Source organism: Marmota marmota, unplaced genomic scaffold (assembly GCF_001458135.2).
Source record: "Marmota marmota marmota unplaced genomic scaffold, marMar, whole genome shotgun sequence".
NCBI lineage: Eukaryota > Metazoa > Chordata > Mammalia > Rodentia > Sciuridae > Marmota > Marmota marmota.
In genome coordinates, this window is record NW_026000026.1 from 36,163,666 (window position 1) to 36,235,754 (window position 72,089).

The following is a 72,089-nucleotide window of genomic DNA, read 5'->3' on the forward strand; positions in this document are numbered from 1 at the left end:
CTTATGATGAGTTACAAAGTCTGGTCTATATTCCAGAGGACTGACTTAATGTCAGGGTTAAGAATGTAAGCAACAATATGCAATAGAGTGCATGGTGCATAGGAAGCTGGGGGAAATGTGAGTCCACCACCATTGATCTGGAAGAACAGTGGGCCCCAAGAGAATGAGCAAAGTTGATCCTGCCCTACCTTGGAGAGATATGACTCCAGAGAGAACTTTGCCTTCATTCTTGGAGCTGCTTTATATGGTGGCCAATCTTGCACGTGTCTAGGGAAACAAACCAGAGAGTGAGAAGGATGTAACCTCTTCAGGTGAGGAACAACCTACTGTGTGTGGTGGGTTCTGTCTCTCCCAAGGCAGGATACAAAAATACCGTGACATCTACTCTTGTTCAGGATGCTTTACTGCTTCCATAAAGTTACATAAAAGAGGGGTTCTCAACTGAATTTGCACCTCTCTTAGGTCGGGATTCCCAAAATCAGTTTCTGATGTAATAATTCAATTGATGATAGTTTCCCCCCCCCCTTCTCTGCAAAGCAGGAGAAATGCATATCTGGGAGAGGAAAAGAGAGGCAGGCAAAGGAAAGCAACTTATGAAGGTGGTTTTATCAAACCAGCTGCTGCTGGAAAGGAGAGAGCTGACACTTGCTGAACTGCTGCTGGGTAATGGTGTAATGTTATAGGACTCAAATTTTATCCCACCTGAGCAGCAAGGGAACTGGATTATGCATATACTCATTCCCATCAGTCAGTCACCTAGGGCTGCTTCCAGAGGGTGTTAATTTCCCATCACTTCTAGTCTTCCATGAGTGACTAAACTGGCTCTAGGGGAAGGAAAAAAAAAAAAAACCTTTAGGCAAATAGGAAGTTGTATGGCTGTATTCTGTAGAAGTAAGGCCAAAAGACATGGAGAGGATGTTCGCAGGATCTGCTACAACCACCCATCAGGTGTCTTGCCACTCATTTAGTCTACAACACACAGGATTTTGCAATAAGCATCTTATTCCTTCTGCCACACCCTCTAGGCCCTGTCTCTGTGACATAGGCAGTGAAGAAAAAAACAAACAACAACAAATATATATATATATATATATATATATATATATATATATATATATATATTCCTCAACATCTAAGCTATTAAGCCACCCTTTAATGTAGTATATAGACTCTGCAAAGCAGATGGCAGTAAAGAGCAGTGAGAAGTTGTGGTGAGCTCATCCATGGTTAGTAATAATTCTTTGGGAAACTCATACATAGGAAAGCAAAGGTTTATTGGTGAAAGTCAGCTTATCTTCTTTGACATCCAAAGAGGCCAGTGGCATCTTTCCTGGATACCATCAACCAGTGTTTTTCTATCTTGGTTAAATAGTATATCCTGAATACATGTATCCCAAACCATTTAACAAAGGGTGCTATCATCTTCGCAGGCAATATAGATATACCATTGATTCAAAGCATTTTCCTTCTGAGTTAAAATGTCTTTTCCAGATCAGCAGTGATCTGGGAGAAAATTATGTAAGAATGAAGTAAGAACCCCATCATAATGTGAGGGAAGGGTATATTTTCATTACAAAAACTGCGAAAGTATGCTCTAATGTGGAATATAAAATGCAATTAATTGGAATATGAAATGAAGTGTGTGTGGTTGTGTGGGGGAGGGGCATGCACACACTTACAAGGAGATGGTGACCTGATTTTAACTCTAGTGTATAAGCAAGTCTGTTGTAAGGCAGGAATGACTTCATCAGGAATTCAGGAAATCCTCATTCAAACTTCCAAATATACAAATAGATGCCTTTTATTCTGCTGTGAATCAAAATGATGCCATGTCCTGTAATTAAGGATGTTACTGACCAGGTTGAATGAGAGCCAACCAAGCGTGGCCTTTGTTTCATGACAGTCATTTCAAAGTTCAGCATCTTTAAGCTGATAGTCACCTTATTTGGCAAACATTCGGTTCTGTTTCCAGATTTACTTTAGGGTGACAGAATTTTCATTTTATCTTCAGGTTGGAAGATATGTTAATTGCTTAAGGCCAGATGCACAAATGTGTGTGTTTTGGGCAAGTTACAGAGCAACCAAGAGTGAAATGTTAATAGCTGAATAATACAAATCCTAACAGTGACTTGAACTAACTGTCATTGAGGCAGAAAATTTAAAAGAAAAAAAAATAGTTGCCAAATGCAAATATATGTGGAATGTATCAACAGATAACATTGGTTTATTATTTCTTTCTTACAGCAAACCATATGCAGCCATTAATCTTTCTAAATATTAACTTTTCAAATTGAGCAGGTAACTTGCTCCTGAGGTTCTAGACAATGGCAGGATGCAAAGGTCTGTTGAACAGGCACACAGGATGGGAGGGGGCTGTAGCATACTTAGAGCAATGATACACACACTTCTGAAATCAGCAACCCCACTCTTAGAGACATAGAGGTGCATGTATCCTAAACCTGCAGCACAGAGCCAGAGTGGAATCTCTTCCTTTGGATGTGAAAAGGTAGCACTCTGCCCAACTTTTCCAGCTGCAGGAAAGAAGAAATCTCCCTAAATGCTGAGATAATGCCTGAACTTGCAGTGTCTTCTGTCCCGCCTTCTAGTCCACCCCCATTAAATTCTATCTTTGTTTTAGGCCATGACTCATGACCCACCCCCACACCTCAGTCAGCTGTGACTCATAGCAGAGGCCAGATAGACCCAACTTTTAGCAGTAGGGGTGGGAGTGCTACTTTTTTTTTTCTTTCTTTTTTTGTTTTTGGCCTGGTGAGAAAAGTCAGGTCAAATGGTCAAGTGGTGGGAATCTTCTCTGAGGGCCTTTTTTCTCTTTGTCTTTAATTTTGGGGGAATTCCTGTATTGGATGGGGATGCAGGTGGGTGTGCTCTTTAAGGTAACTCAATACCATGATTCAAACTTCTACCATTGGGACTAATCTATGTTTGATTGATTGCAACAATAATTTCTATTTATTTATTTACTTACACTCCCTGTATCCATGGCCTTTGCAATATGACTTTATAGCCATTGCAGTTAAGGTTCTCTTTTTCTACTTCTTCAGTCTAGCTCTGGATATATGGCTTGCTTTGGTCAACAGATGTGGCAGAAATGATGTTGTGCCAATGTAAGTCCTAGGCCCCAAGAAGCTATGCATTCTTCTGCTCTGTCTTTTGCTTCTTTGCTTTTCTTTGATAAATAAAGCCTAGCCTGCTAGGAGATGACAATCATGTGCAGCAGAGCCAATTCATCCAGGTGGAGACCAGCCTAGACCAAACAGATCACAGCTGACCTACCCCTTGACCACCAATGAGAGAGCTCCACTGAAATTAACCAATCCTCATTCAAAAAAGAACTCAAACTTCTTAAGAAAAACAAAATTATGTTTTTATTCTGGCAAGATTTCTGGTAGTTTGTTACTGTGGCAGTAAATAACAGCATACTACCTTAGTGAAGTTTTCTTTTGGGGGTACTGGGGATGGAACCCAGGGGTATTTAATCACTGAGCCACACCCCCCCAGCTTTATTTATTTATTTATTTTCGAGATAGAGTCTCTCTGATTGTCTGAGACATGCCTCAAACTTGCAGTCCTCCTTCTTCACCTTCCTAATTTGCTAAACTTACAGGTTTTTACCACTATGCCTGGCTGCCCTTGTGTATTTTAACTCATATATATGAACTGATATTTTTAGATTGAGACATTCATGCCATATACTTTAAGAGACGATACTTCTGAATCCTGAATTCTGAATCCTTTCTATCTTCAAAGTATTATAACTCATAGTCTTTCTGAAGGGGGAGTCATCTGAGGTTTTAAAATATATCACTTGAATTTATTAATAGAACATTTTACCCACATCCTATCTTACATAGATGATCACATCTAGATGAGAGTGCCCTTATAAAGTACTACAGATTTATTGATTTATTTATTTGGTTCCATAGTTTAGCTACTGTGAATTGGGCTGCTAGAAACATTGATGTGGCTGTGTCTCTGTAGTATGCTCTTTTTAAGTCCTTTGATTATAGACCGATGAGTGGGATACCTTGGTCAAATGGTGGTTCCATTCCCAGTTTTCCAAGGAATCTCCATACTGCTTTCCATATTGGCTGCACCAATTTGCAGTCCCACCAGCAATGTATGTCACCCTGATTCCAAAACTAGGCAAAGACACATCAAAGAAAGAAAACTTCAGATCAATATCTCTAATGAACATAGATGCAAAAATTCTCAACAAAATTCTGGAAAATCAAATACAAAAACATATCAAAAAGATCATGCACCATGATCAAGTGGATTCAATAAATGTAATTCATCACATCAATAGACTTAAAGAATCATATGATCATCTCAATAGATGCAGAAAAAGCATTTAACAAAATACAGTACCCCTTCATGTTCAAAACACTAGAAAAACTAGGAATAACAGGAGCATATCTCAACAATGTAAAAGTTATCTATGCTAAGCCTCAGGCCAACATCATTCTAAATGGAGAAAAATTGAAAGTATTCTCATCTAAAAACTGGAACAAGACAGGAATGCCTTCTTGCACCACTTCTATTTAACATAGTTCTTGAAACACTCGCCAGAGCAATTAAGCAAATGAAAGAAGTTAAAGGGATTCAGATAGGAAAAGAACTCAAATTAGCACTATTGGTCAACAATATGATTCTATACCTAGAAGATCCCAAAAAATTCACCAGAAAGCTTTTAGAACTAGTAAATTAATTCAGCAAAGTAGCAGGATATAAAATCAACACCCATGAATTCAAAGGCTTTTCTGTATATCAGTGACAAATCCTCAGAAAGGGAAACAAGAGGAAATCTACCCCATTTACAATAGCCTCAAAAAAAACGAAACAAAAAATAAAAATAAAAACTTGGGAATCAACCTAATGAAAGAGATTAAAGACCTCTACAATGAAAACTACAGAATGCTAAAGAAAGAAATCAAAGAAGATCTTAAAAGATGGAAAGATCTACCTTGCTCTTGAATAGGCAGAATTAATATTATCAAAATGACCATACTACCAAAAGCTCTATGTAGATTTAATGCAATTCCAAAAAAATCCCAATGGCATTCCTCATAGAAATAGAAAAAGTAGTCATGAAATTCATCTGGAAAAATAAGACACCCAGAATAGTTAAAGCATCCTTAGCAATAAGAGTGAAGCAGGTGGCATCACTATACCAGACCTTACACTATACTAATTAGCAATAGTAAAGAAAGCAACATGGTACTGGCACCAAAATAGACTTGTAGACCAATGGTACAGAATGGAGGACACAGAGACTAACCCACATAATTACAGTTATGTTATATTAGACAAAGGTGTCAAAAACATACATTGGAGAGAAGATAGATTCTTCAACAAATGGTGTTGGGAATACTAGAAATCCATATGCAACAAAATGAAATTAAAACTCTATCTCTCACCATGCACAAAACTCAACTCAAAGTGAATCAAGGACCTAAAACCAGAGACCCTGTGTCTAATAGAAGAAAAAGTAGGCCCAAATCTCCATCATATTGGGTTAGGCCCTGATTTTCTTAATAAGATTCCTATAGCGCAAGAATTAATATCAAGAAATAATAAGTGAGATGGATTCAAATTAAAAAACTTCTTCTCAGCAAAAGAAACAACCAGTGAGGTGAATAGAGAGCCTATATCTTGGGAGAAAATTTTTACCACTTGCACATCAGATAGAGCACTAATCTATAGGGTATAAAGAACTCAAAAAGTTAAACTTTTTTTTATTAATAATAATAATAATAACCCAATCAATAAATGGGCCAAGGAACATACACTTCTCAGAAAATTATATGCAATCAACAAATATATGAAAAATTGTTCATCATCTCTAGCAATTAGAGAAATGCAAATCAAAACTACTCTAAGATTTCATCTCACTCCAGTCAGAATAGCAACTATTAAGAATACAAATAACAATAAGTATTGGCAAGGATGTGGGGAAAAGGCACTCTCAAACAAAGTATTACAGATTTAAACAACAAAATTTTATTTTCTCACAGGTTTGAAGGCTAGAAATCCAAAATCAAGGAGTTGGGAATGTTGGTTTCTTCTGAGACCTCCTTCCTTGTCTTTGTAGATGGCTGTTTTCTCCCTATGTCTTCACATACATTTTCTTCTGTTTGTGTGTCCTTATAAGTATATCAATCCTGTTGGATTGGGGCCCACCCTAATGACCTCATTTTCTTGTGCCTACCTCTTTGAAGATCATGTCTTCAAATACAGTCACATTCTAAAGTAGTAGGGATTTGGACTTCAAAATATGAATTTTAGGGGGAATTATTCAGTCCATAATATCCATATATGCACTGTTTGTTATTATATTCCTAAAATACCAACTTGATTATATTACTACCTTGCTTGAAATCTTTCTATAGTTCTAAATTGTGGATAAGTACAATCTCAATATTCCCATTATTACCAGCCTAATTCCACCATTATCTTAACCCGATATTCAAAACTACCATGACCTTGGTTCTTTTCTTTTATCTTTATTTCCAGTTATTCATACCACCATGGCCCACACATATTTTTCACCCTACTCTAACACACACACACACACACACACACACACCCCTAACTCTGCCTCTCTTACATATGTCTGTAATGGTTTTATCTAGGATGTTGATGATCAAAATCCCTTAAAAATCCTATAACGTCCCCAAATTCCTTCAGTGTAGTATTTCAAATACAGTGAATCCCTTCCAAATGTTCCAATAAGACATTGAACATCTGTTCCTAAACTTTTTCTAATCTTTCTATCTTATTACAACTAGGTTGCACCTGTAAGGCGGAGTTATAGCTTATTCATTTCTATATTACCTACTGTTGGCACTGTGGTGCTTTTCATACTGTAGCTACCTATGGTAGCAATTACTGTAGTCACTGTTTTCCCACTTACATTTTTTTTCCTGAAACCACAGCCTCCCTTGCAGCTAAGGCAAGGCATTTGACTGATTTTGGGTCAGTAAAATAGGTCAGAAATAATACATGCAAATCTCCTACTAGTGGTTATACCAATCAACTCCCTGTTTGCTCTCAGATGTATCTCCAACCTTTCTTCTATTCTGTCACATATTCCATGACTCACTTCCAAAATCCTCTTCCCTTCTGGATTCTGGGTAGTTCACCCAATGGGAGAAATTGGCTGAAAATTTGAGCACAGAGAGGAAGGGGAAGCCAGTATATTTCTCTCTTTATATCTCAGTTTTCTATCTCTCTGCAAGTGGCCACATCTCTGTGGCTCTAGGTTTATCAAACAAGGTCCTACCATGGATCTTGCTCTTATTGGATGTTTCTGGATTTTAAACTCCTACTGTATTGTAGAGTTTAAAATCCAGAAATATCCAATAAGATGTTTGGGTGATAGCTGCTTCCTGATCTTGCTTATATGGGTGAATTTTCTGTCCCTGGTGTGATGTCTGTAGAACAGGAAACAGCGATTGACTCATGAGGCTATTCTGAAAAAGAATAAACTAAAATATGCAAAATTAGTAATGATGACTTAGAATGTGATGCAAGTCATCTTGTTTTTCTCAAGTATATGCACAAAAAGATACTTCCCTGCCTCTCACAATCTCTGGTTTCCTTCATTTTCCTCTGCCTTTTGCAGCCTCTGTTTTGCTGCCTCTGTGTCCACTTCAGCCCTTGCTCTGTAGAGACTTCATATAATTCACCTTCACAACTTCAACATTGAATTTCTGCAAAGATGATGCTCCCATGTACATCTTTATCTGTTATCTCCCTTTCTAGAAGTTCCCATCTCATTCTCCCAGTTATCTGAAGGGCCCTTTATGTTGGCTGCCCTGCTACTGTTTTGGAAGAAGTGTCAACAGTTAAGTGAGAAGTCAACTCTCTATCCCTCAACTGATGGATTTCATAACTTCAAGGCCTTAGAGGCTCCTCTAAAAGATATCACTTAACAAAATAAAGTAGATAAAGAGTACCTGTTATCAATTTCCAATGCTTGGGCCTTATTGCCATGTTGAAATGAAAACTTATGGACCAAACATACTCCCTTCCTTGCCTGTATATTCTTAATCAAAATAGAGATTTCAAAGCTCTTCCTCTGAAATGTTTTAGGGAGTCTGGGTTGGTTCTCAGGAATTCAATTATTATCCCAAAGTCCAGGGGATTCTGCCAGGGATCCATCTTTGCCCCCATCAAGATGAAATCTCTCCTGCATCTCAAGTTATGAAGAACCTTGAGGTGGTAGTTTCAGGGATCAGAAGTATTCAGTATACAGGAGCAAGAAGGGATATGTGCCCATTTAATTGGATGGGGAAATGACATGGAAGGTTGTTTGTGGAAATGGCCTTAATTTGTTAATGCTTCTTTCCATTTGTGCTCTTTCTAGCAAACTCCTGTATTGACATTGGGTTTGCCCATATGACTTGCTCTGGCCAATGGAACCCTATATTAATATATTGTAACAATTAATATAATATATAATAAATAATATATTATTAATATAATATACAATATAATATTATTTGTGTGCATATACAGGCATGTGTGCATATATATGTGTGCGTGTATGTGTGTGTGTATACCCACACATACACCATGAGAAGTGTTAAGATTTTTATGGAAAAGTAAGACTATAAATGAACATTATAGTATTTTTTATTCCTGTTGAGTACATTTAGTTCAATACTAAAAGGATACTAAAAGAACCATTCATTCCACCAATCATTCATGTATCTGTCTATCCTTAATTATTTACTAACTACAGGTTAATATCTGCCATAGTTTCTTGAATTAATAGTGCTATAAAACGAAATTTCATTGAAGCCCTTTCCATTCTTAATGACATCATTTTGACTCTAATACAGTATGTTGGGATTTTACTGGAAGCTGGAACACGTGCATGTCCTATCATAAGATTTGTACTCCTGTCCTGGTGGTAGGACTTTGTACCTACATACTTCAATTGAAGCCATACTTGATAGGCCTTCTGTTTCTGCTCATTCCACTCATTCTAGCCCTCTTTCAATTGTTCACTTGCGGCACAAATTGTGTATATGATCATTCCAGTTTTAAGACCTTGTTCTTTACTAAATGCATCATCTCTTTTATTAATACTTCATTTTTTTACAACCCTACCACTTTCCACCCCCACCCATCCTTCAACCCACTTAGAATGAAATCCTGTCCATTCCTATGAAAGGAACACACAACACATACAACACGCATGGGATGTAATGCTGAGCTACAACCCAGGAGATACTAGTAAATTAAAAAGTTAAATACATTTTTCCTTGGTATCCTGGGACAGTTGATTCCAGGAATTCTGAGGGACAACAAAGCCCAAGGATGCTCAAGTCTCTTATATAGAGTGGCACAGTATTTGAATGTAACTTAAGCACATTTTCCTGTATGCTTTAAATAATTGCTAGATTACTTATAATCGCTACTATAATGCAAATGGTAGGTGAATAATGGATAAACTGTATTGTTTAGGAAAGAATGACAAGAGAAAACAGGTCTGCATGCTTAGTTCAGAAGCAATGTTTACTCTTTATATTTTTGATCTGAGCTTGGCTAAATCTGTGGCTACTGAACCCACCAACACAGAGGGCCAACTGTGCAGTAAAAGAACCCCAGGGAATAGAGAGATGGGTTGAGGGGCATTGTGAAGGAGAAGCAGAGTGAGAAAACGATCTCATATGCTGCCATCTGACACTATAGCTGACATGCCCTGAGGCTGAGTGCTCAGGGAGGTGACTTGCATTTCTCTCCCAGATCAATCTCCACCTCTCTCCACCCTGCTCTGTGCCCTAGGAAGTCCACTGGATGATGCCAGTGGATTTAGTCTTCATTCAGACTCCTACAGAAGAAAAACTTAGGAAAGAATTTTAGTGTCATTTGCATATTTGAGGGTTGATCCAGGAGGGAGCTATAGAAGAGCAAGGGGACAGGAGACAGGAAGGGAATGAGTCAAGTAGGTGTTGTTAAGCAAATTCTCATTATTGGCCTCTTGCTGGATCTTACTGGAACTCTGGGAGACACTATGGGATGAGGAAGCTGGTTCTTGATTCATTAACTCCCTTCAGTTGTTGAGTTAGGAATGCTGTAGGGTACATCAGCTCTCTAGCAACACATCTGACATGCATTTGGACCAAGCATAGGCCCCTGCTAGGACAAAAAAAAAAAAAAAAGAAATCAATNAAAAAAAGAAGAAGAAAGAAAAGAAAAAAAAAGAAAGAAACCCTCAGGCCAAATGTCTCAGAGTAAAAAGACTTCTATTTTTGGGGGGGTGGGGTGGGGAGGGAATACTGTGAATTGAACTCAGGGACACTCAACCACTGAGCCACATCCTCAGCCCTATTTGTATTTTGTTTAGAGACAGGGTCTCTCAAAGATGCTAAACAACTCACTGTTGCTGAGGCTGACTTTGAACTCACTATCCTCCTGACTCAGCCTCCTGAGTCACTGGGATTACAGGCATGCACACTGTACCTGGCAAGATTTCTAGGTTACTTGAATGCCAAGAGAATTTGGGCAGGGCTGCCACTCACTTTGGGTAATAGGTGGTACCAGCAGGCAATTCAGAAAGTGGGAGGAGAATAAGGCCCAGGGATTGGTTCTCAGTCACTCCATCCTCTTGCTTGGCTTTGGCTGCGCCCTTTGACAACATCCATATCCTGTGTCCTGTTCAGATGGTCCTCTTCCTATGATGCTCTCTCTGGTTCCTGTTAAACTCTTGCCTGCCTGCCCCTTCAGCCCTCACATGGCTCCAGCTCTGGGTTGCCACAAATCCTGGAATATACTGCACAATCTCTTCTTGCTTTTCCTAAACCAGGCCTGCACCTTTGTAAAAAGTCCTTCTATTAAATAACTCCATTAAAATGTACCCTTGATTTCAGTTTGATATAAGCTATCTCTTTGTATCTGAGTAGTCTCATTAAACCATCAAAGAACATAATTGTTAACAATATTTTTTCATTTTGCAGATGCAAAAATACAAGAGGTAAGCTACCTATGATCATATAGCCAGGAAGTAAAATATTCAAAATTAAAACCCAACTTTGCTGCCTATAAGCACACATTCTAAAACTATACCATCCAGGTTTATTGTTATTAAAATTATTATTATTAATACTGTGGTCCTGGCTCAAGGCTAAGCTCTGTGGGCCATTGTCCAGTACTCAGCCAGGTCCCTGGTGGGCACTGGGGCCATTTGATGTAAAGGAATGCTGAGCAGAGCAGCGTGCGGCCAGGCAGGCTCAGCCAGCCAGGTGACGCGTAGCCAGATGGTCACCCTCCCACCCCCAGAGGCCACTATTGAAAATCTGAAAGAGACAAAACGTCTATGGAATCCTGCAAGAGGGACCAGATGCTGTTTAGGGAAAACCTGTCTACACTGCAGCATCAGGGGACATGTGGAGCAGGAGAAACTTAAAGAATGATGAATAAAGCAAGAGACAGAGAGTAGCCCTGTTTTATTTTAGAATGAAAATCAAAGCCTGCCACCTTTGTCTTTCCCATTTGTAATTGTTAGTGATCCCTGCCCCCAAAGTAATATTAAAAACCAACTCTGAAGAATAAACTCTGAGTATCTACCGTCAAGATTCCCATAGAGAAATATCTACAAGGGAAAAATGACCAAGAGGCATCTTCCTGCCTGTTTCAAGGCCTGAGTATGTATTTTTTTTTCCACTGTTAGTATTTCTGTTGGCAAACAGCGCATGCTATTGGTGTGGGTCCTACAGGCCTTAAGTAGGGGCAGCGGGTCTTGTGGAATGGAGCCCTATCAAATGAGGCTGGACTATGGTTTTGTCTGATGTGACCCCGGGGTGTCCGCTGGGATCTGTGAACAGACAGCAGCCTGTGGGAGTGCCCTCCGCCTCCCTTTGTCCTGCCTGGCTCCAGGCGGCAGCAGCTGATCTGGTTATTATGCTACTGAAAAGAATTTCTAGGTGGCCACAGTGACCAAAAGGAACTGAGAAACCATGAGGGCTGAAAACCACGAAGAACAACACATGGGCTGTTGAACGCTAATCCTGCCCATAATTAGAGGATGTCTGTGGGGCGTTCATAGAAATCTGAACTAAGGCAGAGAGGAGCCGGCCCAGGTCTGCAGCCCACCATTTACCAAATATGCTGACATCAGCACAATTCTCTTTATTTGGTGGGATCGGCATTTTAGAAAGAAAGGTAACAAGCTATGTCAAGAGTAGATTTGGGGCAAAAACTGACTGTGTAGAAGAATTAATTAAAATTGCCTTAGCTTTCTCAGCTTTTCCCCTTCTACCCCATTCTTAATATCATGTGCATTTTCATGGAAATGCAATCTGTGTGGGTCTGATTTGTTTACTTTAGACTCATCGATACACTGTTTGGTAAGAATGATCTGATGTCATGTGCAACAGGATTTGCATAACTTTCTCTTGGGCTGTAGTTCTTAGAAAGAAAACTGATGTTCAGTCCCCAAAACAAAATGATTTGTTTCTTCTGAGACTTGTCAAGGCTTTCGCTGTGGCAATTTCTCTCTGCTCTTCACAACCCCTTCCCTGTCCTGGGCATCTCAAGATTTCCATGACAATAAAGTTGATCTGTGCCCATCATCTGATTTTACCCTGCACAAATGCCCAGGAACATGCTACAACATTTTGTTATACCACCTTATAATTTAATGTGTCAGAGTTGGTAATCAGGTTTGATTACTGGCTAAAATAGTAACTTTTAAAAACAAAGAAAACTATGAGCATTTGAAAGCATTATGAATTCATCACTATTTCAATCTACTTAAATACTCACTACAATTGAATTACCAGAGAATGATAATGTATGAATCTGTATAACACTTTTGATTCCCCCCCCAAATCTGTTGTCTTATTATCTTAACATTGTGAAGTAGATAAAGGAATTTTTTTTAACTTCTTTTTATAGATAAGGAACCTGAGGTCCAGATTTTGTATGGCTATACAAAAGACTCAGGATCATAAACAGGGTTTTTACCATCTTAGTTGCACTTATTCATTAAGCACAAATCATAGGGTCTAATTTAGATTCACTTGTCCAAGTTCCAGTGAGATCTGTTCACATCTGGTTCTCCAACTAAGGAGAGGGCAGGAGAATTCTGAATACTAAATTGGCCTTGGGTAAACCCCTACTTCCAAAAAATCTGCATGAATATATCTATGAAGATAAAATTCCACCTGAGCCAGTAGGATCTTCCTGAAGACGGGATCATCACAAATTCCTTCTGGGCTGGGAATAAAAAGAAAAGATATAAATTACTGTCTCCATAGAACATAGGAGTTACCAACATTTGCATTAATTTCTCAAGTGCATGTTGCAAATACTGCAAACTTGGCCAGGAGAAACCATGGATGGGGCTCGTCTTTCTAACCAAGTACACCTGGGGCCTCAATAGGTGCAAATAAAGCCTGAAATTTGGAAAGATATTGGATACAGGGACTATAAATTTTAATTAAAGTCCTTAGCTTGGAACATATGTATAAGTCCATTTGTTAGCAAATGCTGAGGCTATGTTTAGAAGCAATTTCACTCCCAAAATGTTCCATCCCAGTTGAAAACAAATTGGTGTTTTAACAGGATATAGCCCTGAATTGGAAGTAGCAAATACAGCTAATTTACATCCTATCCATAATTCCAAACAGAAATAAACAGCAAATGAGATAAATTCATCACATCTGAACCCTTCAAAAGGACCTGTTGAATGGCAAAAGACTCACACACATTTAAATTAGACTTTACACAATCTGTAAAATGACACAGTATTAGAAAAGATTAGCCTAATTACACAAGATTAGGAGACTGCCTTGAAGAGATCCAAAGTGCAGATATCTGTATGATCCCAGCGAAAGCTTCCAGAATTTCAGAAGCTTTTGCCTCTTTCCTCAGCTCTCAGGCTCTGACACCTTCAGCCACAGTAGAACACTTGTGTATACAGTGACATCTAGTGACAAAGAAAATAAAGCCAGCTTTATGGATTCCACCTGAGAGGCTGCACAGAAATGACCCTGTATTCCTTATTACCATGGAGCTGTGCACAGAGCTTTCTGTGACAAAACAGATCTGCCAGCTTCTACACCAACTATGTCCGTAAAGGACAATGAAAGAAATATCAATAGAGATTTATGAACTATCCTGGGTTAAGAACTCCAAAAGGCAATAAAAATAGATTACTTTCTGTTCCATCTGCTCACATAGCAGAAACTGGTGTGTACCCTGCTAACCTAAAGTTACTGTGGAATGTTCTCAAGTATTGTTGAAATCTTCCAAGAAAAAGACCACATTATGAATTATAGAACATCTTACCTGAAATTCACATTGAAAGCGAAGAAATATAAAAAATTACACAGGCAAGACAAAGATTTAGCCAGATCTCATAGTAACCTATCTACCTGAACTCATTCTAAATTAATCAGAGGGGGCCATATTAAAAGATATCCCTTTTTATTTTGTCTGATTTTAGGATTTGAAGCAAAATTAATGAAATATATTAAAAATATTAAAATAATCAGAACTTTCTCTACACAAGGACTTGGGGTCTTGTCTTGGTACAGATATAAGAATGTGAAACCCAGGGATGTCAACCAGCTTCTCTGTGGCTGGTTAGAGCTGTCTGGACTAGAACTGGGTCTTTAACCCCCACCCCTACTCCATGTTCCCCATCAGGAGACAGAATACAACTTACTCACCTGGGGGCCTTGCTGATTCCTAGGATGGGCAATGGGACTCCCAAGTCAGAATTGTCAACACCTAGGTGATTCTTATGCAATTCTGCCACAGTCTACAGTTGCCTTATATGTCCCAATGGAAAAATACCACTGGCAAACTGGAGAGGGTCCAAATTTTGTACAGATGTCTACAGTCATCTAAGTTGCCTGGGACTCTTGTCTATAAGATGTGAGATCATGGACCAGGCAATCTACACGTTGCTACATTTTTAAAAAACTTAATTGTGTAATTGCTAGAATATTACCAAATTGAGCTGTGTCGTGGCTGAAATAAACAGTTTCTTTTTATTCTTCATTTTGTTGTTGTTATTGTTGCTGTGATTGCCATTTTTTATGTTTAGTACTCTCTTTTTTTACCCCCATGGACAAATTAAGTCTATAAGGAAATAAATTATTTTAAGTAAATTATCTTTAAAGTTATATTTTTTAAAAAACTCTCTATACAGCATAGTTAGGGCCTGATGAAGCCATTCTGGGTTTTCTGACTTATTGATTGGAAATTAAATGCTTATAAATTAAGCAATGACTGGCATAGCAAGGGAACTTGAATAATATAAAAGATATCCATAGTCTTGTAGTCAACTTTTATAAAGAGGATAATCAAGTAGTTATTTTGTGATATAGTGAAACTTTAATACACATTATTAGGTTTATATATATATATATATATATAGTTGTTACATACTATGTATACTGGATTTATTTTAAGCTGGCACGCATGTGGATACTTACAATAAAACCAAAGTTTGTTCCATTTACAAATTCATTTGTACTTGGTCTTATAATTTGATTCTAGTCCTTGCTGGTCTTGTTTGGATTTGGATTTATTTTTACTTTTTTTTTTCCATCTGTATTTGTTTTCAACTGTCTTTCCTTTGAAGTTTTGGCTGTGTTCTCTTTGCCAGGTGATTTTTTTCACATATAATTCTACTATCTGAAAGACCTGGAAAAAAAAAAAAACCCTTTGAAGTTGGATTTCTCCTGGGTGGAGATTTGATCTGGGGGTCTGTAGAGCCTAAGAAATCTGGGACATGCTTCAGGAGATAAAGAAAATCGGGGTGGGGGAAATAGAAGGTGATTGCCACAGAGTCCCCTCAAGCAGAGCCTTTGGGGTTTAATTTATGACTTTTGGCTGTCGGAAAGAAGAAAGTTTCTTCCACATTAGTCATGTTTGCAAAATGGTAATATAGAGATGTCCTTGGAAAAATAATCCCCCTCTCCATTACTCCCCACTACTTTCACCCTTCACTAACTCATTGGTTTATTTTTTTTCCTCCAGGACCAATGGTTAAGACCTTCTCAGATCCATGCAACTTGAATTCCAGATATTGTGTGGAGTATTCCTAGGTTCCAGCTGAACCCAGGAATAACTTGCACTCAACTGAAATGCTTGTCCCCACTCTGCAGGTTCTCCTGGGGGCTACTGTGACCTTTTCTTTCTTTCATTTGGAAGACAAGTACTTAGATGATAGCACTCACCCACTCCTTATGTTTATCCCTGAAACAGAGAAGAGCTTTAAAAATATTAGTAAATCGTGCATTTTTCCTTTCTCAAAAATTCTGATTGTTTCTTCAGTTAGGAAATCAAATTCCTGCATAATTTGGCTACTTATCTGGGTCTTTGTCAGCATTCTGTACTCTATCTTGACATCCACCTTGCCCTTGAGTTACATCAGACTATTTATGATATACTCATATACTTTCACATTTCTGCACTTGGCTCTGTCATATCCTTTTACCAGGGTTCCCCTTTCCTCCTTCAATCCTCTTTGTCAATCCCCTACTTTGGACACAAACCTTACTCAAGTAGTTACTTCCTCCAGGAATCTTCTCCAGCATCTTCTCTGACCAGTTTAATTCTCTCTCACTCTGAGGATGTGCAGCCTTCCTGTATCTCCCTGGTCACAAGGTCTCTGTCTCCTTTACTGTTTACTCCATCACTGGTTTTCAAGTCCCCTAGGGCTCTGTCCTTGTCTGATTTCTCTCCTTTTCTTATCTCACCTAAACCCACATTTTAATTTCTGGCCCAGATGTCTCTGTCACCATCCCTTCCCAGATTCTCCAACTGTCTTCTAGCCATCTCCACTAAGCAGCTTCACAGACCTCCCGATTTTCACATGTCCAAAAACATACTCCTGATCATCCAGACCTGTCCCCCTTCTCAATTCTCCAACTCAACCGAGGATGACTCTGTCTTTCCAATTCTTTAGGCCAAAAATCCCCGGAAAATGAATACCTTCGATCCTCTTCTTGTCTTATAATCACTATATCCAGTTGATAATATCACTGTGATGGTTTCTATCTCAGAATATCTAGTATCCACACATTTATCATGACTTCTGCTGAGACATCCCTGGCCAATCCTATCGTCCCTACCTGGATCATTGTAATGGGATTCTAAGTGGTCCACTTTTGTCCTTGATCCCCTTGAAGTCTGTCCTTATCCCAGCAGGCAGAGGGACCCTTTTAACACATGTATCCAATCACATAGTTTTTATGCTTAAATATCTGCAATCCTCCTCCATTTCACTCAGAATATGAGTCAAAGTCCTGACTTGGGCTATGGCCCCTCCTAAGACATCCTCTTTCCCTTACTCTCAGCCAAACTAGCTTCCTTGTATTTTTGTCAATATGCCAGGCATTTTCTTACCTAAGAACTTTTGCTCTGTCTCTGCCTATAATATTTTTCCTGCAAATAGTCATCTAACTCTGTCACCTTCAAGGCCTTGCTCAAATGCCACCTTCTCTAGGAGGATTGCACACATCACTCTGATTAGCCACACAAGTTGTTACCACTTACAATAGCCTTCCTGATTCCCCTTCTCGTGTATTTTCATATCATGTTCTCAGTCTCCAATATTCTTTCTTTCTTTATTTATTTATTTATCCATTCATCTATTTATTTATAGTCTGGAGCCTGTATTGGGTGGCTTAAATAATTGCAGGCATCTGGAATGGCTGCTCTGGGTTCATGCTTGAGCCTCAATTCTGGTTTTCTCCTAGGTTCCTGTTTTCTTTTCCACATGGTATCATCTAGAGCTAGAATATTGAAGTAGCTGCTTTACTCACAACTCTGACACCTTAACTGGGATGGCTGAGAGGGCTGAGCTACCGTGGGCTGGCTGCATATCTCTTTCTGCCATTTTCCCATGGGGCTTGTTTGGGTTTTTTTTTTTTTTTTCACTCCATAGCAATCTAAGGGTAGTTGTTTTTGCTGGAAGTTCAGGCTTCCCCACAAATAAGAGTTTCAAGTGTCCCCAGCTGAGGTTGCAAAACTTCTTGCCTCTGAAGTCTGGAGCATCACTTGCACTACATTGAATTGGTCAAATATCAGTGATGTAACATTATGTTTTCAAGATTCATTCATGTTTCTGTATGTATCGGTACTTTGTTTATTTTATGGTGAGCAGGTGTAACCTGAGTATAAACGTTTAACCAAGCAACTGAGTCTCAGCCAATCACAAGATCTGAACCTGCAGGCAATCAGAATCTGAAAGCTGCCCGAATATGAGCATATAAGGCAAATGCCAACTGCAAACAATCAGGATGTTTCTGCACATCACTTTCTTTTGTCTGCATATAAGTATAACCTGCATATGTGGTGGGCTGGGACATTCTGAACTATAAATATGACCTGCACACATGGTAGGGTGGGGCATCCCCTTTGGTTTGTAATATTTCCAAGTTCTAGAACCTTTTTTCTTGCTCAAGTGAACTTGTTATTGAATTGGTCTCAGTTTTTCTTTTAACAGAAATGAAGAAATTATTTTGTAACTAGATAGGATGATGGTTGTACCTCATTGTGAATATATTTAATGGCACTAAATTATTCATTTTTGAATGGTCAATTGAATGTTTGTTAGTGAACTTCACCACAATAAAAAGGAAAAATAAAATCTGTTACAAGTTAGCACAGATTGAAGGAAGGTGTGAATTATGGGAGGTAGGAGTCTCCTGACAAAGAGCTACCATATCACTTTTGGATATAAGTCCATCAAGGGTAGGCAGCATTGTTATTTGTTGTTGTTGCTTTATTAGTTCATCATGTCAGGGTGTTTTTTCCTGCCAGCCTCACTTACGACATTACAAAACAGGAAAACACAAAATAACAGTATTGCCCATGAAATTAATATAGCATTTTGTAGATATTAGTTAAGGACTTAACTAATAATTTTTAGTCAATCTCTTCAGCCAGTCCCTTTTTCAAAGGCTATTTTGAGGTTAGTTTTTGCAAACTTATATTTGATTTTTTTCTAGGAGCAAATTTGGAAGAAATGGTTAAGATTCAATTGTAGTAAAGAGAACATTAGCTAAAGCTAGTCAGAGACCCTCTACTCACAGAAGTATGAGCTTTTCATGTATTATTTAATCCTCAGAGCGACAGCATGAGAATGTTGTTATAAATAATTATTTCAGTACACTAGATGGAAGAAGATTGGTTACTCTCAAAAAGCATGCTGTCTATTCAAGAGAAAAATAAACAACTAATTATGATATAGATTGCATATATACTTCCATAGTAGAAAAATGAGAGAAAGATTTGGGTCCTTGGGCCCCCATTCCTCACTGAACTTAGGTATGACTTTTAGAGATCCTCCTGTTGCTTTTCATGGAGTATAGGAGCCTCCGTGCCAACAATTGCATGTAAGTAGTACAACAAGGGTATGTTTATGAGTTCAAAAGTGTTATCTCAAAACCACTCAGGTTCAGGTACCAACCTCTAATGGTCCACAATACAATTAATCCTCAACTTGGTGGAGAGCAACACAAAGTCAACAATAGGCAGCAAGTCCTTGAGCAGACAAGAGTGACCCCTTCAATTGATAATCTTGGCATTATGACTGATATTTTTTTCAAAACATAAATTTTTAAAATGACTTTTGTATTTGGGATAATGAGAGCTGAATTTGCACCAAAAAAAATTAAAAGCATTTTATTTCTTAAGTGTCTTCAATTCAATGAATATTATAAACCTCAGATTACCCATACATTTTCTATAGTCTTTGAAGTTTTTATGCAAAAAAAAAATAAGATAACATAGAGAGCTCAAGCCAAAATTGTGTCACACTTTACACTTTATTGGTTACAACCCTGAAATGGCACATAAGGTCATATGGTTCAGAGACGTAAGAGTCTCATTTAAGTTGTGGGTGGCTGGTTGGCTTATCTATTTAGAGAGAAATTAAATCCTTTTTTGAATACTTGATATTTTTCTATTAAAAGATAAGTTTGCAATTAGGTAGGTCTATGTTTCGCAACATGCACATACTTCCTTGAAATACAAGCTTTCATTTGCATTTGAGGTTTATATAAGTCAAGTGTTCTAAGATCTGTGTTGGAGATGGTGTGATAAAGTCAGTGTGGCCACTGGAGAAAATGACAAATGAAACTTGGAAGGAAGAGGTTTATTATGCTCACAGGTCCTGGGGGTCATAGTATGCTCTGCAGGGCTACCAGTGTGGTCAAGAGGCAAAAGACAGGGACGTCTATGTCAGAGTCATTATGGGGTGTTCATGAGAGAGGCAAAATAAGGCAGAATAAATAGCTTAAGACGGACAGTTTGGGCAATGACAGTGGGCTTCTGGGCATAGAAGTGATCTCTCGTTGTGTGGTACCTGCCTCTGGGATGATTTAGGGCAGGGGAAATATTGGCTTAGTACGTGAAAGTTAGATAAGGAAGTGGTTAGGGCTTTAGACTGACAAATTGGTTGGTTTGTGCATGGCAGACTTGCTTATGCCTGGCTCTTTGCTTCTGTAAGAATTGTTATGATTTCTATTTTAAAAGAACAAAGCAACTTTTTTTTTTTTTTTTTTTTTTTTTTTTACTTTGACTATTTTCTTATAGTGGCTTTCAGGGAAGAACCAATGGGAGATATTCCCTTCAACTTATCAAAATCAGGAGAATCTTTCTTCCTATTTAAATATTTAGGAACATGTTTGACAATGCAAAGACTTTGTATTTTAAATCTGTTGTTTTGTATTTTTAGATTTAGATAATATTTAGTTCCCTCAAGTCTCACAATTCCACCTAAGTAATTTGTGGTTTTTCATTTCACTCAACTTTTTTTTTTTTTTTTGGCTCTTCCCAGTACAGTAAATGAACATGTCTCGATCAACATGTAATTGAAATAATTCTAAAATAGTTTTACAAATGATAATATATATTTAAATTTACTCAACGCTTTGATGAATGGTTTATTAGTAGTTTCTCTTTGGTTTCTTATCTTCTCCTGTGACTCATCTCTTTTTTTTTTTTTTTTCTCTTTGCAGTTTTGGAGATAGAGCCCAGTGCCTCTCACATGCTAGACAAATGCTTCACCAAGGAACTATAATTCCAACCCTGGCTCATCCTTTTTTTTTTCCTCCCGTTTTTATTAGTGCATTATAGCTACACATAATAATGGGGTTCATTTTGACGTAGTCACATATGTATAATTTGTTCTATTTTAATCCCTAGTATTACCTTCCCCTCTCCCCATCCACCCCCCATTCCTCTTCTTCTATTCCATTGGCTGTCCCCCATCTATTTATTGTTTTTATAAACTGGTACTTTGTAGGTATACATAAAGGTGGAATTCACTGTGGTACATCCACACATGCACACAGCAGAATTGGTCAACCTCATTCCACTGTTTCTCCCCTCTCCCATCCCTTGTTCCCCTCAACCCCACTTCTCCACTCCACAGATCTCCCTTTCTAACTTCCATGTATGAGAGAGAAAACATTTGACCTTTGACTTTCTGAGTCTGACTTATTTCACTTAGCTTTATGTTCTTCAGTTCCAGCCATTTATTGGCAAATGCCATAATTTCATTATTCTTTATGGCTGAATAAAACTTATTTGATGGAAATGCCAGAATGTTTCCTTTTCCCTTGTGTATATATGCTACATTTTCTTTATCAATTCATCTGTTGCTGGGCATCTGAACGAGTTTCATAACTTGGCTATTGTGAGTTGCACTGCCATAAACATTGATGTACCCATATTACTACAGTCATCATTAGTCTTTTGAAGAGCAAAGATATACATGGGTTCATTGAAATTGGGAATTCATCCAAGTCATCATAATCAAAGGTGAGTCTCCTGCAGACCATTTGGATCATCACCAAATAAAAACAGCTCAAATAAAAATTGTTCTGGAATTTTACTTTTGTTCTGTTCACATGTTATGTGCTGTTTATTGGTGATACTTTGATCTACTTTATCCCCTTTTTAAAAAAAATAAATTCTTGCCCTAAAATAATATGATGTACTGACACATATCTTATGTATTGCTGAAGTATTGCATCTTTTAAACAATTCTATTTAGTGGGATGCATTTGGAGTTCTCAGACAGATTATTTGATGGGAATGCCAAAATGTTTCCTTTTCCACTGAGTATTTTCAACCTAATCCCTTAGAAGAAAAATATTTTTACTAAAAGGTAATGAATGTGTTTGTAATTTTATTTGATTGACTGTGTTTAACCTAAATAAAATAGGTGTGGTGCTCTATCAACCTTCAAGTGAAATGGGGGGAATAAAATTGATTCTCTCATACTAAAGAAAAATCATGTGCAACAAGAAGAGCTAATCTGGGAACTAGGAAAGGCATTGCAGAAGATGCTGACCTGAGCTTTTGGGAATAGATATGACCCAGAGTCAAACACATGCTGCTATGGAGGCTTGGGTGGCTTCCTTTAAAGATTTTAAAGTTCAATGTGAAATGATTGCTTTTAAAACTCCAGTTGTTAAACTCAATAGGAACCCTGGCTAAATTTTCATTTCCAAACTCACATGGAAATGGGTTAAGGCATAAGATGAATAACACTGATCCTTGCTCCCTGCCCCATTATTCATGTTAAGCAGTAAGGGCAGCCTTGAAGGGTAGAGGAAGATGTATGGCATCAGGGAAGGGGTGTGAAGCATGGCAGTGATGGTGGCGGAGTCAATTCTCTTCTCAATAGTTTGAGTAGATAATGTGGGTACCCAGGCTAGTTCAGAGCCATTTTCTATTTATGTCCCCCTAGAGAGATTTCTTCGATTTTCATTTTCATTTTAGTCATGCACTAGCAGACCACTTGGACACACTTTGGAGAATATCTGTGTTAAGCACAATGTGTATATTTATACAGCTGTCCATGCTGCAATGTTTGTGATTACTATGCCTGTGAGGTTGTTTATATGTATAGTTTCCTGGTGGAGAATTATATTGAACCTATAAAATGCAATGAGACAAGCAACAAAAATAAAAGTAGGGAAATAGGATTGTATGAAACTAAAAAATTTTCTACACCACAAAAGAAAGAATCAACAGAGTTTAGAGACAACCTACAGACTGAGAGAAACACTTGCAAACTTCACAGGTAATAAAGAGTTTATATCGTATCTGTGTACAAACACATGTACAAACAACTCAAAATCAAGAAAACAAATAACCCAATGAAAAATTGGGCAAAAAACCTTGAATACACATTTCTCAAAAGAAGACACAAAGATTCTTAACATGTATATATAAAAAATGTTCAACATTGCCAATCACTGGGAAATGTGAATTAAAACTATAATGAGCTATTAGTCCACCTGTGTTAGGATGGCTCTTATAAAACAGACAAAAGATAAGTGTTGGTGAGAATGTGAAGGAAAGGGAGTCCTTGCACACTGTTGGAAGGAATGTAAGTTCGTACAACCCTTATGGAAACCAGTAGGGAGGTTCCTCAAACAATGAAAGTTTATAATCCATCAGTCCAATTTTGATTGCACCCAAAGGAAATGAAATCACAATGTGATGAATAAACATCCCCACTCCCATGCTCATTGCAACATTATTTACAATTGCTGAGATGTGGAATCAGTATAAGTGTCCATTGACAAATAAACTGAAAACTTTGTACAATGGATGTATTTTACTCACTCAGAAAAAAAAAACACACCAAAAAACAAGAAAATGCCCTCATTTTTAAGAACATGAATGAGCTTGGAGGACTTTATGCTAAGTAAAATAAACTGAGTACAACAGACAAATACTACTTGATCTTATTTATACATGGAATCTAAAAATGTTGAAGAGTAGCATTGTTATGCAGGATGAACAAGTTATAAATTTCAGTTATGCAGAATGAATAAATTACAGAACTCTATATTTCAGCAAGGTAACTATATTTAATAATGTACTATATACTAAAAAATTGCCAAGATAGTGATTTTAATGTTTCCCCTTCATATTTTCAAAATTCCTTCTAGTGGTTTGCAATTCATTGAAACATTCATCAAACACTTTGGAGACTTCTAGTCAGTATATTTACCTCATGAGCTTAAATATATTTACTTGTAGAAACTAAAACAGATTTAATATTTTTCTAATAATTAAAACCTATTTATAGCCAAATCCAATAAATAATCACACTGTGTGTATAACTGAATTTATAAATAAGGATGACTTCATTTCTAAGGAAAAAATGGGGGATGTAATATAGTCATCTAATTTCACTTTCTTCAAATACTCTAGTAAATGTACAGAAAATAAATACAACCAAGGTTACATCTGCTTACAAAGGAGGAGAAAATTTATTCTGTAGTGCCATCTCTCTCTCTAACCATTACAATATAAATTCAATTCAGGAAAAGTTGCTTTGGAATGCAACATCAACTAGTTCAGTTTTTGTTGGTTGATTGGTTTTGTTTTATCTTTAGTTATTGGTTTTAGATTATATGTCTAGGGTGTTTTGTCTGAGTAACATGTTTGAAATTGAGCTTGACATGTTAAACATAAAGAATGATGTCACTCAATATTCATAACTTTTGGAAATAAATTGGTTCAATTTATTATTTTTTTCTTTGTCTTATTTGTTCTGTTTAGATATACATGAGAGTAGAGTGTACTTTGACATATTATACATACATGGATTATAACTTAGGATCCCATTCTTATGGTGGTACATGGTGTGGAGTTTCACTGGTCATGTTTCATATAGGAAAGTTACGTTTGATTCATTCTACTTTCCCATTCTCATCGCCACTCCCTTCCCTTCATTCCCCTTTGTCTAATCCAATGAAATTCTATTCTCCTTCCCTCTTTATTGTGTGTTAGCATCCATGTTTCAGAGAGATCATTTGGCCTTTGGTTTTTGTGGGGGATTGTCTTATTTCACTTAGCATGATAGTCTTTAGTTCCAGCCAATTATTGGAAATATCATCATTTTTATTCTTCTTTATGGCTAATATCCCATTCTTTTTCTACTCATCTGTTGAAGGGCACTGAAGTTGGTTCCATAGGTTAGCTATTGTGAAATGAGCTGCTATGAACATTGATGAGGTCGTATACTGATTTTAAGTCCTTTGGGTATATGCTGAGGAGTGGGATAACTGGGTCAAATGGTGGTTCTATTCCAAATTTTCTGAGGAATCTCCATTCCAGAGTGGTTGCACCAATTTGCAGTCCCACCAGCAATGTGTGAGTGAACATTTCCCCCCACATTCTTGCCAACATTTATTGTTACTTGTTTTCTTGATAATTGCCATTCTGACTGGAATGAGATGGAATCTCAGTGTAGTTTTAATTTACATTTCTCAAATTGTAGAGATGTTGAACACTTTTTTTCCATATATTTGTTGACCATTCTTCTGTGAAATGTCTGTTCAGTTCCTTTGCCCATTTATGATTGGATTATTTGGGATTTTCTGGTGTTCAGTTTTTTAGTTCTTTGAATATTCTGGAGATTAATGTTCTATCTGAGGTACAGGTGGCAAAGATTTTTTTCCAATTCTGTAGGCTCTCTCTTCACATTCTCAATTGTTTCCTTTCAATTCATGATATTTTCATCTGTCAATTTTGTGTCAGTGTATAGAGAAATGAAATTGAGTCACTGATTAACACATTTGATATTATACACTTGGTGCTAATGATGCTAAAAGGTAGCCTTAAAATAATGCCCTAAATTTTAATGTAATACCATAATATCAAACATCATAATAACAATAAAAGTGACTTTAAGGTATTCCCAGATTTCTGTTTTAGCAAGTAAAGGGGTCATGAAATCCAAAAACTGTCTTATGTAGCAATAAAATCTCTGTAATGGGAATAGAAAACCTGAAAATTTATTTGGAAGGGCAACACTTGTGAGCCATATAAACTCTGTTATTTTTTTATTATAAAAATTGTGATATCAGGGCTGGAGTTGTGGCTCAGTGGTGTAGTGCTCACCTAGCACGTGTGAAGCCCTGGGTTCGGTCCTCAGCACCACATAAAATAAAGAAAATAAAGGTATTGTGTTCAACTACAAATAAAAAATAAATATATATATTTTTTTAAATTGTGGTATCAGTTGGGCACAGAGGTGCATACCTGTAATCCCAGCAGCTTGGGAGCCCGAGGCAGGAGGATCATGAGTTCAAAGCCAGCCTCAGCAAAAGTGAAGCACTAAGCAACTCAGCAAGACCCTGTCTCTAAATAAAATACTAAACAGGACTGGGGATGTGGCTCACTGGCCAATTACCCCTGAGTCCAATTCCTGGTACCTCCACCCCTCCAAAAAAACCCATGTGACTTCATGTTAGTTTCTGTGCATGGGTTCCTTCTACACAATCATATATTGATCATATGAGTAATCATGTCAATTTATACACCTTGTCTCTTCTATTTCTGGACCAAAGACTGTTCTTGGAGCATCTTTCTAGTTGTTAAGTAAAATATGTAGGAGGCCATTGGACTGGACTAGGGTCCTGTACTGGGTCCCACAGACCAAACCAAAAAGAAGTCATTCATGCTAAATGAAACTAACTTAGCAGCATACTCATGAAACAAAATTGCTAAGTTTTGTTTAATTACAGCAGGTGAACTTTAGTCAATCATAGGAGACTGAAAATAGCAGTTAGTTTTTATAGAAACTGCCTATCTAGTGTCACCAGAGTTCTTTGGATTTGTTCTGGTTCTAAGAGTTACCTTATTCTAGAATTAAGAATAAAAGCTAATTAGTGTTTTCAAACTTAATTTGCGGTCTTTTGATAGGTTCTTTTACCAGATCCAAAATAGCATGAAACTACTGGTGTAATTCTGAGGGCAGGTTTCTATCAGATTTTAATTCCTTGCTTTCCACTGGTGACCTTGACCTATCATATAACAAGTTGCAGTTTTGTGTTTTTTCATCTTCCACATTCTACCTGTTATTCAGCAGACCTAGGAAGGCACAGAAGGTCTCATGCTGGGCCTCCTTCCTGGAGTCCTTGAACTCATCAGCTTTTGAGTCAGTTGGACACTTCTCTAATGGGACAGAATGTCACGCTTCCTCGACTGTCACATACTTGATACTTGATAAGGGTTTCTTTCCACTTCCAACTCAGATAGTCAAATGAAGGGGCACTGCTAGGGAAGAAATTGCAGCTCTTCCTGAAGGGGGGAGAGCTGAGGAGATGAACAGCTGGTTGGAGACAGCTTTCACAGTAATCTCCCTGGATAGTAATATCAGGAGACATACTGCTGTCCCATCAGCCATTAGTACACGTTTAATTTTATCAATGGCATTGATTTCCTTCCAAGTTTTTTGGGGTGTGTAGGTGGATCCTGGGAATTGAACTCAAAAGTGCTTTATCACTGAGCTATATCCCCATCCCTCTTCAATTTTTATTTTGAGACAGGTACTTGCTAAGTTGGTAAGACTAGTCTTGAACTTGCAATCTTCCTGCATCAGCCTCTGGGGTCCCTGGGATTACCACACCACACCTGACTTGAAGGCTTTTATATTTTTTAATATTTATTTTGAAATGTTTCAAATCTTCATAAAATTAGAAATGATATGGCACTTACTTTTTTTTCCATTGCCCATATTAAAAATTATTACAGGTTGGGCATTCATTCAATCCCCAGTACAAATATATTATATACACACATACATATATATTTGGTGCATTTATTTTATTTATAATAAAAATATTTCAAATCAATTTTCTTTTATCTTGGCATCCCTCTACTACATATTGGAATAACATATCTTTAAAAATGATGGATTATTTAAAAAACTTTATCAGAGCACAAATATCATTCTAACAAAATTACTAATTATTTCTTGATATTATCAAATATCTCAACCATAATCATTGTCTCATTTTGTAGTCTGTGTGACTATACCAGATCAGGTTGTTTATTTTCTCTTAACCCAGAGCAATGCCCTCTATTTTCTTTCTTTTTTGAGTTTCTTAGACCAATGGCTTGCAAATACTGGCTCAAGGCCTGGTAGACTTTAATACATAACATATATTTCTTGGGCTAACTTTTTTTTCTATTTCTTGTACTTCCTAGGAATATATAGCTATATGCATTAGCTATAGAGGTTTTATTTGATAAGTTTTTTTAAACATTACCTTTAATTCCAAAAGGATTTTTTATCATCCCCTAAAGAAATATGTACCCATTGGATGCCACTTCCTCTATTACTAAGGGTTTTTTCTTTCTTTTTTATTAATTAATTAATTAATTTTAATTAGATATATATGAATGCAGAATGCATTTGGGTTAATTGTACACTCCTTTGATAAGTCTTTTTTTTCCTGAAAAATACTTTGCTGGAACCATGTGCTTCATCAATATGAAGTACAGCATATATCACTGTCACATATTAGTGATATTAAGGGGTGAACAGTTCCTATTTGTCATATTTTCTAGGTCTTTTCAATAGAAAGTGTTTTTTCTGGTTGTGGACATTAGATATTTGTAATAAAATAAACTGCATTGCTTTCCCATGTACTAGTTTCCTTTTTTTTCATAAGGTGATCTTTTATTTTAATACACAGATGCTACCTGCCTTATGTTAGTTCACCCTCTGATTTTTCAACCTTATGATGGAGTGAAAGAGATGCATTGAATAGAAACTGTCCTACAGATTTTAAGCTTTGACTTTTCCCCTAGGGCAGGGATATATAGTAGGATATTTTCCTGTGATGCGAGGCAGTGGCAGTGAGCACAGCTCCTAGTCAGTCACCGATCCTGAGGGGGAACATACAGTGGGTTGTACAGCTCAACCATGGTGTTCAATAGGTTAGGTATATTAAATGCATTTCAATTGATGATATTTTCAATTTATGAGGGGTTCCTCAGGATGTAGCCCTATCATATGTCAAGGAGCATCTGTAGTCAATATTTTACCTGGCATGAAGTCACCGTCTTATCTCATAAGTGCCAGTTATCTCTTTATAGTCAATTTTAGCTAAATGACCAAAATTCAGTTGCACTCTTATACTTTAGCTCAGTACTATAGAGAAGTGCAGACATACTTTGTAATACTTATTCTAACTGTGATAGCAACTGCTCACCCCCAGTGAGCAATATCATTGGAATTCTGTAAAGTGACAGGACTACATTGAATTAACCATGAATTATAAATCACCCTTATCAGTCCCACTAGAACTTCTGAGAAATGGAGTCCGGAGATGCACCAATTCAGAATTTTGGGGAACGCTACAGAGTTTATGCTTTAACAAGTCCTTCAGATGATTCTGATACGTGCCAAAGTTTGAGAAGCACAGCTTTGGACAACATGGAACCCAGAGACCTGCATTTAGTGATGATTCAGGAAAGGCATGCCAAGAGTCCCTAGCATATTAGATGAACCCTTGGGAAGAGATGGCCATAGTAATCTATCTTGAACCTGTTTGCTTGCTGAATTGCATGTTGAGGAATACAGTTCCACTAGCATGATAAAGTATTCTGTTTTGTTCCATAATCTCCAAGTTTAACAATGAAAACACTGTATTGCTAGAAATGCCTAAAGTTCCAGACAAGGTAAGTCAACTGGTCACTCTTGTCATGTAGCCTTAAACCCAGAGAATGAAAAAATGGGACAAGAGCTCTTCAAGTATCCTGCTGCCTCCTTCATATTACAATATTGGCTTTGTAAACTGTCCCTGTGGAATCAGTTTGCTCGATAAAATGTTTATATGAAAACTATGGTAGTGAACAATTTAGTTACTCTGTAAACAACTTGAGGCTCATTTTATTAACAAATGCATTCTGTAATGGTGCAAGTGACTCTGGAGCCAGGCTTCAGTGTTAGAATTTTGTTTCTTTCATTTTCTAGCTATGTGGTCTTTGACAGATAAATTAGCCTCAAAATATCTTGCTTTCTTCATTTTTGAAATGAGAGTGCTAAAGTATATACTCATAATGTCATGGAATATTAAATTCATTTCAGCTTTAGGACAATAATGCAATAAAATTAGACAATAAAATTTCAATGAATTTTACATATTACTAGTAACTGGGGAATAATATTGTAGACTCATCTACTTTGGGAGTAAACTAAGCATTGGGACATCTCAAGAACTTCATCTAGTATGAAAATCAGGAAGACACTGATCAATGTGCACTTCCTGTCCAATCAGATGGTGGTGGCCAATTAGAGAGTGTTTAGAAGGATTCTGAAGCTACATTGAGCAGTAGTAGGAAAGAGAAATTGACTAATTAATCAAGAATATTGACTTATTTTTGTCTCTGGAAAACTGGAGATAGAACAAACATTATGGAATTGCCAATGCTGTGATCCCATATCAAGGACAACTTAACAAACCTTTTTGGATGTACTGACTGTAAAAAGTTGCTCTAGCCTTATATGACAAAGGTTGCAGAAAATCAGATATAACTGACTCCACAACTGTATGTTTGATATTGGATTATAAAAATTGTCTTTACATTTACTAGATTCATGAATTTAGATGTAAATATAACTTGAGTTTCAGCAGACCATAACCAAAATTCATTTTGTACTTCTCAACTGGATTTGAATCAAATATAGAGAGATGGAAAATATTATGGTTGGAATTATATGAAGGAAACACACATACACATGCATACACACACATGCACAGATTTAGAAAGTCTTAAAAACTATGATTGATATTTTTAATGTGTTGAAAAATGTTGATGCAGTACATTTTTATCCATTTATATATGAGAGTTATTCATCATGTAGGCAGGAATGGACAAAATGGGCATGGTCCATACCTTCATAAAAAATAAAGGCTTAATGTGGAAGTTTGCTAGTTAGTAAAAATGTCACCCATATAACTATATCATTGCAATAGAGAGGTGATCACTATGGGAGACAGTTTTCCGTGGACCTCTTTGAGTTTCTGCACATCTTGTGAACAAGTGTATGGATTGTCCTGTTTTCTGGACTGTCTTGGTCCAGAACCTTTTCAAGGTGTTTGTATAATGAACAGAATTGAAAGATGGAGTTAGTATCTCCCTACAGAGCAAATTACAGGTATGCTGTATAGTATAGATACTGCCCAGGACCATAAAGACAATTCCTCAGGGTGAAAGGGTAAGCCAGTCTTTGTCCACATGAAAAATCCAGGTTCCCAAAGCTTTGGTCCCTCTTTAGCAATGTAGCACATTGAGTGTGGATGTCATCTGGCTCTCTTCACATCTCCCCATGGCAGTTGGGATTCAGAAAAACAGTGCCAATATATTAATACTCTGGATACTGTTATTGCTGTGAGTAAAAAACTGTCCTTCATCTCTGGTCTAGGAGTCTATGATCTTCTATCAGCATTCATGAAACTGTGGCAGGCTAAAACGTGTGCTTGGATCTAGAATTATAACTGATATTATAAAATATAGAATTTAAAAATTTTTTTAAATTTTTTTATTAGTGCATTATAGTCATACATAATATTAGGGTCATTTTGATATAATCACACATTCATGGAACATAATTTGCTCTAATTCAGTCCCTAGTATTTCCCGTTTCCCATCCTCCTTCCTCTCCCTGTTCCTTTCCCACTATTTTACTGATTTTTTGTCTCTTTCTTTCTTTCTTTTTTAATTAGTGCATTATGGCTATACATAAAGGTGAAATTGACTGTGGTATATTCATATATGTACACAGATAACTTGGTCAGATTTTTCTACTGTTTTTTCCTTTTCCTGTCTCTTCCTTTTCCTGTCTCTTCTCTCTCTTCCTTCATCTCCCTTTGCTCCACTGATCTCTCCATTATTTTCATGAGATTTTCATACCTACCCATCCCATAGTCTTTTCCCACCCTTATTTTGGGTCTAGCTTTTGCATATGAGAAGAAACATTTGATCCTTGACTCTCTTGGTCTGACTTATGAAATTTGATTTTTACTTTGGGTTTAATGGACAAGTTCTCAATCTCTCTCTCTCTCTCTCTCTCTCTCTCTCTCTCTCTCTCTCCCCCTTGCTCTCTTAGTAACAGCATTAAATGCAAGATAGCACAAATCTTGCATGAACATTTCTTATAATAGCTTGGAAACTTTATATATTTTCACTCACAATGTTATATTTATCTTTCTTGGTATAACTCCTTGCAAATAACATTTAACTTATGAATGTTAAATGTGGTATCCAAAATAGAAAATAGAAAGAATAGCAAATACATGTTGAACTTCAAGGAGGTTCAGGCCCATAGAACAGAATTTGATTCAGAGATTTCTGAAACACCAGTAGTTAACAGAAGACTACTTGACAATAGTGGGGAGAGTAGCTATTCTCTGCTGTTGCTGTTCCTTATTTTAATGAGAAGGCCTCTAGTGTTTCACTGTTATATACTGAGCTGACTCCATGATTTTGATTTATACTTTTAATCAAGTTGGAGAAAAACTATCCTAATTCATAGTTTACAGTTATCAAAATGGATTTTAAAGCTTATTAAAACTTTTTAGCAGCTCTTGAGATGACTTCTTATTTCCAATCTCTTCATAATATGATAAATGATATTAAAAGATTTTCTAATATGAAAATTTCTTTACATTTCCATTTATTCCTGTGAACTGTTATTATATCCTGCTAGATTAAACAGATGCATTTTTTTTAGGATTTTTGTATGTGTTCCTGTATTTCTTTATAGACTCCCATTTTAAAAGATGGAAGATTTGTATATTTTACATTTCCTCCCAGTTTGATTTCTTCATTTTGGTTTGTTAACTTATTTTTCATTCCCCAAATGGTAACCTTAGTAATTATACAACCATGACAAGTCAATAGCAAGAAAAAACACAGACCCATGAGGGTAAGCTAAGAAGGATGTTCTCTGTGACCCACAATTTAAGATGACTTTCTTTTTTGCTAGGCAGGGGGTGCCCAGGTATTAAACACAGGGGCACTTAACCGCTAAGCCAAATCCCCAGCCCTTTTTTGGATTTATTTAGAGACAGGGTCTAGAGCCTCGCTAAATTTCTGAGGCTGGTTTTGAACTCTTGATCCTCCTGCCTCAGCCTCCCAAGCTACTGGAATTACAGGGGTGTGCCACTGCGTTAGGCTTCAAGATGACTTTTTAAACCAGTCTCTCCTTTGTATTCTATAGTCGCACTTTGAAAACTCTATAGATATATTCTGTAGTTCTAATTGGTTTCTCTTCAAATTTCTCAGTTTATTTTACATAAAGCCTTATGCTTTACTCATGTTTTTATTTGCTCCTTGGTATCTTTAGTGACAAATATTTTAAATTTGGAAAATCCAATAGCCGCCTTCTTTGTAAGCACAATTCTGTATTTGTTTTTAATATCTTTTTCTCACAGAATCTTGTTTCTATGGTTGTGTGTGTTTGTGTATAAGTGAGAAAGACAAAAAGACAGAGACAGAGAAAATATTGGAAATTCCCCCAGGGAAATTCTTTGAGGATATATGTGTGCTTACTCCTCCGTTGCCTAGTAGAAGCACCTGTAGCTACTTAAAATTACCATTCTGTGTGTGTGTGTGTGTGGGGGGGGTGTCTTGTGACTTAGAGAATATTCCTTTTGTCGTTATCAGATCTTGGTCTGCTCTCCTCCATGTGGGCATACAATCCCTGTTTGCTGTTGTTGTTGATAATTTTGTATACACATGGTGTCTTCATTCCTACACACCTCTCTGCCACTTCGCCCTTGTAGATGAGGCTCAGGATGCACCTAAACCACATTGTTCCTTACAGTACAGGGATCTTTGTGGTGGACTTGGTGTTTGTAGGTGCAATTCATATGCAACCGTTTTGTGCAGAGCTATTTTTCAACTCTTGCTTTTCCTTCAAACAGGTATTCTTTCCATTGCATCTTTAAACACTTCTTTCACAATCCATATGTGGCCTGAGATTTGACTGCCTTCTAATTTCTTTGAAGATATACTTTTCTGTTATAAATATTAGTGTCATTGTTATTCATATGTTCACGTTGAATTCTGAAAAGGGAAGAGACGCCTTCATGAAAGCATCTTTAGCTGAAATTTGGCATAACTAGGCTTCATCAGAACATGCTGGAATTGTGTATCTGAGCTCAGAACTTGGAATTAGGTTACAGAACATCATAAGGTATATGAAGCAGTACTCAGGTCAACTTGTCAATGATTCATTCTATAATTCTGACTCAACTATTCTCTAGAGCTTCTCTCCTTTTAATCTCTATGCAGTTCTATAATTTTGTGAATATTTATACTTGTTATTTAATTAAGTTTGTTAATTACAACAGCTAATATGTCAGGAAATAGCCTTACAGGCAAATTTAATTAAAGCCAGAAATTTCTGGTTATTTGAATATAAAAATGTCCATTAGACCATTTTGTAATATTTGGATTCACTGAAAGCTGTAACTTAGTTGATGTGGGTGGTTAAAGACATAGCCTTGGCCTCTTAAGATTTCTGGGAATTTCAAGTTTTTTAAAGTATTTTACTACTTTGATGGAAAAATTAAAATCTATTATGCTAATATTAAATATAAAATCATAAATAATTTTGAGTAATGTTGAGTTTCCCAAAAGTATTATAAAATGTACTCATACTGAGTTTTATAAACTCACCACCCCCCACAATAAAATTAAGTGCCTAACATTCTAAAATTATAGGTATTCAGACAGATAACTGAGCTTGGAGCATTCAACCCAGTTTTCAGCATGAAATTGCATCTGTCATTCATCATGGTTCACAGGCACAGCAAGCTCCACACAAAAGCCACCTTGCATATGTCCATCCTGTTTTCTCTCTCCCTATGTTGGAAAAGATACTCCTTTGTTCAGACCAGCAATTAAAGACACAGAGATTTAGAGAACAAGGGTAAATTAACCAGAGTCATCGTAGAAGTAATGAAAAACCTCTGTATGTGAGAAGCCCCCTAATAAATTCTGAACTTGTCCACACTGAACCAATCATGGTTTTCATTAAAGCAAGTTCTGAAAGAAATCTGTTGGGAGACCCTTTTCCATATTTTCCCTTCAGATTGTCTATCTGAAGGATGCTTTTTAAATCAACAGGTTCCCTGGTGTGATGCTGAACTTGTAACGGGAAGGCCAGGATGAAAATCTAAGCTGGGTGAGGTGAATCATTGGTATGTGGGTGGTCAGACAGGAAGTAAACTCCAGGCTTCTAGACTGTATATGTGCTCTTCCAGTCCCCTCACAGTGAGATATTAGCAAGTCACTTTATTGCACTGTGCCTTGGTGTCCCCAATATCACCATGTGCTATACTGTCTTGTGAGACATTGTTTCCTCAACTGTAATGTGCACACATTCGATTTTGTTAAAATGCACAGTCTGATTCATTAGGTTTGGGATTGCACCAGGTTTTCTGAAGTTGCTAACAAACTTCAAGAGAATGCTAATAAGGTGACCTTCAGGTCATACCTTAATAGGACTTTGGAACTGTGTCGCCTAGTATGTGGCTTCTGAGTACTGGAAGTGTGGCTAGTGATAATAATTGAATTTTTAATTTTTTAAAATTATAATTTCAATTAAAAATACTACTTGGTTGTTTTTAAATTTATTTCTTAAAACATGTTTATGTGGGGGCTGGGATTGTGGCTCAGTAGTAGAGTGCTCACCTCACACATGTGAGGCCCTGGGTTCTATCCTCAGTACCAAATAAAAATAAATAAATAAAATAAGGGTACTGTGTCCAATTACAACTAAAGAAAAAAAAATTAAAATTAAAAAATGTTTATGTGAACTCTACCTTTTCAATCATACATTCTAGGGAGAGTTTCAGTAAAATTTGATGTCTGGTTGGGCTCAGTGGCACATGTGTGTAATCCCAGTGGCTCAGGAGGCTGAGATAGGAGGATTACAAGTTCAAAGCCAGCCTCAGCAATGGCAAGATACTTAGCAACTCAGTGGGACCCTGTCTCTAAATAAAATACAAAATAGGGCTGGGAATGTAGCTCAGTGGTTGGGTGCTCCTGAGTTCAATCCCTGGTACCAAAAAAAAAAAAAAAAAATGATATCTGGAAGATAAATTGCCTCTGGGTGTTATATACATAGGTGTTATATATAGAAAACCACAAAGACTCCACTGCAAAATGGTAGATCTAATAATACTTAAGAATAAGTTTAACCAAGTAGGTGAAAGACCTGTCCACTGAAAACTGTGAAACATTAATTAAAGAAATTGAAGAAGACACAAATAAATGAAAAGATAGCCCATGTCCATGGATTAGAAGAATGAATATTTTTTTTCAAAACTCCTTGCTACACTAAGATAATCTACAATGAATGTTTTACAGAAATTGAAAAAAACAGTCCTAAAATTTATAAAGAATCAACAAAACAAAACAAAAAAGACCCTGAATAGCTAAAACAATCTTGAACAAAAAGAATAAGCCTGGGGTTTTATACTACCTCACATCAAAATACATTCAAAGCTATAGTAATAAAAACAGCATAGCTTAATTCTGTATTACATTAAACATAAACAAATGGAATAGAATAGACAGCTCCAAAATATATCCACACATTTATTGTCAATTGATTTTCAACAAGAGCTCAAAGAACAATGAAGGAGGAAAGGACTCTCTTCAATAAGTGGTTTTGGGGAAACTTGATATTTATATAAAAAAATTATATTGTACTTTTTCTCAAATCACATATGAAAATAAACTCAAAAGGGATTAAAGACTTAAACATAAGATCCCAAACTGTAATACTATTAGGAAAAAAAAAAAAGCAGTGAATCCCAGATCACAGGCAACAAAGCAAATATAAACAGATGGGATTATATCAAACTTAAAAGCTATTGAACAGTCAAAGAAATAATCAACAGAATAAGGACATGAACTATGGAGTTGTTAAAAATATTTAGAAACCATAGATCTGATGAGGGTTTAATATCCAAAATACACATGACAGTAAAGCAGCTTATTAAGAAAATAAGCAATCAAAAAATTTGAAACATGGGGAAAGGGTCTAAATAGACAATTCTCAAAATGAAATATGCAAATGACCAACAGGTATATAAAAAAATAGAGCTCAATGTCACTAATTATTAGAGAAGTGCAAATCCAAATTGCAGTGAGATGTCATCTCATATCTGTGAGATTGGCTATTATCAAAAAGACAAAAGAGAATCCTTTCTGCTTTGCACCCTAATGTTGGGAATATAAATTAATAAGTTCATTAGAGAAAACTGTATAGTTGTTCCTCATAGATTAAAAAATAGAACTGATGTTTGATCTAGCAATCCTACAGTACTGTGTATGTGTCCAAACGAAGTGACATATATATCTCAGAAATATTTGTACTCCCATGTTCATTGTGGCACTCTTCATAGTAGCCAAGATATAGATTCCCCTGTCTCACCTCTTCTTTCACTGAATCAGTCTTCAATAGGTTTCAACTCATTAGTGTCTCTTGCCCTGCACCTACTGCAGTACCTGCCTTCAGGTCCTCCTCTTCTACCACCTAGATTTATTCCTTAGTTTTCTCATTGCCTTATTACTCCACCAATTCAGTTATACTTCTTATGATCTAATGATTTCACCTCTGAAAATTCTTGCATTATCTCACATATAAGCTTTGGGGAGACAGCTCATATTCAAACCATAACACAATTAAAACTTCCCTGCTTTGTAGGCTCATGGAGACATCCAATCATAACTCTGTTATATCATTTATGGTATTGAGAGAGAGGTTTTTCTTTCTTATTTTATAGAAATACCACAAGGCGCCAAGATTGATACCTAAAGAAAGAGATTTCAAGAACTCATTTGTAGATATTGCACAGAGATTACTTACATGAAGAGACTCAAAGATGTTACCATCCTTTTTAGAAAATAATGATCAAAAATAACTCTGAGTACCTTGGGTAGGAGGTTCTGGGTTGTTTTTAGGCTGCTTTCTCTAGAAGCAGAGCCTGAGGCAGGGATTCATATGCAAGTGATTTATCCAGGGAGACTCAAATGAAGTAAGTTAACTTACTGGCTAAGTAAGTTAGGGAACAAGAATGTGTTCTCAGTGATAGCCCTGCTTCCAACTCTGGGGCAAGAATAGCAACCAGAATTCTCTCACCTTGAAGTAAAGGAAATCCTTTGCTATATGCTGCCCTCTGGGACAAAGGTAAACTTCCTGGGAGGAGGAACTGAATCCTCTCAGCAGAGGACAAGTCCCTAGAGAGTGCAATAGTGTGAGCCATTCATTAGCAACCAAGACAAGTGGTAGGGACATGGGTGTTCTGGCTTGGAAAAAGGATTTACATGGGGAACTTGAAGTGTCTACTATGTGAGTGCCTCCAAAGTGTTGCTGGTTTCCCAAAAAACTAACTTCTTAAAGGATATAGTTTCTAGTCTTAGGACTCCCTAAGATATAGGCATTGGAGCACTTGCTGGAAACCAGATTTAAAGGATATAGTTTCTAGTCTTAGGACCCCCAATTTATCTTTATTCTGCTGAATGTCTTTTAAGATTTGTGGCAGTCAGAACTGAACCAAATAATCCAGCTCAAATTTGAATATCAAAGATTGTTGTGAAACTTGATTTCTTTTATTGAGTCATAAGGAGGATAGTAAGGCAAGAGATCCCCAAGTTCAAGAAGGGACATTGTTGGAAGATACTGAGTGGTGGTATATACAGCAGATGCTAAAGTGGCCAGATTATAGTCCCAGTAGAGAGAACAAAAGACAGTAAATGAGGAGACATGGTATAATGGAGATTGTTTTTGTAGGTGAAAAGATCTGGAAAGAACATTCTAGGGAGTAAGGTAGACCAATCGAGATCCTAGACACTGCGAATAATTTGAAGTCTGAACGTGGTGGCTCAAGGGAGGTGAAAGAAGGCTGGTTTTAAAATTCCAAGTAGTTACTCAATTTCTAACCAGGCCCAGCTATTATCTGGAAATAAAAGTAGCAGATTCTAGGACTGCATGGAAGGGCTAAGAAAACTAAGCACATCATCAGAATCTTAACCAAGGAGTTGGACCAAAAGGCCTCTTGGACCAGCAAGGGCACAGAGTGCTAAGCAACAAATAAAGACTCAAGCAAAATGATCCAGATTATCACTTGACCAACACTGAAGAGTTGGGAATACTCACTAAGTGTTAGAGGGCTTGCTGGGAACCAGATTTAGAGAAATACAAAGAATTCTAAAGAATCTGCATATAAATATTTTCATTGATTATATCTTGGGGAAAAAACTTTCGTTCAGGGCATACAAGCAATAAGTAAAAACCAGTAATTCCCAACCTCAAACATGAATCAGAATCACCTGTAGGGTTTATCCAAGATTCCTGGGACTCCTAGCAATTCTGACTCATTAGATCTAGGGTGGAACAACAGCATGGACATTTTTATTTTTCCAAAGGCATGTGGAGCAATAACTGGGATAGACCTCAAATTAAACTATGAGATAAGACTCCATAAATTTAAAAGAATTGAAATCATGCAAAATACGATTTCTGACCAAAATGGAATGAAATTAGAAGCCAACAACAAAGAAATTCAAGACATTAAGAAATATTTGTAAATTGAATTAAACAGTCCTAAAAATCAATAGCTTGAAGAAAAAACTATAAGGGAATTTGTAAAATACTTTGAGATGAATAAAATAAAATAAAAACATACAAAATTTATGAAATACAATTAAATGTGCTCTGCGGAATGTCCATAGCTGTAATTACATAAGAAATAGGTGTTTAGAATTAACCAGTAAAAAAAAAAAAAAAGAATATTGAAATCAATAATATAACTTTGTACCATAAGAAATTAGACAGGAAAGCAAACTATACCAAAACAAACAGAAAAGGAAAATTGTAAAGACTAGGGAAATGAATAAAATAGAAAATATGATTAAAAAGCCAAGAAAAATAACAAACCAAAAGTTGGTTATTTTTTAAGATAAAAAAATCCACACAACTTTAGCTACGGTAATTAAAAAAAGCTGGGTGCAGTGGTGTACACCTGCAATACCAGTGGCTCAGTAGGCTGAGGCAGGAGGATCATGAGTTCAAAGCCAGCTTCACCAACTTAGCACTTAGCAACTCAGCGAGACCCTGTCTCTAAATAAAATATAAAACAAGGCTTAGTAGTTAAGTACCCCTGGGTTCAATCCTCAGTACCAAAAAAAAAAAAAAAAGACTCTAATTACTAAAATCACAATTAAAGAGGGGATATAATTATACATTTTAGAAATAAGATTAATTGTAAGGGAATACTATGAAAAATTTAAGACCAAAAAATTAGATAAAATGAACAATTTCTTAGAAAGATATACACTATAAAAATTCACTCAATAAGAGATATAAACTGTATTGATATACCTTACTTGTAGGTATACATTGCAAAGATTGAATTATTTATTTAAAATTCTCCCAAAGACCAGGTTCGGATGCCCTTACTGGTCAATTCTATTAAATACTATAAAATATTTAAAAATCCTTCTCAAACTTAAAAAATAAAAAATTGGGAACACTCCCTAAATCATCCTACAGTGCTATTATTACCCTAACACTAAAATTAGATAAAGATAGTATAAGAAAACTACATACCAATATCTCTTATGCATATAGACATAAAATCTTCAAAAATCTATTAGCAAGCTGCGTCCATCAATTTATAAAAAGAACTGCACCATGACATAATGGATTTATCCCAGGAATACAAATTCAGTTTACCATTTGCAAATAAATATAATATCCAATAATAAATAAGTCCAGCAAGGCTGTTTGTTAAAAGATTATGTGATACCATAAAACAACACATAAATCACAAAAATAAAAATTTCACTTAAATAATGTAAAAGTGCTTAAGAATAAATTTAACAAAGAAATGTTAGATTGTTATACAGAGAATTAAAAAATAATGTTGAAAAACAGTAAAGAAAATATAAACAAATGAAAGTACATTCCATGTTCAAGGATTAGAAGACTTAAAAGTTTTACAATGGTAATGTGTCCCAAGTTGATCTATGAATACAATGCATACTCAGAATCTCAGCTGGCTTTTAAAAATATATCCACCATATGATATCACAATTTTTATGGTATCTAGAATAGTTAAAAAAATTAATCTTGAAACAAAAAAGCAAATTTGAAAGACTTACATTTCTTGATTAAAATCTTGCTACAAAGTTTCAGTAATAAAGAACAAGTAATATTAATAGAAGGGTGACATGTAGATCAATAAAACAGAATTATGTGCCCAAAAATAAAAAACTAAAATGTATGGTCAATTAACTTTTGGACAAGGTGAGAAAAAAATAGTCTTTCAATTAAAATGATCTGGCTCAACATGCAAGATAAATAATTTGAATCTCAGCTAACATCAAATAAGTTAAACTGGACCACAGACTTAGATTTGAAAATTAAAAGTTTAGAATGCTTGGAAGAAAACAGAAGTGAATCTTTGTCAATTTGGATTAGGTGATGGTTTCTTCAATATGACAGCAAAAACACAAGAAAAATAGATAAATTGGACTTCACAACAATTTTAGAAAAACAAAACAAACTTATATTTGCAGGAATGATGTCAAGAAAATGAAGCAATAAAGTCTTGGAGAAAATATATGCAAATCATATATTTGGTAAGAAGCCTGTATATGCATAAAGAACTTTTATAATTCAGGAATGAAAATGCAAATATTCCAACTTAAATATAGGCAAAGGATTTGAATAAACATTTCTTCAAAGAAGTGTGCAAATAGACACACTTTTTTGAAGACATGAAAAAATGATCAACATCATTTGTTATTAACACAAATAAAAGTTACCATATATACCAATTAGAATGACTACAATTACCAAGATAAACAATCAAAAAATTTTGATGTGGATGTAGGGATATTAGAATCCTTGCCACCTGCTGGTGAGAATAAAAGATGGTGTAGCCACTTTGAAAAGTTTGCCAGTTCCTCAAATGTCAATCAAAGAGTTACTGTATAACCTAGCAATTCTATTCTTAGGAATGAGGTTAAAATATACACACACATTAAAAACTCATATATAAAAATTCATTGTAGTACTATTCATAACAAAATAAACCCCAAATCTTTGTTAATGAATGAATGGATAACCAAAGGTGGCATATTCATACAATGGAATATTATTGAGCCATAAAAAAAGCATCCTCAAAAATATTATCCTATGTAAAAGAAACTAGTCGCAAAAGACTGTATATTATATGATTCCTCTTATATAAAATGTCTAAAATAGGCATATCTATAGAGACAGAACGTATCACTCAGAAGAATTATTCCTAGGGAAGAGGTTGGGAATGACTGCTAATGGGTACAGGTTTTCTTTGTGGGGTCATAAGAATGTTCTAAACTGTGATTGTATTAATTGTTCCTTAACTCATCAAGGTGTGTGCTTAAAGTGGTTAAATTTAATGATATGTGACCTATTATTGAGATACACAATAATTCCTTTTTATTGTAAATGACCTTACGCTTATTTTTGGTCACTTGGAAGCAAGATACTTTGGGTAGAGGAAAATGTAAGGGTAGTGGGTTGTCATCCAGGGTTTAAAATAACATCTTATGCTTGCACATGCCAGTCTTCTCATGTGAGGAATAATTTACCACGGAGGCTGACCTGAATTCACAAAGCCAACTCATCTATCATCTTCCCTTATGCAAAGTTTCACTTGGGAGCTAATTTTAATGCTGAGATAAAAGAAGATTTATGCTGGAACCTCCAAGTAATTCTTTTCTATGGGGAGGCTTTGCTGTTTTACCAGGGAAGTCTTGCCTTGGGGATCAGGAGATGGAACACTGCAGAACTGTTCCTAAAACTGCACCCTAACTGTGGTGAGTCCACACCCACAGCGGCCGGCTTAGAACAAGCTCACATTTCCTCTCCTGGTTTCTTTTTGGCACCAATTGTGTTGAGGGCGAATCAGACAGGAGTGCCACATAAAAGATTTTGCCCTGGCCTCTAGCAGTGAGTGCTGAAGCCTGTCTGTACAGTCTTCCCAAGTGACTGGCCCACCTGTGGGGCTGGCTCTGGGTGAAGGGAAAAGAGAGCTGCTGATCGGGTTTCCCAGCTTTGAAGTGAAGAATGAGCCAGAATGAAGAAGCTCCTGATCAAAGGCTGGCTGAGCGATAAGGAAGGCGACATTCACTATCCCAGGAGAGCCCAGGCACCTGAGCCCAGGTGGGGGAGGGCTCCTAAGCTCTCTGAATGGGGACTTTTGTTTCTGCTCCTTTTGACCGCAGGAAATATCCAAAACAATCGGAACCAGCATTTTCTAAGTCAGATTGGCCTACATGCAATGGTTCTCAAATTTGATGTGCATCAGAATGAGAATCACTTGGAGAAGTTTCTGGAAACACAGATGCCTGGGTTTCTCCTTCAAAAAAAAAAAAAAAGCCAATTCTCTGGGTATTTGGTGAACAATTTCAGCTCCACAACCAATCTGGAGGAGAAATTATATTTTGAAGCAATGCATTTCCTTTAACTTATTGTTATTCGATAATTTCAAATATTCTTCCAAATCCCTACAAACTTTGTTAAGATTTTAGGCACTGGGTTAGGTGTTCAGGGTGGAGGTGAATATCACAGTCTGGTTCCCAAGAGCTCAGAATCTTGTTGGGGAGACAGACATGTAAACAAAATAAATGAAGTATTAGAAGAAGAATGTATAAGGCCCTGTTCCAGCCCAGGAAGAAAATGACTAAGTCTGCCTGGAGGGTGGGAGGAGAGACAGCAGTGGCTTTCCCAAAGTACAAGGTTGGAAGCCAGCCTTCAGTGCTGGCTGGGCAGGTGCAGGTGGCCTGGCAAGGAAGTGGGGAGATTCCAGTCTTCCTGTGCAGAGACACAAGGCGGTGAACCCTGGGACGATTGGGGTAGCGGGTAATGCAGAACAGTCGGTGATGGAGTGGCTGAGGATAATATAGAAAAAACTTGCCTCAATATAAAAGAACACATAACCCCCATAAAGGAGGTCTTGGAACTTTGTCTGAAGGGGATAATGACTTAATGCAGGAATTTATCCTATGTCCATAAAACACAGAGCCTGGAATTCTGGGGATAGGTTATTGCTTAAATCTAGTAAGGCTGCATTGGTCAAATATAAAGGATGTGTTTCCAGAATTATAAAAATCCAGTACTTATTTCTCACCCCATTTTGCAACCACCAAATGAATACTAATAACAACAATTAGTATTTGCAAAGTAATTTACAGACTAAGAGAAAAATGAATGGCTATTATTTATGTATGCTTATTATGGCCTTAGAGTCACAGTGAATGTCACTGGCTCAACTTTCTATAAGACATTTCTCAGGCTAAATAACTTTCCAATACCACACAGCTTATGAAGGAGCATATGTAAGATTCAGACATATGTTTCCTGATTGTGAATCTTACAAATTCTTTTTGTAGTACAAGATGTGGGATTTACTGAGTAAAAGTGTAACTCTAAACACACTCAGAGACCAGCAAATATATTGTGAAGTCCTATCACAATGTAAAAGAGAGAAATGTTTAAAGACTTCTGTATTTATCAAAGTAGGCTTGGCTAGAGTGGGGTGAAAATCAAGCAAATAAAACAAAATCCAAATACAGCAATAGAAAACAAGAGCTCAGATACTTACTCTTATAGGAGATTGTTTCCTGCTCACCTTTCAATCGGATGCTTAGGTGGTATTCCAAGGTATCTCTCCTCCCCCTGGGAACTCGAGGTCCAGCCTGTTTCATTGTAGAGCCACCCCCTTTTTATAACTGTGAGATTGCCTTGGCACATTCAGCCAGCAGATAAGACTCTGTAAAGTCATCCCACTTTACTATCAGCTTAATCATGTGACTTGGTTTGGCCAATGAGACGATGGCAAATGTAGTGCCAGCTGAGGCTTGGAGAAGCTCTGCAGGCCTGGCCTTGCTCATCCTGGTACCTCTGCCATCTGAGACTCATGTCCTACCAGTGGGAAAATATCCTTTTCACACTTGAACACTGTGCTGTGGGGAAAAAAAAAATAAGTTCATTACTATTTGGTTTCTGCTTTCTTCACCCTCTGTGATAGTGCATATGCAAACAAAGCATCTTGTGATGTGCACAGCTTTGTACAAATGTCTGTTGATTTTCCTAATATAATCAACATCCTAATAATTATCACCATCTGTCCTACTGAATCAATATTCTAAGATACATCTGACACAATCTGATGATGATTGGTGAAAAACAAAACCATGTGTTCTTAACTGAACCAAATTAATTGCAACCTACATTAGGTTCTTTTGGGTGTGTGATGGCAGCCACTAACAAGAGCTTGAGGCAAGTGAGAATTCATTACTGTCCCATACTTTCACTGCCAGATTATAAAGAAATCAAGTCCTGAACCAAGTTCCACAACACATATGGACATTAGTTTACAAAAGCAGTTCATAAAACCTGTCTATAAATTTGATACCACCCTGATCATACCTTGCTTAATAATCCATTTTGGGGGACACAACATTCTAGAGAATTGCTTCCTTTTGAAATTAGGCTAATGAAACAAACTATCTCTAAAACCTTTAGCAACTACCAGCCTTCTATTTATACTCACTGGATTCTAATTTCCTATCTATATATAACTGGGAATGTTTCTAAAATATTGGTAGTATTAATTTTTCTGATTTCTGTCATTCCTCATGTTTGTAAATAAGCCACTTTTTTTTACACCAATATTTTTCTATTCAGGTACTAACTAGAAAAACCAAAATCAGGAGAGAAATAAGGAATATGCTTGTGCCAACTATCTCTGAAGTGGCTTTCTCTGATTAACAATTACTGATGACCCTACACTTGCATTTTTTTTATTAGGATAACTGACATCACTAGAGTTAAAATTGAAATTAACTGTCAAGGACATGATACTCCATCAACTATGCCAAAACTCCTTGTTATATATTATGGAGATGGTAGTCCCACTGTTACAGAGCTGGGGGCTTCCGAGAAACTGAGGCAGTTCAAAGACCCACCCTTCCCACTTCAAACCCCGATTCTTGTGATTTCATACATGTTGCTCAGAGTAACCTGAATTAGTTTATTGAAGAGATAAGAAAAGGGAAAGGGGACACTCTCAAGGAAGAGAGTGAGTCCTCTCAGAGAGGAGAGGGACAGTGTACCTCTCCTGCGCTTCAGTTTTATTGGGGATCCCAGAGAAGTTTCCAGAGAGTCCTGCCGGATTCACCTCTTGACTTTTGACTGACAGCAAGATGACATCAGACTTTCAAGTCCCCATTGTCATGGCAACTCTAGGTTACATTGGCTTCTGCTGACCGGTTCTAACTGAAATCATAAATCCTTACCAATTTTATGGTTAGGAGGAATTATCCTTATCTCCCTGAGTTTTGGGATCTGGTCTATAAAAAGGGTCACAAAAATCTCCCCTTTCAGGGTAACTTGGGCTCCACTTATCAAGAGTATTTCAGGCCTGCAATTCTCCTGCATATGACAGATACTTTGCTGAGGAAGGTGGCATATCCTATCCATTTAGGCCAGGCAGGGCTGCAGGTAAATTGCTTCTTGGAAAAGAAAGCATGTGGGGGTCCGCACAGTGGGCCCATTTTATAGAATTGTTCCCTTAACTTCATGTTCCCACCACTTTTATCTGTCTGTCCCCTAACACCCTGCACCTGGAAATAAGATCTTCCCTGATTGTCTCCAGGCATTGTTGGTGTCTCTCCTTAAAGCTCTTAATTGTAACTATTTTCATGGTTACTTGTTTGATAACATGGCACAGAAAAACACTTTCCATGCTCTACCCTGCCTCAACATTCACCTGAAACCTACTATTTCAGTTTTAGACATTATCCTGTACTGTGGATGTTAGGCTAGATGCCGATGGTCCATAAAGAAAGTTACTGGAATTGGGGTACATGTTTCTAGAGATCTTTACAACCTGGCAGAAGTTCTAGCTGCAGAGTTAACCCCTGCCCTGGCAAGAAGGGAGGTATTTTATGAGAATGATTAGGTTGGATCTCACTCATTGCCTGGGAGAAAACAGAAAGCTTTGTCTGGCTTTCATGTATACTCCCTTCTGCAGTCAAACTCCTTTCCCTTACCCCTGGAGATGTGGTGACTTGCAGCAGCTCTAAACTAGGATTAGGACTCCCACGCTGACATTAGCAATTGATTGAAATGCGGTTTCAGGGGAAGGCAGGAGGAAATAGCACAGAACAATACAACCAAATTCATTGTGCTAATTCTGAGCTGCAGCTCCCTGAGAACCAGGTGTGAATTGAATAGAAAGGATATTATGGGCTCAAGGTTCTACTGGGTGGTGCACAAAGGTGGGCCTAAGGCAGACCTGTCAACCTTGCCTGACTCATAACCATCATTTCTCTAGTTTTTCTTAAACTCCATCCTCTCTCCTTTCTCTCTCTTGTTCTCTCTTACCTGCGTAATAGGCAGGCATTCATATTTCAATAGGAAAAAAAAAACTTAGGAAAATAAGGCTCTAGGATCTATACAGCATTAATCCCCACTTGAAAATAAATAAATAAATAAAGCGCCAAATTTGGAAGATGGGAGCAGGAAGGAATGCAAAAGATTTGGGGACTTGTTCTGTGTGAACCCAATTAGTACATTTGTCTCACAAAATCCCTGATAGTTAGGGATTATTATCATAAGTCAAGGTGAAAAACTGAGAATTAACGTGTTTAAATAACCTGCCAATGGTTTCCAGGTTTTAAATGATGGAAATGAGGTTCAAGGCCAATTTCATTCATCTATCAATGTTTCCCCAAAATTTTCTAATTCTCTCTCTCTCTCTCTCTTTCTTTTTTTTTTGATGGCCTCTTTATGGTATCATCTGCAGCTGATGCACTTTATTAATTTGGTGGGAGTTTATTGGGCAAAAGTTAGATGACAGACACCATGTGGTAGGTACTGAAGACTTGCTGATGCTTTTTCTATATAGAATTCATTTACTTTCTTCTTTTTTTCCTTCTTTTTAGGGCCATTTCCTCATAAACTCTTGGTCCACATGGTTCGCATGAATCTGATCTTGTTCCGAGGATTCAAAAGCCATCAATTATCCATGGCTATAGTGACTGGTTTAGAATTGGGTATGTGATACAGTCCTAATCACAAGTGCTAGGCTGGGTCTTTTGTTTGGAACTCATAAGAAAGAGAAGCATTTTGCGTTGGGATAACTAAAGATAGAACTTATGCTGTTAGTCATGTTTCTGAATTAGAGAAAGAGACTCTGACAATGAAGTACATGTAGAAAAATACACAGAACTGGGAAATAAGAAGAACTAGGAAATAAGAAGAATGCACTAGTCACAATTACATTCCTTCTCCTTCTCCTTATTTCTCTTCCTCTTCTTCTTTAATTGGTTTCATGTCTTATTTGCAACAGAAAGATGATATCTGGTCATTATGCAAAGCCACCCAAAATAGACTGGGTCTCTGCTTCCATGAAGATTATAGTCTAGGAGAGAGATGGGCAGTAATCAAATACTTACTGAAATGAGTTGGTATAAAAGATTAATAGATGCCCCGAGGAAAGCAACACTGTTCTCTAAAAGCATATTGCAAAACTTTGCCTCGGAGGGGAGACAGAGAATTCTTTCTTGTAAAAATTATCAGATATCTGAAAGATACATAAAGTAAATGGAAATTTCGATAAAAAATGGTTTATGTAGAGGGAACCTAAGATGCAAAAGGAATAATTGTGAATGAAGACTAAAGTAGTGGATAGAAGAGAAGAGTAATAGAAGAGAGGATTGAAAAACAGGCAAAAGCTAAGCCATGTATGATCCTGTAGATTACATGAAGCAGGTAGATCTTTATCATAAGAGATACAAGAAGCCATTATAAGTTTTAAGCCATTACAAGTTTTAATCATAACATGATTAGGCTACAGAGAAATGGAGTAAAGATAGCCACCATGGATGTAGGAAAACCACCTAGAATACTATTGCAGTAATCTATGAAAGAGCTAATTATATCTTAGATTAGGAAAGCATATCACCAACTATAGATACAGGTGGATTGGTTTGAGGACAGTTTGAAGGTGAATTTGGTGGGAGAAAAAGCAGAAAAGAAGGGAGGAAAAAATGATGATTCCTAGGTATCTGGCTTTTGCATCCACATGAAGATATTCCCTTTAATGACATAGAAACCAATGGTAGAACAGGAACGAGGCCAGTGAGTTGAAGGAAAAATTCCTGCTGAGCTAGAAATGTCTGAGATATGTAAGTGGAGATGTTTAGTAAGCAGAAGGAATTGAGTCTGTGTCTGGAGCTCAGACAATGAAGCTTTAGATAGAGAAAAAAATCTGTGTGTAGACTGAGGCTAATTGAAGGTGTGGGTGTGGATAAAATTGCTTCAGAGTGTACTGGTTGCTCAGAATTTAGGGATGAGCCCTGTGATACTCCAATATTTAATATCTGGAATAGAAATAATTTTCAAAAGGATACAAAAATCATAATTTCATAAAAATATGAACTGAGTAAATGCTCAAAAAATGTATGAGCTCATTAATAATGATGGAACTATGAAAACCTGAATTTAGTTCAATCCCAATATTGATTTGCAGATTCAATAGAGCCTCTGTCAAAATCTTAGCTGGCACTGTTCACAATAGCCCAAATATGGAATCAACCAAGGAGCCCATCAAGAGATGATAGTTGGATAAAGAAAATATGGTGTATATTTACAAAACTATTATTCAGCCATAAAAAGAATGAAATCCTATAATCTGTATTAAAGTATGGAGAACTAGAAGGATACCATGTTAACTGAAATAAGCCAGGCACAGAGAGACAAAGACTCTATGGTCTCATTCATTTTTAAAGGTTAAAAAATTAATCTCATAGAAGTAAGGAGTAAAGTCATGATCACTAGAGACTGGGAAGGACAGGAGAAAGAGGAAGAGAAGATAGAAAAGATTAGATAAGGAATCCCAAAACACAGAAAGAATTAGCTCTGGTGTCCTAAAGCACAGCAGAGGACCACAGTATACAGTCATCTATGCTATGTTTCAAGCTAACTGGAAGAGCTTAACATTTCCCAACATATAGAAAAGACTGATATTTGAGGAGATGGATATACTCATTATCCTGATTTTATCATTACTTCTATACATGTGTTGAACTATTTTATTGTACCCCATAAATATTATGTGTCAAATAAAATGTCAGCTGGCTCCCCCCTACACATACAAAATGGACAAACTTAGCCTAGAATTCAAAAATGCAAACACCCCAGAATACCCAATACAATCTTGAAAGAGAAAGTTGAAAGACACATTTCCAATTTCATATCTTACTACACAGTTACAATATGGAAAACATTACTATATTAAAGACAGACACATAGATCAATGGAATAAAAATGGCCTATAACATTTATAATCAATTGATTATACACCAAGCATGTAAGAAATTCAATGGAGAACCAAAATCCTTTTTGACAAATAGTGTTGGGAGAATTGGAGGGGTGTATATGTATGTATGTATGTATGTATGTATGTATGTGTATGTGTGTGTATATGTGTGTATGTGTGTGTATTTACATGTGCAGAAACAAGAATCATTTGTATTAGTTCTATACAATACAGAGTTATAAAATAACTCTGTAAGGATTTACAAAATTGCTTACAGAAATAAAAGACCTGGAATCCAATTCATAAGATACTTAATTTCTAGGGGTTTGTCCCCCATCTATGTATTGTTGTTAAGTACACATGACATAAAATTTACTATTACAACCAGTATAAGGTTGTATATGGTCAGTAATATTAAGCTTATTCGTATTATGGTCCAACTGTCACTAACACCAGCAACTAACCAGAACTCTTTACATCTTGCAAAACTGAAAATCTACACCCATTAAACAGTAATTCCCCATTCCCCCAATCCCCTGTTCTTGCCAACCACCATTTTTCTTCCTGTCTCCATGATTGTGACTACTCTATGTTGTTCTTCTATGTAGAATAGTTCAGTATTACTTTTTGTGATAGGTTTATTTCACTTAAAATGTTGTTCTCAAGATTCATCCACATTGTAGTATGTATTAGAATTTTCTTCCTTTTCATAGCTGAGCAATTATCTATTGCTTGTGTATATCACATTTATCTAGTCATTCATTGATGGACACTTGGGTTGTTTCCATTGTACATGGCTTTCTTCAATATTTGATTGGCTAAATCAAACATTGAAGCCAGCTCAGATTCAAAAGGTGGTAGGGAAATAGATTTCATTTCTTGTTGGGAGGAGTTCCAAAGTCTTGTTACAAGTCACATGGTTACATAGAGTCACTTTTGCAATCAGTTTATAATAACCACATTTTTATAACACCCTGTTTTTATATATCTTTGTAAAATGTACCAAGATTCACAAATTCATATTGATTAATGTTTGCTTAATGCCCATCTCTTTCAGTAGATAAAAATTACACAAGGGCCAAGACTATATTAGTGTATATGTAAGTTGAATGGTTTTGCTTGGCAAGGTTTTTGGCAAACAATAGGCATCAAGTGAGTGATTAATTAACTACCTCCTGACTAATCTCCCAGGATGCTAGCACTGGAAATAAAGTTTTGGCACGGTGATCCAGACAGATCTTGCATTTGACTATGTTATATCCACTAAAAAGTGTTATATGTGGTGACAGCTTAAATACATACATACCTCCAATTGCTGGAAAGGTCAGGACGGCTAAAGATAATTCATAGACATATAAAACCTGTTTGGAACATCTGAAAATATTTTGAGAAAGAGCCTCAGGTTATGATGGCCATATCTGTGTTGATAACAACAACTAGTATTTGAAAAGATTACAAAGAACATGCCTTCGTATGTTACCAGCTCTAAGATATTGAGTCAACAGGTCAACAGGTCAGGGGTGGGGGGCTGAACCCCATATTTAAGACCTTCCGTTGTTTTCCTTTCATTCCCAGGGACAGTTCACCGCAGTCCCAGACAGGTACCAGCTCCAACTGGTTCGTTCTGAGTACCAACTCAACAGGATCAACTCAACTTGTCTGTTTCTGAGGGGTCATTATCAGTTAAGAAGCTTTCTCAATCTCAGTGGTCTGGTTTGCCACTTTATGGGTCTTTCCTACAACCTTTCTATATTTTATTAATGCTAACTTTTCACTTTCTTTCCCAGCCTGAGGGGTGATAGATTTCTCTGCAGTTACTTTGTCTCTTATAGTAGTATTTCTGCTTCTTACTTACCCAATTGCCTATGTTAAATACTTTCTGTTAAAATAGCTGGTATGGTTTTCATTCTCCTGGCCAGAGGTTGACTAAAAACATATGATGCTTCAAATATATTCAGCCTTCCAATGGAGTCACATGCAATTTCTTCCACATCCCTCTCCTGTTATGCAGCATAAATCCTTGTAGCATCACACCCTTGCCCACATTAATTATTTGTACAACCACACCCAAAAATGATACCTCTACACCAGAATATCCCCACCAACTTGTGGAACATGTTGCACACATAGAACAATCCCCAACAGCAAATTTCTGGTATGGAATATTAGAAGCTAATCTACTTGGCTTGCTCAGACAGATCCACATGTATGAAGGGGAGAAAGGCAACTTGGGCTCACTTATTAGCAGTGGCTCTGAAGGGCAATGAAGGGCGATCCAGGTCCTGCCCTTTTGGTGTCCAGAGTAAAAGTAATCATGACTGGCGAAAGCCAGGAAAATCTCAACCTCTATTTAAGATTTGTCTGATTTCCCAGTGAGAGTAAACAATGGGAACAATTTGCAGATATTCATTGGTGACAGGGACAGAATTCGGCTGGATTTGAGCAGTGCATGTTGTATACATGTATTGAAATATAATACCAAACCCCATCAATACGCACAATTAATACACTAATTAAAAGTAAATAAAAGTGAAAGAATAATAAAATATGTAAGATAATCATGGTCTTCTTTTGAGTATTTTGGGTTGGCATTTATACCTATGTGTAATTTACCTATTGGCAAATTGATTTTTTCTGTATTATATTTATTTTCCAACTTCACTAAAGACTAATCTTAATAGGGTTAACTGGGTAGTTATGAATTAAATACTGTGTTGGAGAAAATCATTAAAAATTTTTGGATTTCTCTTAAATTTATCAGTACTACTGTCTTGGTCAAGTAATGAAATTTCTCTGCAGTCTCATTGTCTTCATTTTAAGGGAAGAAAGTAGGCTTTTGATTTTAGCTTTTGATTTTTGCTATGGTTTGGAGAAGTGTCTCTGCAAAGCCCAGGCTGTGGCGCTATCGGGAGCTAGTGAGACCTTTAAGGGGTGGGGCCCAGTGGGAGAATGTTAGGTTATTGGGGGCATGCCCTTCAAGGGAATACTGGAGCCCTAGACCCTTTCTTTCCCTTTCTGCTTTCTGACTGCTGCTAGGAGAATGTTTCTTGCCACATGTTCCCATCATGATATACTGCCTTGTCAGAGACCCAAAAGCAATGAGACTGACCAACCTTGGGTTGAAAACTTCAAAACTGTAAGACAAATGAATTTTTTCTTTTTTACAGTTGATTATCTCAGGTATTTTCTTACAGTAGCAGAAAGTTGACTAAGATGCTATGTCATAGAAAAATGTTTATAAAAATTTTATAAATATGAAGTTCATTACAAGAATAAGGAAAGATATATGAGAATCATTGAATTTGGTATTAAGGTCTTCTTTTTATTATTCTAGACATAGAATTATTTCTGCCTGCTATAGTCCTTATTTATTCCTTGAAAGAAGGAGAACTCTAGATACTCAGTCATACAATCAACAGAGCTCAGAAGGTTGAAGTCTATGAGAGATAGGTTGATTTTTTTTCCCCCTGTACATTAGTTACTATTGTTGTGTGACAAACCATATCAACATTTAGTGGCTTTAGGCAAACACCATTTTTTATGTTAGAGATTTCATGGGCCACAGTTAGGGCTGGATCTGCTGGACAATTCTTCTGCTGATCTTACCTGGAGTCATACAAGTGGCTACAGTTGGCTAGCAAATCAAGTGAGATGTTGAGTCAAAGATGGTATCACTCACAGATAATAGTTGCGCATGCTGATGCTGGTGACTAATCGTATGACCTTATACATCTCTAGTAGCCAGTCTGGATCTTTTTACCTGGCAAGCCCATTGTGATTATTACTTTAACTGAATTTAATCTAGAAGAATTTTGGTTACTAAATGTTAAGGGTTCAACTGGGTTCCTTTTCCTCCTCGAACTAAAAATGTGCCACACACCACTGGTTCCTCACAACAGCCTAAACAACTCTCAGGGTCAGTCTCAGAATCAATATGGCAGGCACAACACAAGGAGACATAATTTGTTGAGGATTATCCATGTAATAATATACCACAGGTATGTGAACAATAATCATTTCAAGGCCTATTATCTTCTTTCAGATCGAATTCATCCATTTCTTTCGTCTTTTCTGTACAATTATCCATATATCCCATATTTCATATATATATTTGGTACCAGGGATTGAACTCAGGTATACTCAACCACTGAGCCACATCCCCAGCCCTGTTTTGTATTTTATTTAGTGTTGGAAGAACTTTCGGTTCACAGCTAGTAGCTACAAGCAGCTCAGAGTGCTAGGAAAACCTACACTCATACAGGTCTGACAGGAACACCTGCAGGACAGGGCACTCTGCCCTAGCGAGCCGTCTGTGAAACCACATCCTCAGCACTTGTGGTCAGTGTTGCCAAGCTACCAGACTACCAGGTCAGGAAACCGAGAGTCAAAGGCTTCAGGGCATGTAACCTCCCAAGGCATAGCCCCCCTTCCTTAGGGACAAAGACCCTTCCAGACTGCCTTCCATCACCACAGCAATATTTAGTGCTTCCTCATAGTGTGGTTACATTAGGCATAAGATGATTGGCTTATAGATGTTAAGGTGCTTATGTGTGATTGGCAGGCACGCCCCCCTGGAACCCTATAACAGTTGTGTGCATTCCAAAAATAAACTGAGCTACTGGACAACGACCTGACGTGGGTCTCCAGCCAGTTCTCTCACCAGCTCCTGAAGTCTGTGTGTTGATTCTGCGTCTCTACCTCCCATGACAAGGTAGCTGAGTGACCATCGACCACGAAGGGACTTTGGAACCCATACAATTTGGAGACACCGTCTCACTGAGTTGCTTAGTGCTTCTCCCATTGCTAAGGGTGGCTTTGAACTTGCGATTCTCCTTTCTCAGCCTCCAGAGCCACTGGAATTACAAGCTTGCACCACCACACCTGGCCCCATATTATATTTTTATTCCTTTCATCTATATTTATATGTGTGTATGTACAAAATAATTACAAATTATTGCAGTTAAGACACCTGTCCAAGTTCTCACAACCTGTGAATCTGAGCAATTGAGAACAGGTCTTCTAATTACAAGTATAAAATTCATTTTGTATAGATAGCTGATAGAACATATGATGTACAGATTTCTTAAGATTACCCTTACAAGTTGGACAAACTGGATGGCTTGACAATATAAATTTATTCTTCACAGTTCTGGAGTGTAAAATTCTAAAATCAAGATGTTGGCAGAGCCATGATCCATCCAAAACCCACAGGAAAATGTTTTCTTTCTTTTTCTTAGTTTCTAGAGGTTTGCCTGCAATCTCTGACTTGTAGTTGCCAGCTTCAATCTCTACTTTTGTGATCACATATCCATTCTTCTGTTTGTCTCCATGTCTTCATAGGGCTATCTTGTAAGAATAAGAATCATAATGGATAAAGGACTCACCCTACTCCAGTGCCACCTATTTTAAATTGCATCTGTATCTGCAATGACCCTATTTCCAGATAAGGCCACATGTGGAGGTACAGGGAGTTAGGACATCAACATATCTTTTAGTTGGGGAGAAAAGAAAACACAATTCAACCTATAACACATAGTCACCAAAATTCTTCCAGCAAGATGATAATTCCATTAGTGGAACTTAAAATAATAATCATAAAATATTTATTGAATATGTTCCATGGGCCAGAAACCTTGTTAAGTGATTCACATGCCCTATGCCGCTGGTTCCTCACAACGGCAAGGCCCTATTGTATTGGCATCACATAAGAAATGAAACTGGAAATAAAAATATGGTAGGAAGCCAGGTGTGGTAGTGCACACCTGTAATCCCAGTGACTCAGGAGGCTGAGGCAAAGACGAAGCCCAGCCTGTATAACTTAGTGAGACTCTTTCTCAAAATTTTAACAAAAAGTGGGAGGTGTGGAAGGGAGCTGCTGGGGATATTACTCAGTGATAAAGCACCTGTGGATTCAATCCCCAGAACTACAAAAAAATATGGGGGAAGGGATTTAGCCAGAGTTTCTAGTTAGTAAACAGCAGAGCCAGGATTTGTCCTGAGGTTCTTACTTCAACCACCATTTGTGTTATTTATATCATTGTTTTATTCTGATGTTCTCATCCTGTGTGTAAGTTGAGCATTTGCAGAGTGATAGTGATTCTTCACATTTTCTGAAGGTTAAACAATATTCTGGATTGTTCAATTGACTTCTATTTTCTCCCATTAAGTACAGTAGGGGAACACATCATCTTAGTCGTCACCACAGTGTGATCCTTCATGCTGATGGGAAATCATAGATTCCTAGGCTGTTAAAATGAAAAAGAGAACTTGTCATTTGCAGGAAAATGGCTTCTGCTTTTACCAACGACTTAGGAGTAGCAAAAGAATTGAATACCAGGCTTAGAAATCTGTGACCAAGTATGTCCTTTATTTTTTTTCCCCCTTTGCAGAGCAGAAGTGTTTTAGCAGCTGTTGAACTGTAGCCTGTGCATTTGTTGCTGAAATAAACACAGGTCTAGCAAAATTTCCCAAACAAAGCCACCTTGCTTGTACCCTTATGGAGTTTGTAAAATGTGTGGTTTATCATTCAGGTGACAGACCTGGCTAAACAGATGCCTAAAGTAAATATCTACCTAAGGCAAGGAACATTTGTGAACATTTGTGGCTTAAACTTCAAGCCGAAGAAGTTTAATTTATAAGTAAATATTGGGATTGGGATCCTGTTATGCATCTCAGTCTTCCTATAAATTTATGGAAATTCTTAGGGGAGTAGGATGAGAAATTAGTAAAACAAGATAGTGACAATGTTTTTTGGTTATTTAAAAGCAGCATTTGAAAACTGTATTAGAACTGTGCTTTTCAAACTCTAATGGCATATGAATCACCTAAAGGTGAACATGTGGACTCTGATTTGACATTGAAATACATATTTCTGCATACAGTGGTCTTGATCTGCTGATTTAGAGACTATACTTAGACAAGCAAGCTGGGAAGTTATATCAGTTCCTAAAATGTGTTGCTCACTTCTGAGTGGATTATACTTTTCTCATTCCAGTGATATCAGGCTTGGTTACCTATGTTGCTTTGGCCAGGAAGTGGGCCAGAGTGAAGTGTGTAATTTCCTACTCTCTCCTGACTTGGAAGGCCAACCTATTCCTTTCCATGTCTTCTTTTTCTTCTGCAATACAACTAGAAATGATCCAGACACCTGTGTCTCAATCAGTCTGGTCCTGAGAATAAAGACACGCAGAACATGCCCCTAGCATTCTGCCTGGGTAAGGCATCATGGAAATAGAAAATCTTCAATAACACACTAAAACACTGAGATTTAGAGTTATTACTGCAGTATAGCCCAGCCTATTTTGATGGATACAAGCTGTCTAAGAGGGTATGAGTGTATTGTTTTTGGATCAAAGAGTGAACTTCTACCATTTATTCAATCAGGGATTTTTGCTAAGATATTTAACTTTTCAGGACCTCAGATACCTCTCTGCAAAATGGGAGTATAAAGCTGCTTCTCTGAAGGTAGAGAATTCTAACCTTATTGAAATATAATCGTTCCCCTGATATTTGAAGCTGAAAACTTATCTGGCTCAATATTATTCTTAGGAAAAGATCACTTACTTTGGCAAAGATGTCCAGTCTTTAATAAGGCAAATGTCTACAAAGTCATAGTTGCCTAGGCTTGCCTGCAAAACAGGGAAGCTTTCAGCACCAAGTGCCATTTCCAAAGATGATCAACAACAACAAAAAAGTCAGAATTAATGAGAGACACAACCCTGTGCTATAGTCCTATAGAGAACCTAAATTATGCAACCACTCTGGTAACCACAGACATTGTTTTTGTCTTCTTCTGTTTTAGATACATGCAACTGGCAAGAAAGTGATCACATTTTTTTTCCCCTCAGACTTTGGCTAAAGATCACAATTACCTGGGAAGAGGAATATGTGTTCTCACCTATAGGCAACTGTACATGCTTCTTGCTGACCAATGCCAGAACAAATCCTTGTAGCGGAGTGACAGTGCAACATTTCAGGGGGTGCTTTCATCAAGCTCTTCTTGAGAAATTGGCTTCTAGTCCCTCCCAATACCTCACAGGTTGCCACACAAGATAGCTCTAAGTGCCAATTTGAAAAAATAGAAGTACTTTGATTGAAAACACCGGCTAGTTTCTACTTAGGGTTATATTTAATAGGAATTAGGTCAAATGGCCAATACCTTAGCTATATTGCTTATTTTAGGTAAGTCTTCACTTGGAGGCTTTTTTTTTAAATTTATTTTTTATTGTTATCAGGGGCACTGAACCACTGAACCGCATCCCTAGTCCCAGCTCATTTTTTCTGTTGTTTTGTTTTTGAGACAGCTTTTTCCTAAGTTGTTTATACACAGCTCTCTTGCAGTCTAATGTGTTTTGTTTGTTTTTGCAATTTCTTTGCTTATAAAATGAAAATATTTGCTAAAATTATCCAGGTAGACATTTGTAGTTTCATTTTTGTCTCACCCAAATGTGTGTATCCCCCACAACTCTTAAATTCAAGAATCCCACTACTGTGAGTACAAAAGATAGATGGATATTTCTTTTTCATCACTTTATGTCTGCTGGAGATTGTGCCTGGGGCAGTATTAATCACAGATTGACACCCAGTTTGGACTGTGAATCTGAAGGGTGTGACGGAAAGTTACAGGGTTGGAAAGCCCCTTGGGCAGCTACAACAGAGTAGATAGTCTAACAGTGTTACAATGAGTGTCTGGGAGGTAGTTTAGCATCACAGCCAGAAGTATATAGAGCAGTAGCTCAGAGGTACTGTCCAGAGGTGATGGCACAATGCAGCTGTGGTTTAAGTGGCATCTCCTGGAGCTGGATCTTGCAGGGTCTTGACTAAGCCCCTACTTCCCTTAATACATATTTAAATCTGCTTTCCAGTATTCCTGCATTTTCTGAAAATATATTGCAGTACACCGTTTTCGAACTCAAATTGAAAAGTCATTTCCTTTTGTTTAACCACCAAGAGCATTGATTAATAAAACATTTCATTTCTAAAATGCTTTTGAGAATTTTGGTATTTTTCTTTTCTTATTAATGTTTGTTAATGCATTATAGTTTCAAATAATTATAGGGTCCATTTGGACATATTCATCAGAGTATATAACATGATTTGCTCCATTTCAATTCCCAACATTACCCTATTCCTTCCCCTCCTCTCTCTACCTGACCCCCTTCCTGTACTCTCTTGGTCTTTCTTCTATTAATTTATTTTAAATTGGTTCAGTATAGTTATACATAAAAGTGGAATTCATTGTGATATATTCACATATGCATACAGCATAATTTGGTCAACTACATTCTGCTATTAATACTCATGTTTTACCTTCTACCTTCCTCCCCTTCCATCCCCTTTTTTCTACTCCATTTTTTCTTTCTATTTGCATTAGATCCAACTTTAAAAAAAAAATTCTAATTTCTCTGTAGCTTCTGTATATAATAGAAAACATTCAGCCCTCTGCTTTCTGGCTTATTTCACTTAGCATGATGTTCACCAGTTCCATTCATTTACTAGCAAATGACATAATTTCATTCCCTTTTATGGCTGATTAAAACATCATATCACATTTTCTTTATCCATTCATCTTTTTGAAGAGCACTAGGGCTGGTTCCATAACTTAGCTATTGTGAATTGTGCTGCCGTAAACATTGGTATGCATGTATCATGATAGTATGCTGATTTTAGTTATATTTGAATAAGTACCGAGGAATGAGGTAGGTGTACCATATGGTGGTTTCATTCCTAGTCTTTTGAGTAATCTCTATGCTGATTTTGAAAGTGGCTATACTAATTTGCAGTCTCACCAACAATGCATGAATGCATGTTCTCCCATTCTCACCAGCATTTATTTTTCCTGATGATTTCCGTTCTCACTGAAATGTGGTAAAATCTCAGTGTAGTTTCGATTTGCATTTTCCCAATTGCTAAGGATGTTGAAGTTTTATTTTTTCCCCCTGATATGTATTTGCTGGCCTTTTGTGTTTCTTCTTTGAGAAATATATATTTAGTTCATTTGCCCATTTATGGATAAGGTTGTTGTTATTATGATTCGTTGTGGTTGCTTTGGTGTTTTTTGGTTCTTTATATATTCTGAATATTAATCTCCTGTTGGAAGAATAGTTGGCAAATTTTTTTTCCTATTCTTAGACTTATTCTTCATGTTCTTTTTTCTTTTGCTTTCTAGAAGCTTTATAATATGAAGCTACCCCACGTATTAAATCTTGGTTTTATTTCTTGAACTTTAGGAGTTTTTAAAGAATTATTAAGGAAGTTGATTCTGGAACAATATATTGGCTTGTTAACCCTATGTTTTCTTCTAGAAGTTACAGTGTTTCTTGTCTAAATCATAGGTCTTTGATTTACTTTGAGTTGATTTTTTACTGGGTTCTACCAGACCGTTAAAGAACAACTAACTCCAATCTTCTTCAAATTATTCCATTAAATAGAAATGGAGGAAACATGCTACTAAACTCATTCTATGAAGCCAGTATCACACTGATAACAAAACCACAAAATGACACATCAAATAAAGAAAACTGCAGACCAATATCCCTGATGAACAGAGATGCAAAAATCCTTAATAAGTATCAGCAAACTGCATTCAAAAATACATCAAGAAGATTATACCCCATGATCAAGTGGGGATCACCCCAGGGGTACAAGGTTGATTTAACATACACAAGTCAAAAAATATAGTCCACCACATAAATAGAATTAAGGACAAGAGTCACATGATCATCTCAGTAGATGCAGAAAAAGCTTTTAATAAAATCCAGCATCCATTCATGTTAAAAACAATGGACTCATGTTGAAAACAATGGGGAAATTAAGGATAGAAAGAACTTAGCCCTGCATTGTAAAGACTGTATGCTACAACCCCAAAGTCAATGTCATACTGAATGAAGAAGAACTAAGAACAGTTCACTAAAATCAGAAATAAAAACAGAACGTCCACTCTCACTACTCCTATTCAATATAGTTCTTCATAGAACTAGGAAAAAACAGTCCTAAAGGCCCAGAATAGCCAAAGCAATACTGAGCAATGTAAGAGGTATCAAAATATCTGATCTCAAATAACGCTAAGAGATATAGTAATGAAAACATCATGGCGTTGGTATCAAAACAGACTTGAAGACCCATCCAAAAGAACAGAATACACAGAGATAAGCCCACACATATACAGTAATCTGATCCTTGATAAAGATAACAAAATATATATGTTGGAGAAAAGATAGTCTTTTTAACAAATGGCACTGAAAAACCTGTTTATCCATACTGGGAATTTTATTTTTATAATTCCTCATGAATTGTTTCCCAGAATTTGTTGTGTTTTAAACATTTCGTAATCATCTCTTGAATATTTATCAAGCTTTTCTTTTAACAAAGGCACAGTAGAATCATGTTAACATTTTAGTTGTTATGCTTATGAAAGAAATTTAAATTTGTTTTAGGCTTCTGCAAAACAAATCTAGATGTACTTTTGAGATAACACATAACTTTTGAGTTTCAAAATATCAACAGTGTTTTTTAGAAAAGGATCAGGGATTCTAGAAAGGTCTTCATCTGAACAGATGCCATAGGAAGGAGACTGATGTTAAATCAATTGGATGTCCATTTATATGCTAAAAATAAAAATAACTTTACAATAGGCCTTAACTGAAATTACAATAGAAATTCTAGAAGAAAATATACAACAAAAAACTATGTTACTTGAGGTCAGAAATATATTTATTTTATACAAAAGCACAATCCAGAAAACAATAAATGACAAATTGTATTTAATCCAAGATTCAAACTTTTGCCCCTCGGAAGATATTTTTTATGGCAATAGAAAGCCAGGAGAAAATATTTGCAAAATACATAACTAATATCTAAGCACTTATAGTCCTGATTAACAAAGAACTCTCAAAACCTAACAATCAATCAATTAATTAATCAATTAAAAATTGACAAATTATCTGAACACACACTCCAACAAAGAAGATATATGAATGGTACTTAAACACAAAAAGGTGCTCAGGGTAATTTGCCATTCCAGAAGTTCAAATTAAAACCACACACATGCACCAAAGAAACCAGTGCATACTGGTTAGAATGGAATGGTCATTGTCATGACCATCATTATAAAACTGACATTGCCCCATGCTGGCAAAAAGCGAGAATAGCTGGACCCTCAGACACATATCATTGGTGGGAATACAAAATAGTATAATCTCTCTGGCAATTAGTTTGGCTGCTTTCCACACAGTTAAACATTTGCATGTCATATCATACCAGGCATCTATTTCCTTGGTACTTACCTGAGAAAATAAAAATCTAGGTACTTACTTACCCAAGAGAAATAAAAATTTATTGCCTACAAATACCTGTATGTAAATGTTTATACTTCCTTCATTAGTAATCATCAAAGTTGGAAACAACACAATGTTCAACTGATGCATATTCCACCAAATTGTGTTATAATAGTATAGTGATATAGTCAGTATTCAGCAATAAATGGAAACTAATCATATATGGAACAACATGAAAAATCACATATGCTAAATGAGAAAAGCCAGATGCAAAAGACTGCATATGATACGATATGAAAAGTATATTTGACTTTCTAGAAAAGGTAAAACAATGAAACAATAGGTATTTGCCAGAAACTGGGTACATATTTAGGATGTTTATTTTGCTTTGTTTTACCTCACATACTTATCATTTTTGTGTGTGTGGTAAAAAACTTGTAATACACTCTCTTATCAATTTTCAAGTATGCAATACATTGTAATTAACTATAGTCACCATGTGACATGGGTGTTCCACCACAAAGGGCACAAGGGAATATTTGGGCCAGATGAACTGTTCTATATCTCATCTGTGATGGTGGTTATGCAATCATAAACATTTGTTAAAACTCATAGAATTGTGTATTAAAAGACCGAATTTTGCTCTATGTAAATTATTCCTCAAAATCTGACTTTTAAAAAGTTAAAAGTAAATTGAGCTGGGATTGTGGCTCAGCGGTTGAGCGCTTGACTAGCATGGGCGGGACCCAGATTCAATTCTCAGCACCACATAAAATAAATAAATAAATAAATAAAGGCATTGTGTTGTGTCCATCTACAAAAAAAGATTCTATTCTCTCTCTCTCTCTCTCTCCCCCCCCTTAAAAAAAAGTTAAAAGTAAATCATCGGTTTTCAAATTAAGTACATAGAATGAATTCACTTAACAAATATATATTGAGTGCTCATGATGTGCCTAATCTGGTTCTAACTGCTTAAACTGTAAGGGTAAAAGAAATTGAAGTTAAAGCGTAAAAATTAAAGGGTAAAAGACCGGGCATTGTAAAGTTTCTAAGCTGCAAGGTCTGAGTTAAAATCAAAAGGATTAGGTATTGTTAGGTTTCTATGCTACCTGCAAAACCTGAAATTTCTGTAGCTGTTAAGACAATGCTTGGAACTGCCCAGTAAATATTTCCCCTGATTACTTGGTTGTTTAATAACTGAAGGGCTCTGTGTAACTGGTCACGTAGTCATTTAGGCCCTAAAACCAATCAGTTTGAATGTAACCCCCTCCTTAGGAATGACCTATCACTCCAGCCTGACCTGTTCCTGCCAATAAATGAACTAATCATGTTTAGGAGTTGTTGTTCAATTTTCCCGCGCCTCATGATGATTTGTTCTGATGTATACAAAGCCCTCCGCCCTCCCCAAAAAGTGTACTTAAGCAGTGCTCAGCCCCTGCTCGGGGCTCTGGGCTGCTTTCCCTTCTTGAGTGGGCACGGAGCCCCAGCATGCTGGTTCAATAAATCCCCTTCTGCCAATTGCATGAGTGGTCACTTGGTGGTCTCTTTCTCCGACGCTTCGCCTGACCCTTACAAAACATGGTGGACAGAATATATAAGAAACCTTACCCTAAAAGGAGCTTAAATTCTAATAGAAGATACAGTGCATCATAAATATGATCAATCACTGTACGCATGCCTATAGTCTCAGCAGCTCAGGAGGCTGAGACAGGAGGATCGTGAGTTCAAAGATTTTAACCTCAACAACAGTGAGATGCTAAGCAACTCAGTGAGACTTTGTCTCTAAATAAAATACAAAATAGGGGTGGGGAGGTGGGGATGTGGCTCATTAGTTGAGTGTCCCAAAGTTCAATCCCCAGTACCCACCTCCCATATAGAAAATATCAAAGGCATCAAAAAATTTCTAGAGACATATGATTGGCCCAAACTGAATCAGGATGATATATACAAGTTAAACAGATTAATTTTAAGTAAACAAAAATAGAATATACCCTCAGAAGCCTATCACCCAGGAAAAGTCCAGGACCAGATGGATACACAGCTGAGTTCTACAAGACCTTCAACAAAGAACTAATACCAATATTTCTCAAATTATTTCATGAAATAGAAAAAGAGGGAATACTTCTGAACTCATTCTATGAGGCCAATATCACCCTGACTCCAAAACCAGGCAAAGACACATCAAAGAAAGAAAACTTAAGACCAATAACTCTAATGAACATAGATGCAAAAAATCTCAATAAAATTCTGGCACAGTGGATACAAAAACATATCAAAAAGAGTGTACCATGATCAAGAGAGATTCATCCCAGGGATGCAAGGTTGGTTCAACATACGGAAATCAATAAATGTAATTCATTACATCAATAGACTTAAAGAATTATTTGATCATCTGAATAGATACAGAAAAAGTATTTGACAAAATACTTTTATGTTCAAAACACTAGAAAAACTAGGGATAACAGGAACATATCTTGACATTTTAAAAGATATTTATGCTACACCCCAGGCCAACATCATTTTAAATGGAGAAAAATTGAAAGACTTCCTTCTAAAAACTGGAACAAGACAGGGATGTTCTCTCTCACCACTTCTATTTAACATAGTTCTTGAATCTCTAGCCAGAGATTAGACAGATGATACAAATTAAAGGGATGTGGATAGGAAAAGAAGAATTCAAATTATCACTATTTGCTGATGACATGATTCTGTACCCAAGGATCCAAAATATTCCACAAGAAAACTTCTGAAACTAATAAACAAATTCAGCAAAGTAGCAGGATACAAAATCAACACCCATAAATCAAAGGCATTTCTGTACATCAGTGACAAATCCTCAGAAAGAAAAACTACCCCATTTACAATAGCCTGAAAAAAAATACTTAGGAATCAACTTAATGGAAGAGGTGAAAGACCTCTACAATGAAAACTACAGAATGCTAAAGAATGAAATTAAAGAAGACCTTAGAAGAAGGAAAGATCTCCCTTGCTCTTGGATAGGCAGAATTAATATTGTCAAAATTACGATACTACCAAAAGCACTCTACAGATTTAATGCAATTCCAATCAAAATCCCAATGACATTCCTCATAGACATAGAAAGAACAATCATGAAATTCATTTGGAAAAATAAGAGACCCAAAATAGCCAATGCAATCCTTCATCACTATACCAGAACTTAAAATATACTACAGAGCAATAGTCACAAAAGTAGCATGGTATTGACACCAAAATAGACAGGTAGACCAATGGTACGGAATAGAAGACACAGAGAAAAACCCACCTAAATACAGTTATCTGAAAACTGGAAATTCATATTGCAGCAAAATGAAACTAAGCCCCTATCTCTCACCATGCCAAAACTTAACTTAAAGTGGATCAAGGACCTAGAAATTAAACCAGACACTCTGCATCTAATAGAAGAAAAACTAGGCCCAAATCTTCATCATGTTGGATTAGGTCCTGGATTCCTCAACAAGACTCCTGTAGCTCAAGAAATACAACCAAGAATCAACAAATGGAATGGATTAAAACTGAAAACATTCTTCTTAGCAAAAAACAAACAAACAAATAAAAACTAAAACCAATCAGTGAGGTGAATAGAGAGCCTACAATTTGGGAACAAATTTTTACCACATGCGCATCAGATAGAGCACTAATCTCTAGGATATATAAAGAACTCAAAAATCTTAACACCAAAAAAAAAAAAAAAGACCCAAATAACCCAATCAATAAATGGGTCAAGGAACTGAACAGACACTTCTCAAAAGATGATATATAATCAATCAACAAATATATAAAAAATGTTCAACATCTCTAGCAGACAAATCAAAACTATTTTAAGATTTCATCTCACTCCAGTCAGAATGGCAGCTATTAAGAACACAAACAACAATAAGTGTTGATGAGAATGTGGGGGGAAAGGCACACTCATACATTGCTGGTGGGAGTGCAAACTGGTGCAATCAATCTGGAAAACAGTATGGAGATTCCTTGGAAATCTGGGAATGGAACCACCATTTGACCCAGGTAACCCACTCCTTGGTTTATACCCAAAGGATTTAAAAACAGTATACTACAGGGACACAGCCACATCGATTTTTATAGTAGCACAATTCACAATAGCTAAATTGAGGAACCAACCTAGATGCCTTCAATAAATGAATGGATAAAGAAAATCTGGTGTATATACACAATGGAATATCACTCATCATTGAAAGAGAATAAAATCATGGCATTTGCAAGTAAGAGGATGGAGTTGGAGAATATCATGCTAATTGAAGTTAGCCAATCCCAAAAAAACAAATGCTGAATATTTTCTCTGATATATAGATGCTGATCCATAATGGGGGTTGGGGGGAGCATGAGAGGAATGGAGGAACTTTAGATAGGACATATGGGTAGGGAGGAGAAGGGAGGGGTCATGGGAGCAGGAAAGATGGTGGAATGAGATAGACATCATTACCCTAATTACATGTATGAAGACACAAATGGTGTGAATCTACTTTGTGTACAACCAGAGACATGAAAAATTGTGCTCTCTATGTGTACTAAGAATCAAACTTATTTAGAGATGGTGACATTCTTGGAAAGTATGTAGACTGAAACAAATCACTGTTGAAATGGCATCCTATGAAGCTGCCCTTTCCACTGAAGTTCTGAAATCTTTCTTCATGTAAATAATTTCCATGTGTCTTTTATAATAAACTGATCATAATCTAAAAAAAGAATCAAAATGCATTCTGCTATCATGTATAACAAATTAGAATAAATAAATAAAATAAAATGATTTGATTTGCCCAGAACCCCATTAGAACTGTCAGTCACCTTTAAAACACACTCCTTTTCTCTAGCTGCAGTGTTAACAAAGTAACAGATTCTTTTTTTTTTGTTGTTGTTGTTTTTTCACCTTTGATGCCAGGTATTAAAACCTGGGGGCACTTAACCCAAAGGTAGCCCCAGAACTCCTTGCCTTTTTGATATTTTACTGTATCAAACTCCTACACCAAGACTACTATTACTGAATAAAGCAATGATCTATTATTAACTTCTACTCTTTAGCTTAACAATGTTATTCTTCATTCTTAGAACAGCTTGTCCTGTAGGCATTATTACCACCTTTTCACAAATAAGAAAATTAAGGTGAGAAACTACAAAGTCACAACATGAGTGTACAAAATGGCTCTATGTCACTTGAGGCCAGCGCTCCTGAACTCCAGAGTGTAGCTACAGAAAGATGATCCTCAGCTCTGCTTGCTCAGAGGCAGGGACACAAGACAATGTCATTTATCTTGGCACAAACCGTGGCTGCATTTAAAGGAGGCTTGCACAAATAGTTTTTAGGTGTGCTGGCATCATTGGGGCAAAAGTAGCACCCTTACAGAACTAAGGCAACATGGGAAACCGAAAGAAAGATGGATGGGCAAGGACATGGAAATCCACCGAATCAGACACAGACACATTCCTTCATTGTTTGAAAAATAATAAAGAATAATATGAAAGTACCAAAGACATGACCCTAAGTCTCTAAGGAGCACAGTTGTAGAGCTGCTCTGGGTCTCTCCAGTTTCCGTGAGAAAATCCTGGCTGGCAGGACCCCTGATGAAAGAGAAATGACTCTTTGTGTGAGATTTAAAGCATTTCTAATTTGAAAGCAAACCTAATTGCACATACTACACATACTACACACCATGTGGAAATAATAAATGTATTTATGATGGAAATGTTTGCTCCATTTATTATCCTAGGAGTTTTTCCAAGAAATGGAAACAATTGTTAGAAGTGACATTAAAGATTTAACTGAATTTCTTTCTTCTTCTTTTTCTTAGTATTTTTTATTAACACATATTTTTAAATGTGACTACCACCCAATAAGGCATATGGCTCCTAATTCATGGAGCTATATTTTATTACCTTAAAAGGAAGAACTCAGTCTCCAAAAAACACATCCAATATTGGAATATGGCACAGGTGGTAGCTGAGACTGTATTCTTCAAGGATTTTGAAGTCTGTGGGAAATAACCTTCCATGCTGTACCATGAGTTACATTGTTTGGTTAGGGCTTTGAGTATGGGTTGCTGGTAACTGTGACCTGACTAATTAGTTGGTTGTTTTCTGAAGTGAGTAGTTGCATAGCCTTAAATCTTCAGGATGAATGGGTGAAAGTCCAGCCTTTGATGCACACACTGTTAGGCTGGAAGATTTGCAAATTAAGTCCACATATGAGAAACTCATTTGTGTAGACTCAATGTCTGTCTCCTCCCTCAAAGCCATGCATTAAGACTCAGATCTCCAATGTGATGGTATTTGGAGATGGAGCCTTTAGGTTGTAATTAGACCATAGGATGGAGCTTCATAAGGGGATTAGTACCCTTATAAGAAGGATATGAGTGTGATCGCTCTCGCGCACTCACTCTCTCTCTCTCCCTACCATGTAAAAATACAATAATAAAATGAAAGGTCAACCATCTATGAATAAAAAGGAAGGTCCTCACCAAGAACCTGGCACTGTGATGTTAGAATTTTGGTCCATAAAAATTTGAGAAATAAATATTCATTGTTTAAGGGACATGATCTATTATTCTATTATTGCAGGCTCAACTAAGAAACCACCCATTCATAAAATTTGTGAATTCTGTCTTAAAATATCACAAAATTCTTTTGTGATGTGAATGTTGGATCCATTACCTAATGTTAGCTGCCTCACCAAGTATCACAAACTTCTACAGCATAAAACATTGAGCATATATTATTGCTCATGATTCAGTAGATTGTCAGGCTGAGCTCTTCACTTGTGTACAGACAGTTGTGGATTAAGAAGACAGTGCTATTAACCTAATAGTGAGGATTCATGTTAGGCTTAGTGTCAGAGTTAAGGTTAGGAGTAGATTTAAAGTTTGGATTAGGGATGGGTAGCATTTTATGGAGTTTATAGAGGTGAAGGTAGTTCAAAGTTAAGATTAGAAAAGATAAATAGACTAAGAATGCAAAACATGAAAACGCACTTCATGTATAAAAGATGACAGTACAGGAGTAAGGAAGGGGCCTTTTCTTCGATGGAGACCAGGGGATAAGTAGGAAAATAGTGATTTGAAATTCCTACCTTTCATTATCCTTAATAATCAAGTTATACTGCAGCATAGGCATAAATATGAGGTAAAATAGCACAGAGGATTTAAAGACAATATAAGAAATTCTTCCAGATAATAGAGAAGAGGAAGATTTTTATAACCCAAGAAACAAAAACAAAAAAGCAAATGGATTGATACAATACCAAAATGTACATCTGTGGTTAATAGAACATAATCATTAATAGGTGTTCAAACACATAGAGCCAAAATGTCTTGCTTTGAGAACTTACAAAGAACTCCCATAAATAAGAAAGGAAAAAGAACAACCTGAGAAAACCAAAAGGCTCAAGTAGACCCTTAACAAAAATATACAAATTTATGAAGATAATTGAGCAATTGGAACTTTAAAATTCTCCTGGTAGAAAAATAAATCAATGCAATTGCTTTGGAAAATAGATTATACCTATATTTAATCTAGTTGAACATACAAAGAGTCAAGTAATACCATAGGTATAGGTATGATCAAGTAATTCTGTAGGTATAGATAGCAAAACAGATTCAAAATTATGTACACCAGTGTTCTAGGATAGAAGTTCATGAATATGCAACGGACAAATGAAATGGATTAAAAAAAAAACAGTGACTAAAATAACCCAGACACAATGAAATACAAACAGACTGGAATTCATTTATACAGGACTCAAAAACAGGAACAAATGAGGTATCTTATTTATTAGGGTTGCATCCTTAGAAAATAAAAGAATGATGATAACAAGATCAGAAGAAGCCATGATCAGAAATGGTGGAGGATCCCAAAATTCTAGTCCTTTTCTTGATCATCATAGTGAGTGCAGGAGTAGTGTCTCTGTGAAGTTGTACTGCTAGATTTTGTGGCCTTTTCTATAAATATACTATATATCCCAAGAAAAGAGATTAAAACCTCTTTATTTTAATGCCTGCAATGCACTTAAGGATTTGGTTTTATCACATTTAATGACTTACCTCATTGCTAAACATTTACATTGCCTCCTCCTGTTTTTCTTGCTCAAAATAGTATTTCAGCAGACAAATCCTTACGTGTATTTTTTTTTTTTTTTTGCTAGTTTCTCAGAATAAATTCCTGGAAGAGGAAAGATTGAGCCAAACCATATGGAGTTCTAAAGTGTTCTTGAACACAATTTTAAATTGTTTCCAAAAAATACTGTGTCAGATGTATTCCCCATAATATAAGGATTTCTGAATCCTTGTATTCAGCAGTGTCAAATATCAAATATTGCCATTTTTTTAAAACTCCACTTACTGGGTTAGGGGCTAAAATGACCAATACCTGTGGTTTTAACTTGCATTTCTTTGATTTACATTTAGTAAAATAGTTCCATTTTTAAGTATAGCACTGGGTTCAAACTGAGGAAATCAAGGGTCAAATTGCTGGAGTTCAAATTCTGGCTATACCACTTATGCACTAAATGGTTCTGGACTTGTCAGTCTTTCAGGGCCAGTTTCTACACATGCAATTTAACAAAGGGTATTGGAATAATTAAATAGATTTACTTACGTAATGAACATAGTGCATTGCCTGGCACATTACAAGTCTCCTGTAAATTATGTTTGTACGCAAGGATAGCATTGGATAGAACACTGGAGAGATGAACCATGAGGGTAGTGGGAGCAAAAGAAAGGGCAGAGGACAGCAATGGGAAGGAGAGAAAGAGAAAATAAGGGGGCAGAGGGAAGGAGAGTTGATAGAGGAAGGGGAAGGGTGAGGCCTGGAGGTGGAAATCAGGGGCTCATAGAGGAGTCAAGAGAGATCAAGGGATGGATATTATGGTAAAGGTTACCAGCTGCCAGAAGTATCTGGCTCTTCATTCCTCTGTGAACAAATTCTGATCCCTTCCACTGCTAAGTTTTCTAACTTTATAAAACAGCATAGATTTAGACTACATTGTAATCAAGTGTAAGTGATTAAGGCTTTAGAAATGACAGTCATCCTTCGGATAGCACTGGTTCTATCAGTCATTAGCTATGTACTTTGGAACAAAATCCTCTCTGAACCACATCTAAAAATAGGACTGGTGATATCTAAAGTTCAGTGCCTGCATATGAATGACATAAAATTGTATATATAAAGTTCATCCCATAATATATCTTAGAAAATGACAAATAATGCTCTTATTGCTTGATGACAGATGAGAAATTATTAGAAATGCCTAAAAATGTCAGTAGCCCTAAAATTTAGAAAATGCTAAAGACTAGAATGTGGGGGGATAGTAGAGGATAGGAAAGGTAGCAGAACACGACAGTCACTAGTATGGCAATATGTAAATCAATGGATGTGTAATTGATGTGATTCTGCAATCTGTATATGGGCTAAAAATGGGAGTTCATAACCCACTTGAAGCAAAGTGTGAAAGATGATATATCAAGAACTATGTAATGTTTTGAACAACCAACAATCAAAAAAAAAAAGACTAGAATGTGATGACAGAATTCATCACCCAATGAAAGCTGATAGAACAGGAGCCTATTTG